Raw genomic sequence first — 60,948 nt, 5'->3', positions numbered from 1 at the left:
TGACAGATATCAGGAGCAAAAAGGAAAATATATCTTACCAAATATAAACAGTTTGAAAGTGAAACTACCTTAGACTTGGTTGTTCCAATGCACATTTTCGTTGTAGACAGTTCTCCTTCAAATTCGTTATATTCTTATTTCATCTAGGTTTTCTTTCTCTCCTAGATCACACAGTGCAAATTGAGGAGGTGTTTGCTGCCTTAACACTGCCTTCCACAAAATCCCCATGAGATGGTCACAGATGTGCCAGTGTAGGAGTACAATGGATATATAGTTTGCTCCCTTTTTTTCATTCCCTGGAGCATGAAAGTTTCTAGGCCTCATCTTTTCCCTTTCTTGAAGTCATCTTTAAAAGCCCCACTTTTTCTGCTAGTGGCATATCAAGTCTTGACATAAGAATGACAAAATGATCCACAAAATGGTGCCAGCCTCCCCAGCTTGACTATCTGTTGTGCTTTCTTTAGGAAATGGGCATAAAGACTTGTATAAACATGAGTTCCAGCATTTATACCATTGCATATGAAAATATCTGCTACTAAATGGAATCCTAGGAATGTTACCTGGGGTTCAGGACAGCATCTGTCAATAGCAAAGCTGACAAGGATAAAAACATAACACTGTAAATTCAATTAATAGGCACGGTATAATGGATAATATTCATTATGGGTTTAATGTATTCCTTTTGCACTAGTGTTTTATATGCAAAGATATGCTGCATATTTATAGGTCCAAACTACATCACACATATTTGGACACCACACTGTGCCCGCTTGGATGTGCAAGTCCAGATTCATCCCATCCCCATCCCCGGAAGTGTTCAATGCTAGGCTAGATGGAGCTCTGAGCAATCTGATCTACTGAAAGGTATCCCTGTCCATGGCAGGGAGGTTGGAACTAGAGGTTATTTAAAGTCTATTCCAGCTCAAACCACTCCATGATTCGCTCCAATTGATCGTGCCCTTGTAGGCAGCTCTCCACTTTCATTCTCCATCATCTGTATTAGGATATACAGGCAGGAAAGAGATTGTCTGCCTCCTGAAACATCTCCATTCCTGAAACTTGGGGTCCCGTCACCAATAGCCCAAAGCCCTCTGCCCCAAGTCTCCATCTTTAAATCAGTAAGAAAAATATCGGTGGGTGAACCACCATCTGCTCACTGACCACGTAGGGTGGGGGAGCTTGGGGAACCAGATGTTTATCTTCGGCACATCATTTAAGAAAGCATTGGGAAAGCTTTAGAGTTGAGTTCTATTTGGTATATTGCAAGAGATAGATGAGGGCATCCCTGGGCCTGTAATTTACCCAAGATGATGGACACTGGATAGTGACCTCTAATCCAGCACCACCTGGACCAGTACACTTGGACCTTCCTCTTTCACCATCCTCACTGTCCTAAAACTGTACCTGACCTCCTTCAAACCTGTTATATCATCTGCCTCACTTGACACACTGGTGTCACAGATTTTACCACTCCAGCAAGAAGACAAATTCTATTTTATTCTTTTTCTTGGAGCACTGAAATTGAAGTCTGCCTCTGTTGTTGAGTAGCTTGGAGCTGGCTCTTACCTCGATTTCAAGTGGGTAGGCAAGAACATTTTTATCCTCAAGCTCTGGTTCACTGCTCAGAGCTGGCAGAAAATCTCACTGTTTTTTTTACTAGACCTTACATGCCCACCTGAAATAGGTTTGCTGCAAGGAGATAGGCTAGATTTCTGTCTTGGCTAAAGTCCTAGAGTCAAAATTAGGAGTTAATCTAGTTCAGCATTTGGAAGGTTCATGTCAGGGTAGGTATGAAAACAGTATGGCTGCTTGTGGTAAGACAAAAGAGAGTGCAGAGAGGAACGGGCAGAAAGTCTCTATTAAATAAATAAAGAAAATTACTGGGAGCCCTGTGTTTCTCAAAACAAACTTCCACATGCAGTGTACTGAACCAGATGTGTGCAACAGAACCTTGCTGTGTTTGGGTAATCCCACAGGCACAGAGAGGAAATCAGTGCTGAGCATATTCCAAAGCAGTCACAGAAATACCAATGCTTCTGAATGCTTCCTCTAGCCAATGGTTTTTCCCTCATTGCTACAAAGTGACTGCTCCAATACCTCTAGTCCAGTGCAGAACACCATGAATTATGAAATTTATATTTAGCAGTGAATAAACACTGTTCCAGAAACCAACCTGTCAAGCCAGAGAAGAAAAATGGCAGAAATATATTTTTGTTGACCAGTGTGCAGTTTTTTTTCTTTCATGGTTTAACTTTGGTTTCTGCAAAATAAGTAAGTTGTCCATCATCACAAATAAGCAACTGTTGAAAGAGAATTTTTGCTCTAAACATTCTCTCAAGGGTTTTTTTTTTTTTTTTCTTTGAAATAGGTACTCCAAATTAGGTATGATTGGCCAGAGTGGTCTGCTAGCAGGAGGTCCAGAGAGACAGACAGTTCAGCTGAAGTTAACAGGACTGCAGAGGAATTGTTAACATATTAATTTAGGCAGTCATCGCTGAAAACATTGATTCTTCTTCCTGTGTAAAAACTGATTCCATATGAAGTCAAAGTGTTCTGAAAATAAACTCTGATTTACTTCCTTGAGTGCCTTGATCAGTATACCCATGGTGTGTTTTACTATTAGGCTATATTTGCACACAGGCAATTTGTTCCACTCCAAAAAATAGCAGCAAACTGTTATAGCTTGCCAAGAGATCATACCGACAGCTTAACAGATTGAGAGAGCAATTTGCCCATTTAGTACACAGACATAAATCTTTACACCTAACAGCTTTGCTTAAGGGCCAGGACTGCTTGCTCCTACACCTGAACCTGCCACCAACACATGCATGGTCACGCTGGGAAAGAAGCTGCAGTGAGGGAGAACGCTTGGGTTTACAAATGTTGACTTGAAGAGTGTTGCTCTCTCTTTAGTGAGTTTACATGTTATATGTGTATATGACAATTCATGCAAATAAAATTGTATATCTTATAGTTATGTACTGTTAAGATATACTCTTATAAGAAGTTTTTAAAATGCAAAAGACACTGATGGGGATTGCAAAACAATGTCGAAACCACCTGGACAAAGGAGGGAGAACTTAATTTTACAATCAAATGAACGTGGCCAGCCCGGAGATGGATGTCCATCAAGGTGATCCGAGGAATGCCTGGATGATGAATACGCGATAAATATCTGAGATTGAGATAGCCGGAGCAATCATCTCAAACAACCCACACAAGTGCAGCTCTTGGTTGAAGGATTATGGTCAACTTGTGCCCCTGATTGGTCTCTCAGGATTCTGCAGAGGAGGGATCTTGGTACAACTTAGCAAACTGCAGGTACCATGTTCCTTTCTCCAAAATCTTCTAAAAACAAGAGCAATGACAGATTTCACCACTGCTCCCCACAAATATTCTCAGAGGGCTGGAGCACCTCGCCTATAAAGACAGGCTAAGACAGCTGGGCTTGTTCAGCCTGGAGAAGAGAAGGCACCAGGTAGACCTAATGAGGTCTTTCAGTACTTAAAGGAAGCTTATAGAAAGAAGGGAGAGGGACTTTTTATATGTGCAGATAGTGACAGGACAAAGGGCAATGGTTTTAAACGGAAAGGCAGCAGTTTTAGGTTAGATGTTAGGAAGAAATTCTTTACTCAGAAGGTGGTGAAGCACCCAAACAGGTTGCCCAGAGAAGTTGTGGATGCCTCATCCCTGGAAGTGTTCAAGGCCAGGTTGGATGGGGCTTTGAGCAACCTGGTCCAGTGGAAGTTGTCCCTGCCCATGGCAGGGGGCTTGGAAAACTAGATGATCTTTAAGGTCCCTTCCAACCCCAACCTTTCTATGATTCTATGTGAAAATTAGTGCTTTATTTTTAACTAAAATTATTAAGTTACAAAAGGAAGAGGTCTTTTACCATTAAAAAGAAATCTACAGATAGTTGCTACAACAGTGCACAGTAAGACACTTAGCTAAGAGGTAGGCACTAGGTCAGGGTAAGTATCCTCTTGCCCAGCATTATGTCCCTGAACAAGACCAATAGCAAATGCTTCAGGAAAGAGCGTAGCTGAAGGACAAGCAGGTGGTGATCGCTTTGCCATTCTAGCTCCAGCAATTACCATTTTAAGGATTTTCTGAATAGAGATTGGAGCTGAACAATTATGCTTAATAGCCCTTGATGGATCTTGCTAGTAGCTATGAATCGAAAAGGGAGCCTCTTTTGTCATTTTGTGACTGATTAGTTGCTTTGAAAGCTCTTAGTAAGGACCTTGTGTAAGGCTTTTTTAGAAATCTAGGTAACTGCAGAAGCCAAATCACAATGCTATTAGGTTTCTGCAGCATGTGTTCCCAGGAGGCCAAGCTGTGCAGGTGCCTCCAGAGCCTTTGTGGCACTACATTTGTTGCTTCCTGTTTTCTGGGACAACTCCCACAGCCAATTAAATAATAGCTAGTGGTTCAACATGTTCACATTTTAATTTGTTCAAAATAGCTGGTAAGCCGCATCTGATCCCACCAATGTTATTAATGTCTTCAAAATTAGCCACAGTGCCCAAAATATCAGTCCTAACAGCAGAATGATCCCTAAGTTCCTGCTTTCTTGTTCCAGCTAAATGCTCTTATGGGGCAAATACTGAAATCCTACATCTTTACTTCCTCATTATTACCTTTTAAGAAGAGCAGAACCTCTGTATTGCCACTCCTGACTGGCCAACTTTATTCTTAGCCTATACTCATAACTGAGGGTAATAAGTCTTCACTGCCTTTAAGAATGAAATAAAGGTCATTGGTGAAACAGACCACTAACAGCTGGTGTGAATCAGTGTAGCTCCGTTAATATCCCTGCACATATATGAAAATAAATAAAAATATTATCTTCTCTTTAAGTACATAAATGTTCCCCAACAGTTCTGCTGGCTGACTGGCTGGTTGGACAGATAGATGGACAGTTTAAAAAAAACTTATTTCAGTAATCAACTGGCTTCAGATCTTGGCCACCTGGGTACACGCCCGGCTGACTTTCAACCAACATCCCCAGGTCCTTTTCCACCAGGCAGTTTCCCAGCCACTATTCCCCAGCCTGTAGAGCCGTGTGGGGCTGTGACCCAGGTGTGGGACCCAACACTTTTTCTTGTTGAACCTCATCCCATTGGACGTGGCCCATCGATCCAGCCTGTCCAGATCCCTCTGCAGAGCCCTCCTGCCCTCCACCAGATCAAGATTCCCACCCAGCTGTGTCACCTGCAAACGGAGTGAGGGACTGCTCAATCCCCGCATCCATATCGTTGATGAAGATATTAAACAGGACTGGCCCCAGCACTGAGCTGGGGGGACACCACTCGTGACCAGCCTCCCTCCAAGCTCGTGCTGAAAGCTGCCTGCAGCACAGCCACTGTGAGGAGGTCTCCCTGGAGACTGGAACCTGCTTAATGCCATTCCAGCCATGCATCCTCAGGTACTCTCAGGCATCTCACCTGCATGAACCTTCCAATACACAAGACAGGGGGATTTTGAAGAATACAGGGGGATTCTAAATTCTTCCTGGCTGATGAAAAATAAGGGTAATAAATCATTCCTTGGTGAATCCACTTGTTTCTTTAGACTTATTCCCAGGATAAGCGATACAAACACAAAGCTTCTCATGGCTGGACCGGTAGGGAAGATGGAAATAGACTGAAAGTTGTCAGTACTGGGTTTTAAATGCATCCATCAAACCCTGTTACAATGCTAGCAGCAGTCTCCAAAATACCAATTATTTAGAAACACTGAACCATACTATTCTATACAAATTGAAAGGGGCTGATTTTATTACAAATATTTCTGTCTTTTCCAATTAAGAATGTAGCATTATGTAGTGATGTGAGACTGTCTTGTTAATATACCCTTGGAGTGCATTTATTCCAGGCACACAATAACAGTAACAGAGTGGAAATTAGTTTTCCTCTCCCACTTGCAATGATTGTGAAGGGGCTTAACAGGAATGTTAATAACAATCTTGACCCAAGCTGCATCTAATCTTCTGCCGCTATAAATGGAGTGACAGCAATTTGCACAATCTGATGATATTTTGTTCTTTGCTTCATGACAGTAGCTGTATAAGACAATTTCAGATTATCCACTCTTTTCTAAAGAAGGATTAAATCCATACATATTTACAAAAAAAAAAAAAAAGAATGTTGTTAATCAATTTCTACTCAGTAATGTATTTTTCAAGATGATAAAACATAATTTTAGAAGCATACCTGATAATGCTTTACTGTTTAAATCCATTGCATTGATTGATTTTGATCTAAATAAACAGGTGTTGCTAGAAGAAAAAAAATGACAAAACCCACAGACTTAAGAGGGAGATAAAGAGGAACATTTATTCTATGCTCCTATCTATTTGAATCTATTAGATTTATATCTAGGTCACTCCTTGAATAATATGGCCTCTGAATTCCATTAAATTTCTGATAGCTCTATTACAAGTCCTCGCACAGTCCATCAGAAATAAGAATTTTATTCTTTTGTGTTCCATTTCTCTCTCACAATAGAGATCAAAACCAGGATATTACAATCTGTTGTCACAGACATTATTTCAATACTACTTTCCAGTTAGAGGATCAAGCGGGGAAAAAAAGGTGTGTTTTGTGGATTTCCCTTAAAAATTACATAAAGTAAGTGAAATGTAGAATTGTACTGTGTACAGAGATTCATTCCAGAAAATACACCCCTGTAGAGTATTTTTCTGTTAGCACTGTTGAGATAAAAAACACATCTTCACATTGCCGATTTCCATTTGAACGCTCCCAGGAGATATTTCAATTCTTTAAGTTGCACTGCCCTCTAGGGGAAAGGATCTTTAGCTGTCGCTCCATGTCCATGCCGCGGGAACAAAAGCCGTCCTGGCTTTTCTCCTTCAGTTTTGAAGGCTGAACACTTTGCTTCCTCCAAATGTTACGCTGATGCTTGGTATGTGTTCGGCATGAGTAGCACAAAGATGAGCGAGGCTCCAGTATAGCCATGTTTTATTTGAATTTTTATTCCTTTACATGTTCTATTTTTGTGTGTGATGCCTCGCCTGAAGCATAAGCCTGTGTAAGTAGTGAATCTTGCCCGGTCGAGCTCACCTTTCCTCTCAGTGGTCTGAGGACACGGACCCAGGAGACAAAATGGTTATCAGGGCTTTTCTGCTGGAGGTTAAACCTTGTGTAGCCCTGTTTGGGATCCTCCAAAAGGCAGCTCTGGGCTCTCTGCAGATCTGGTGTTCACTGAAGGAGCTGATCACGGTTGCTTGTGCAGATCATGAAACTGACAGGTGGTCTCTAGTTTGGAAAAATAATCATTTTCCAATGAACAGCTGACAAAAAGGCAGGTTTTAGTAAGAAGCTCCCTAATACAAACAAGAAAAAAAAAAGTTATTTCTGCTATTTCAGTCCTGTTATTTTCTAAAAAGAAATAATCAGAGAGCTAGCCAAATAATGGACAACTATGATTGTCATATTCATACAAACTCAAAAGGGTCATGGAGACGCAAGATATCACACTGGGGAAGCTATCTGGGACATATATCTGGGTATGATGAATTCCACCCCCCTTCAAAAGAAGGGTATTCTGGTATTTCACAATATAATTTAATGCTGTCAGGCACCTGTATGTCTTGAAAATGGAATGAAATTCCAGAAGAGAAATTCCCGTAGCAGATTTTTTCTCTTTTACAATTTCTTAGAAGAGATGGGTAGTGAAGGAAGAGCAGGACATGGTTCAGTGAAGTGTACCTAATACTTCAGTATCTTTCCACAGTGGATGCTCCAAATAAGATAGTAGATATAATGACTGAGTTAGAGAAAAATTATGTGATTTAGTATTTGGGAAAAAAAGAGATCAGGTTGGTATGGAGAGAAATAGGCTGCCATGGCTATCAGAAATTCTTGTAAGGAAAAAGAGCACTCTCTGAAAATTGCGGGAATACTGAAGCGAAAAAAAAAATCAGTAGCTAATGAAAACTCATCTTTGAAGAAGATTAAGGGTTTCACAAAGGAGAGGGAATGGAGATTATGCATTCATCACATGAAGCAAGCTGCAATGTTAGCTGTGCGCTGAGGCTGCGCCTCCAGGACCTCTTAGCTACCGTGGTAGTGTTATGTGGGAGATGAACACAGCACACTTCACTGGCTCAAATCAGTGCACAAACAAAAGTGAACATTAAGAATTACTGTTCTGGATCTACTGGCCTAACTAAAAGTATTCCAAAATTTTTCAATGTCCACTAATTCTGTGTACTTACCTTTCAAATAAATAGCTATAACCATCTTATGAATTACCACCCGTTTTTATCACTAGATAATTGCAGCCTTAAACCTTCAGCCTGCAAAAATCCCTTCTTAGCCTTTTCTTTTCATGTTTGATTTTGAAAATAGGATTGCCTTTAAAATCAATTACAAAGGATAGATTTAGCAACATCCACAGATAAATCCAATCTGACCCCAGCATGTAGTAGTGCAATGACTGCATGTTAGTAAGAATGGAAAATTGTAAGAGACAAAAATGTTAACTTGTACAATGATGTATGCTTCTAAATATTTTATTTAAAAATCCAATTTATGTATGTATGTATCCTTCTTAAGTGTCAAGTTTTGGATCTTAAGACTTTTTACAAATGAAAGGGTTGTATTTTTCAGCTGAGATGGTATCCTTATTTTTTTTTTTTTTAATAGATACATATATATTACAATGTCTACATTATTAAGTGTGTTACCTAAATTTTCTGGTCCTTGATTGTTTTTTAAAGATTTTTAGGCCCTACTTTTTCTTTCAGGACTATTTTCTTTTTTTGTGGGCCTTTTCCTTTTTTGGGGCTGTGTTCATCTACTGTGATTAGTTAGTAATTTCCATACAGTCTACTTAACCCCAGCTAACATCTGTGCACACAGAGGGCGAGCGTCTGCACCTGGCCAGGGGTCTCTGTGACCTGAGTGTGACTTTTAATATTATAATGGACGTAGTTCAGCTACAGGACACATGGACATCAAATATTTTGCCAAGTTAATAATGTATCCATAGACGTGCATCAACACCTTGATTTACTACATCCTTAAAGTTTGTTAGCTCCCAAATGTCCCTGACTATCTGCTTTACCAGCTTACAACTAACATGATTTAAGCTTTAGCTCCCGGATGCCCTTGACTGACGGATGCTGGCTGCTGCTGTTCCCCTGGTTGGATCTCCTTTCCCGATTATTAGGGCTGAAGGCGTACAGAGCCCAGACCTCCAAGAACACCCTGGCTCCACAAAACCCCGGCCCGCTCCCGTGCGCCAGGAGGCGGCGGGGCTGCGCCAGGCCGGCAGTGACGTGCCCGCGCCGTCAGAGCGGCCGGAAGCGCCGCTGGGAGCAGTAAACAACGGCGTCGGGAGCCGCGGCCGCCGCTTCCATCTTGGAGGAGCCCGAGCCCGAGCCCGAGCCCGAGCCCGAGCCCGAGCCCACCTGGGACCATGGGCAGCGTCCTGGGCCTCTGCTCCATGGCGAGCTGGGTAAGGTGGACGCGGGCGGCGCGGGGGTTCCTCCCTGCTTTTCCCTGCCTGCCGCAGGCTCGGAGCCGGCGGCCGGTGCTTCCTCCCTCCTTCCCTCCCCCACCCGGGCCTCTCCCGTCTCCCTCCGCGCCTGTGTCACCCAGGGCGGCTGTGGCGCTGCCTCCCCTCCTCCTCCTGCGGCACGGGGAGGCTCTGGGCCCCTGTCTGGCCCCTTCCCGGCCCCAGCCGGGCTCTGTCCGCCCCGAGTGGCCGCGGCCCCCGTTCCGCCGGGCAGGGCTCTCTCCCCGCCGCGCTGGAGGGGGCGGGTCCCGCCGTGGTCCCTCTCTCGGGCTGCTCCCGGGATCCCCAGGGATCCGTCGGAGCCGTTTTGCCGGCGCTGTGGGGAGCTTCGTGCTTAGCCCAGACAGGCCGGCCTGTCGAGCTGCTGGGCGCCGCTTAATCCGCGTTGCTGTGCGGGAGGTGTTACGGTGTCCGCTGAAATCACCTCTCCCCGAATTTCTAAGTTAAGAGTCTGATCAAATGCTTTGAACTCCCGCGTTTCTTTCGGGTAAATCAAAACCCGCGCGTTTCCCTGATTCTGATATTTGTATTTAATTTCTTTCTTACGGCTTTGTGTCGAGCAGCTCCACCCTTTGTAGCATCTTTGTCTCGCCGAGCCATCCTTTCCTCGCGGCACAGTAATCCGTGGTGATGTGTCACCACGTCAGGTGATTTCTGTTCATGGGAAGCAGTAGATTGAAATGGCAATAGGACTCTTGGCACGATGCAGGAAAGCAAAGAAGTTGGTAAAGAGTCTTCAACTGAGGCATTGCTTTTTTGTTCCTAAGTGATATGTCTTTCCAAGTCTAGTCTGTATTGATACAGTCAAGTGGTTTGTTTTACGTGTTTGCTGTAAGAATGTCAGAGGGATTGTGAAAATCCGATTTTTTCATGCCAAAAGTTTTTCGTACCATGCATCAATTAAATTAAATTACCTATTATTAAAGCGTTAATGCACACACTTCTAATGATATAACAAAACCTCATATTTATCCAGGCTGCTATTTTTCTGCTATCTGAATGTATGGGTTTTGGCTCCTCTAATACAGAGCGACCTTTAATTAAGAGAGATGGTCCATAATCCCTTAATCTCATGTACAAATTATATGAAATTATCATAGAATTGGAATTAACTTCCAGGCTGATATGCCTGTAAATAATCAACTAGAACACTGATAATAGCATTTTAACTAGTTACTCTCAGGGTTCGTTTTGGTCTCATTAACATTCTAAATACTACTTAATGATTTAGCCAGTTGGGCTTGAATTGCTAACTGGATATAGTTAACAGTATTATTTTTAATTATTGTTAAATACTTCATGACATTGTGACTATAGGCTTTAATTCAAATGCTTGAGTTAATATATACTATGTTTCCAAGTTCATAAACAGCCTTTCTGACAACTGGTTGGTGTTTGTAGTGTTTGAAGAGCCCCTGTCTACTTGCTCTTGATTGTTTGTTTCTCTACAGAGAAATTCAGCCTGTTAGATAAAATGATTAGCATGAGGTCATAATCTTAAATCACATTTACTGTGAGTAGTAAACCTGTTCCTTCCTTTGAAGTGCCCAAACAAATCAGGCTGGGTAGTTCTTGTTAGTATTATTTTTCTCTTTCCCCTGATGGCTTTAAAGGGTTAACTTTCTTTCCACATTTAAAACCACAGCTAATCAGCACTTAAAACCTATACAGCAGTTCTGAACTGGAATCTGTCCACGCTGGTCTCTAGGGATGTGTCAGTAGGAACTCTCTTTGTGGCTCTGAGAAGGAAGCACACGGTGAGGGTGAGGTGCGGTGCGGGTGGCACGGCCGGCAAAGCTGCTGTGCCTGTGGGGACGCTGCTGTCGGCGTTGCTCCTCCGCAGGGCCACGTGTTGTGCTGTGCAGAGCCGCTCTGCTTGCCTCATGCCGTGCTTGTGTCCTCTGGGCTTTTGTGCTGTGTTCCTGCCATGTGTTACTGCTCTGCGCTCCCGTGTGCTGATCAGGCAGTGCTTCAGGTTAGCATTTTTAGGAGCAAGGGGAGCCTGTCAGAGATGGGGCTGAGGCTAAAGCCGTAAGAGCAGAGCCTTAAAGACTTCTAAAAGACTTCTGCTCCTGACAGCCTAGGTTGATAAGGCAGCAGTGTTTTCCCTCTGCTGTGTTTTGCCTCTATTACTCTCTTCTCTGAAACTGCTGAGCTGCTGTTTTGCTCTTTTAATATTCTCTCTCTCAAAGCAAAGGTCTTGATTAATACAGTGTCTATAAGCTTAAGAGTAGGGATGATGTAGCTAAACCCTGACTAGGCCCATCAGGGGCTCAGTGTTTTTGCAGACACTTAATTCAATATATAATCATTTAGTCATTACTCCAGTAGGAAGATTATGTTTAATAATAAAAACTTGTTCTGTGTGCATGAGGGGCAGTAAAATCTGTCCTTCCATGATTTTGTGGGGTTTTCTCTCTCCTTCAGTATACATCTTGTTACCTGTTCTTCATGCAATTTCCACTGCTCTGGGGAATGAAGTGACTCCTTTAGCAGGCATGAATTAACTTGTATGCCCTGCTGGCTTCTCCCAGAATAGGTGTCTGTCTTTTCTTATTTTGCCTTAGCAAACACCATTGAGCTGCTTATTTTTCTTCAAAAATGTAAAGGGATATGAGTTGGTAGGTAATTAAAGTTTCTGGAAATCAATAGATTTTATTCAGTTGTGTCTAAGTAACTTTTGTCTAAGCTTCCTTACGGAAGCAAATGAAAAAGTACTTGTGGAGTAACTTTTTGTCTGCGTCTGTGACTAAGCTGAGTCACACTGGGGAGTTAAGCTTTGATGTCCATGGTAGTGTCTTGCTGTGTGTACTACTGAAATTTTTGTTGGAGGTGTACTTTAAATTTAGGAAGAAAGTGGCACAAACTCACCTTGTCTCCTGTGCTGGTAAGCTGAATTCCATGGGCTGAATGTTCCTTGGTCCCTGTTATTTTTGAAGTCTGTAGCAAGTAGTTTTGCGGATAGTATAATACTATTTTGTTGGAATGGTATGTATTTTATTCTCTTTTGCCAAAGAAAGAGAGAACTGGACTGTAACATGATTCCTTGTATAAGTAGCCAGCTTGTATAAATAGTGTCATGTATCAACAGGTTTCTCTTGTTCAGAGATGGATGTGCATGAGCCGTTTAGGGGCAAAACATTTTAAAAGCTGGTGTTGGTGCTCAGACACTCCATTGAGGTATATGGCCTCTCTTGAGGCACATTTTTTCCCAGTGAGGTGGAGACAATCATCTTCATTTCAGTTACTGCAAGTCTCTCCTGTCTGTAGAAGCATTTGTGCTTCTGCTTCCACTGAGGCAAGGAGCAAGTTGCTTGAATTAATTAGCTATTTAACAAACAGTGTATCGCTGGGATTCCTTACAGAAGTGAATTTTCATAACAGGTGCTCCTGTCCCCACGTTTTCTGCAGCAGATGATCCTGATCATATATTCTATTCTGCCAAACTCAACCTTTTATTCTACAGTATGTTTAGAAATATTAATGCAGACAGAATTAGTTCAAGAAAATAATTTTTTGAACAGAGCACTGAGTTATTTTTCACTGGAAAGGTTATTTGTGTGTGTAGGAAATAGTGTAAGACAGTAGTACTATAAAATTCAGATTTATTTGGAGATAATATTTGCCATACATTTCCTGCTTATGAAGCATAGATGTCCCTAGTGTAGTTGCTTGCAGTCATAGAGCAGCCTCAAAGGTCCACTTACTCCATCTTTGATGAAAAAGGGGGCCTGAGTGGGCTGTTCTGGTACCCTGTCCCGTTGCATCTTGAACACTGCCAGTGATGTAGACTCCACCATATCCTTAGGGAGGTTGTTGCAGGGATTGGTTGATCTCAGTCTAAATAATTTCTCTATTATATTGAGATGAAACTTCCTATATAATCAGTGTCTTCATATTATTTGTGCTGTACTGAGTGGAGGAGAAGGTAAAAAGAGGCAATATAATAACTTTCACATCCTGAAATACTTACAATGAGAATCTGCTTAGTTTCAGTGGTTTAGCAAGACAAATGTAATGGTGAAGTTTGCTAATTTAAAGGTGATTCTCTGGCATAGTGGAGTGAAGATTGTTGGCTCATTGGAAGGAATACATGTGCCAAAAACAATACAGGGAAGTTATTTAAAAGATGAAGTTTGTGGGTCCAGTGTGTGTCTGGTTGAAACTGTAAGAATGATACAATCAGCCTTTTCCCAAGGGCTTCTCAGGACGCTGCCAGGAATGTTGTGGCAGTCTGTCTGCTTTTCCCGGCAACCCCTGGGGACTTTTCCAGTAGCAGCGGCTGCTGGCATTTTTGATTGTCGTATGAGTAAACTGCTGAGAACTCTGTCTGACACATGCCTGTCATACTGGGTGATTGGCATGTCCTGGTCATGCGACCGTGTAACTACTCCTTTCCTTTCTGATCGAGTGTCTCTCATGCAGTGATGGACCACTGTGGCTTTTGTCCCATGGTGGAAGTGTCTCTGCATGTGTGCTGAGGGAGAAGCTGGGTTTTAACCCTGCTCTTTCTGTACCTTTGTATGTCAGAGGTAGCATGGTTTGTTGTAGTTCAGAGAAGGGCAGTGATCACACATTTTGATTGTACCTTTCCTTCTTTGGCTGATGTTTACTTGTGGGACCTTGCCTTTCTTTTACTTCCCAAATTGTCACTCAGCACATGGCAGAGAATTGTTCCCTGCTTCCCAACCCTTTCCTGTTGAAATAGCTCCCTTTTTTCTTCCCACAATTTTCTGTGTGAGAATTAAATACAGGTAAATTTTGGCCTTTTTGGTTTTTTTTCCCTGTAGTATTACAACTGTACAGCATTCCCATGCACTTTTGCTGTTGATATTTGGTATCAATAACATATGTATTGCATATTTGCTCTGTTCTTACTGTTTGTATCTTTTACATTGCATAAGTTAATTTTGCATAATTATTTGATATGTGACTAGCTGCTAATATGAAATAGTTTGCAACCTAATATTTAGGCTCTATCTCCTGTTTTTTGTGTTTTGGAAATATTTATGGCCCCAGTGAGAATTTTATCCCAACTATGCAAGGTGCTGAGAATGTACCTACATGACAGTTGTGCTGGTATCTTTTTCCTGTGGTGTGTTTGTTTATTCTCTGCAGCTGTGGAAGTGAGGATGTAGTTGCTAACAAAAGAATCCTTCCATGTAATTTAGCTGAAATGAAATGAAATTCAAGAGAAAAAATGAGCCTGAATCCAGTCTTTATTTCTTCTGAATGGCTAAGTGATTACTTCTGGCATAGCACTAATTTCACTGTGCAGCGGCGCATCGGGAAGCGCTGTTGTTTGGTGGCTCTGTGACGTGTTGCAGTGACTTAGTGGTGAGATGCACAGGAGAGTCATTTTCTATCACATCTGATGATCTGCACAGCCTGATTAAATATTAAAATCTAGTAATCCAAAGCTTTTTAAATAATACATGTTTTCTCTTTTTGTCAGATACCATGCTTGTGTGGAAGTGCCCCGTGCCTGCTTTGCCGATGCTGCCCCAGTGGTAACAATTCCACCATAACTCGGCTGATTTATGCCTTCTTTTTGCTTCTTGGCGTGAGCGTTGCCTGTGTAATGCTAATACCAGGCATGGAAGAGCAGCTGAAGAAGGTCAGCATTTATCAGCTAGCAATCAGCATTGCTAGCATATTTGGTAGGACAAATGTCATAAATAATAGTAATTGACATTTTGAAAAGCGTGGATTTAATTTGGAAGTATATTGTTTTGCTACCAGCTGTGCTTCACAGTCACCATGAATTTATTTGTAAGTGTAAGAAGTTGTGGGAAGATCCCTCTATAGATGAAAAGCACTCTTTTGAGTGAAATATTTTTCATGCGTCATAGTAGCACGTTTTCCACCCAGGGAATTAGGAAGTGTTTGTAGGATCTTACAGTTTATTAGCTATATGAAGATGCGCTATAAAATTGGGGAGTGGTAATGTGAGTTACAGTAGAGCTTACAGGTTCACTGAGCTTGGGTTGCATGTACTTCAGTTCTGTTTTGCAGTGTTTAGTTTTTTTCAGTAGATAGTAGCTTTGGTTAGGCATGATTTTTATGTCTTTTTCCCTCAAATGATTCATCTGTAAATGTATTGTAGGTTGGTATAGTTACTCCATTAGAGCTTCAGTGTGAGCCATGTTAGTCACCTAGGAAAGAAAATTACAGCTTTCTGGAGTATGATTTGACTTCTGAAAGATGTTGCTCACGTCCTGGTAGTGACTGGAGAGAATGTTCTCAGCTGTTTCATATGGAAATTACAAATACACCTAATTGATGGTGATGGTACTTTTTTGGGAAAGGCTGTTTTAAAGAGATGTAAGCAGGCTGCCACCTCCTAGCTATGTCATAAGCCTGATAGTAACTGTCAAGTCAAATTTACCAGTTCCCAGATATTTGATTATCTCTTGATTCAGATCAACAAGGGAAAACTGCATTTCTTTGAGAAGTTTTGAAATTACTAATCGCACAAAAAATGGTAATAAGATCCCTGTCCCATTCATGGAAACATTCAAGGTCAGGTGGGATGGGGCCTTGAGCAACTCGATGTAGTTGAAGATGTCCTTGCCCATGGCAGAGGGGTTAGTCTAGGTGAGATTTAAAGGTCGTCTCCAACTCAAACTATTCTATGGAAAGATTTATTTTATTTTATTGTGCCTCTGCTGGACCTTTTTTCCTTGCATGTGTTTGATATTCTTGTTGGACTGTAGCTAATGATGTGGTCCTTCAATATCATATTTTCTCACAGTGTTAATAGTTACGTAATGTTAGAATATTAATGAATTGTATATTGGAAATTTATTAAAATACATTTACTGACAGGAGGTCTTTTAAAGATGAGTGATATGTCTTGGATTTATCACAGATTCCTGGATTTTGTGATGGAGGGTTGGGAACAAGTATTCCTGGTGTGCAGGGCCACGTGAACTGTGATGTCCTGGTTGGCTACAAGGCCGTGTACCGTGTGTGCTTTGGCATGGCCATGTTCTTCCTTCTCTTCTCCTTGCTGATGATCAAAGTGAAGAGCAGCAATGACCCCAGAGCAGCGGTGCACAATGGGTAAGATGCAGAAATGAGTGCTGAGATGAGTTAGTGATTAATTTTTGTTTCATTCCACAGAAATTTTTTCAAGAAATAAAAATATTTAAGAGCCTCATCTGAATTATATTCCTCTTAACTTTGAAGTTTATATGAACTTTTGTTCTTTTCTGAACAGTTTTCCTTTAAAGGTTATGGTGGTTACACATATATATCCATATAGATGTATAAAATGTATATTTTCTCTTTCTGCTATCTTTTCAGTTGCCCCTCTGCAAAAAGAAATGAATTATGTATCAAGTTTCTGAGCTTTCCAGTGGATTTTCGTTCATATTTCATTTTAGTTAGGATTATCAGATGGAAGAATATAGTGGAATTTCAGCTTGTATATTGACACAAGTGGTAGTTTTCATCTAAGTTCTGCCTACGTGTAATGTAGCTCCTTGAACCAAGGAAATGTAAACATTTATGAGAGAACATGGTGCTAAAAAGCCTAAAACCATTTATGGTGCCTAATCTTGGTGGTCACAGTGATTGCTTAGACTACTGCTTTTTAGAGGTGACTGTATTTAACAAAAGCTATGAACAGCTAAGCCAAAAAGTTTTGTTTTATATTCAGTATAGTAGGATTAAATATGTCTAGCATAAAACAAGAAAAAGCTTCAGATTATTTCTGTAGGGGAAAATAATTAAGACTGAGCAGAATATTGCTTGGTTTACTTATGGATTTTTTTGATTTAAAGAAAAAGAGAGTACAGTATTAAGATATGTTAGCAAAAGTAACTCAGTTCAGCCTTTACCTCCACCCTGCTTTGTTCAGGAGAACATGCTTGTTGCAAGCAAGAAGAAAGTGGTTCAGCTACATTCTGTATCAGAATGTAACTGTTGTTTTTCATTTTTTTTTCAAAAAAAGGCACGTGGTGATTTTACATGATGAGGAATGTTTTTTAACTAAATTTTTTCTTAAGTGTTTGGTATCTTCTTGATAACCTTATTTGGAGTTGTGCTCTCCAATACAAATTTAGGTACTGTTTATGCAACCCATAGCAGTTTGCTCTTCTTAGCCAATCTAACATCAGCACTAGGATAAAAAGAAAAAATAATGCTATTTAACTGTTGCTGGTAAAATATTTAATAACATTACTTTCAACACTTCTGTAATAACTCGTTGCTTCAATATGTGTTACAGTGAGCTTTATGAAAAGCTTTATGGCTTTTGATTTTTGAAATTGTCTGTATGTTCAGTAATATTTTGAGATGTAATCTTTTTGTCAGTGATTTGAAATATTCAGAATACTAGGTTTTTACTTTTATGTGTACTTTTTCATGCTTGCATACAAGTTAAGCCCAGTATTACAATCTAGTGCCAATGTTCACCTTCTCTGCTTTTTTAATGGCAGTCAGAATGGTTTATTCTTCTCAGGTTTATGATCACAACAGAAAAAAACTCAATTATAATGTATCTACGAGATAGTTGCTGGCTTGTACAGAATGCACAGCAGCTTTAGGTGTTATTTCAGATGACTGTTGTTTTCAGTTGTGGAATAGGGTAGAGTAGTAAGATCCCTTTAAAAAGTCTAGAATTAGAGATTAAATATATACAAACTTGAACCCATTTCTATTTCTATAATTGAGAATGACATTGATTAAAAAAAGTGGATTCTAAAACTACTTTTAGTGGGGTTTGTATTGCACTGTAAATGGTACAACTTAATTCAACTTTTAGACTGGATTTTGTCACTTCTCTATATCCTAGGAAAATAGTCCATTTTGTTCTGTATTCTACACTTCTGTCATCTCACATAGTTCCTCTCCACACAACTGGAACTTGTTCTTCTGGTATCCATCACTTGATTGTAACAGCCAGCAGGAATGGTTAAATTTGTTCAAAGTATGGGAAGAAATGGGAAGGGATAGAAAACTTGAAAAATTGACAAGTGTTTGACATTGTGGGGGTGTGGTATATATCTTTGTGCTGTTACATTCAGTTTTGAAGTGCATGTAGATGGCATCATGCCTATTTTTGGAGCTGCCTGTCACTGGGATCAGAAAAAATAGTCTTTACCTCCTTACAGTTTTGTTGGCATAACAGTTTGAAGTTCTCTATGCAGGGTATATTTATACAATTAGTATTTGGGGTGAGGTTGGTGTACCCTGGGTGAAGGATACTCCCTTGTATGCTTACAGGAAACATCTGATGTCTTTTGATGGTCTGTGAATGCATATATTTTACTGGAAGAAAAATTCCAATGACACTGCCCTGAAGCCGGGACTTGGAACTTGATTGTGTCTTTTCTGTGCAGGATAAATGATTTGCTTTTGTTTTTGTGATAAATCCTCATCAGCTGTAGGCCTACAGAATCTGAAGTTGGGTGGGAAGAATCCAGACTTCTGTATATTTCTCTCATGTAGGAAGTGAACTAACACTGGTAGGGAGCTCCAGCATAATATTTTATGTCATTGTAGGCAACAGTCAGATCTTTGATATTAAAAGTAGGAAGGGATTTTTTAACCCATTTTTCTGATATGCAGACAATCCAACAGTCTCACTGCTCTGGTTTAAAACATTCTTAGGAAGAAAAAAAGCAGCTCACAATTGGCCTAATTTCTAATTCACAAGCAAGAAGATACCTCTGGGAAATGTGTCAAACTCTGTGTCAGTCTAGCGCAGTTTTAAGCATAATTTTTTGGAGAACACAAATCTTGGGCAGATAAATTTTTTATCCTGCTTCAAATGAGGCAAGTTAAGAATGAGCAAATTAAAAAAAAACCAGCTCTTAAAGATGTGTATTTTATGTGTGAATTAGACTAGACTTAACAGTTGCCTTATTTTTTTTATTTCCCTTTAGATTCTGGTTCTTTAAATTTGCGACAGCATTTGCAATTAGTGTTGGAGCTTTCTTCATACCAGAGGGACCATTTACAACTGGTGAGGGAATATTGTCTTCCTCTGTATCATTGTGCAATCATACTTAGTTTTAAATAAAGTGCATGCTGATGTCATGCAGTTTTAATTGTAGCTGTGTAACAGTAGTTCTTCTCTGTGTTTAGGGACACTACGATGGGGGTAAATCACCTGTGGGTCTTAACTGGTTTTGTTTTACTTCTCTTCTAGTGTGGTTTTATGTAGGTATGGCTGGAGCATTCTGCTTTATTCTTATTCAGCTGGTCTTGCTTATTGACTTTGCCCATTCCTGGAATGAATCTTGGGTTGAAAAAATGGAGGAAGGAAACTCAAGATGTTGGTATGCAGGTAAGGAGGGACTGTACTACAGTCAAGTTTTAAGTCTAAAATAATGTGCATTGCATTAAATGAGTTACTGAATAGTTCATTTTACCAGTGCAGAAAGGGCTGCTTCATGCATGAGTGTCATTTTCTCAGATGTGTAGTTCAGCTCATTGACGTCCTTCTGTTGTTAAGTTAAATAAGGGGAAGCAGGGAGAGGTGCAGCAGCCTCCAAGTAATAAGATCTATTCCCTGGGAGCAGGGTGTGAGTTTCACACAATCACAACCACTGCTGTGGTTGGAAGGGACCACAGCAGCTCATCTGATCCAGCCTCCCAGCTGAGGCAGGGTCATCCTGGAGCACACATGGCACAGGATTATGTCCAGATGGTTCTTGAGTTATCTCCAGTGAGGGAGACTCTAAAACCTCTCTGGGCAATCTATTCCAGGGTGCAGTCATACACAAAGTAAAGAAGTTCTTCCTCGTGTTCAGGTGGAGCTTTCTGTGCATCATGATATCAGAGAAGTGGCAATTGCAGCTTTTCAGGGTTTTTGTTTTGTTTTGGTTTTGGTTTTTTTGTTTGTTTGTTTTTTGGTTTTTTGGTTTTTTGGGTTGTTTTTTGCAGCCACAGGTTTTGCTAGCCCTTCAGTGTTGATTAAAAAGAAAATAACCTGCTAGTGCATCATGTTGAGTAGAATCATCTCAAACAATTGTTTTTTCTGGTTGCCAGTTAGTCATTCTTTGAAGGTATATGCTGAGTGAAAGGTCAGGGTAGTGAAGGAGAGTAAAGTCATCTCACTGGAGAAATGTTATTTTAATAAAGTGTTTCAGATGTGATAATTTAGGTGTTTCAAAAGAGCATGTCTTGTCTTCATTCAGTGGCCATTTCTCTATTTAGTGTTTTTACTAAGATGTAATTTGGAAATGAGATTTTGTTTTAGCTTTTGTTGGACAAGTGTTTCTTCAGTTTCTTTTTTAAGCTGTTAGCCAAGGAGTGTCCATTATAACTGTGTTCCTTTATCCTCCTTGCTCTTCCTGGTTGCTGTTGGAGCACTGGAGAATCAAGCATGGCTTCAGGATTCCCATGTATTGTTTCTTTTTAATACTTCACAGGCTATTTGAGAACTTCTTTTACGTTTCAGTGCCCAGAACTCTCGTCGTATATTGTATCCCACACTTGATAATCACGTAGTATCATTCCAATCGTAGTAGTCTTTGTTATTAACCAGTTTAACTATGGTTTTGTTTCTTCACAGCTCTGCTCTCAGCTACAGCTGTCAACTATCTGCTGTCTCTAGTAGCTATTGTCTTGTTTTATGTTTATTACACTCATCCAGAAGGTTGTTCTGAGAACAAGACATTCATCAGTGTTAATATGCTCCTGTGCATTGGTGCTTCTGTAATGTCAATTCTGCCAAGGATTCAGGTATGATTACAATTCTTTTGCCTCTTGTGTTTTCAAAATATACATGTGCCTACAACTTTTGATTGCCTAACTTCCCTGTTTTGTAACTCCTTTTTCTAGGAATCACAGCCAAGATCTGGTTTGCTGCAGTCTTCGGTGATCACAATTTACACAATGTATTTGACTTGGTCAGCCATGACCAATGAGCCGGGTAAGTGTAGTAGCAATGTAGAGCTTTTTGGGTAACCAGTTCAGCAATAAATTGTACTTACGCCTCTTTTGCAAGGCAGCTTTAGAACAGGGTAATAGAATGTGCATGTGGTAGGGCTTAGCTACATGTGCTGCTAGGAGCCCACTCTCCTGAGGGATAGGAAGGGATATGCAGCAGTGAGGGAGGGCAGGGTCTGCGTGGCTGGTCCAGGCAAGCTCTCTTGAGGAAGAGAGGGAAGCAGAGAGCCACTTCTTCCAGGGTGTGTTCACCTTTTTCTCCCCCCAAAGCCATGCTCCCAGCAGTGATGTAGGAGGTATAAAATAGCAACCTGGCCTTGCCCACACATCTCTGAGCTTCGCCCTCTCTGCAACCAGCATACTAAAATAATGTCTTTTCCCCCTGCTTGTATGGCATGTAAGAATTTCTGCTCTTTACTGGCAGAACTGCAGTATTCTAAAGCTTAGATTTTGCAGATCAGTGCAACTCCCCTCAGGAGTCTAGGAGTTTCATCTCTCTACCAGGTTTCACGTTTCTTAGGTGACCAAGATGCTACTGATTATATTATTCCAAACTGAGGATTTATAACAAGTATTAATAAATGTTGTTAATGTTTATTGTGTCTGGAAACAGTTGATTGCCTCTAAAAATAAATAAGTGCAGAAATTCTGATGATTAAAATTAATCACCAGATTGATTTTAGTAGTTTTAATTTGGTCTCTGACCCTTTTATCTTAGCTATGGACAATCTTCTGTGCTTCTGTGTCATGGAATACATGAGTCATCTAATTCAGGCAGTGATTATGGGAAAATAAGATTGTGTACTACTTTCAGCTGTTACATCAGTGTTACCTGTGGATACTGTGGGTTGGGAACCAGTCATAATAAAAAACTGACTTACTGGCATTGTTTTCCAATTCTGGGCTGACTCGGGTATCCCATCTATAGAATACATTTGTCAAACTTGTTTAGTAGCAGTAGAATTTCTGAAGTTTCTTATGCAGAAATTTCTGTTTTGTTGCATCTAATTATGTCAGATGGAATAGTAAAGCAGTTGATGCATATCTTACATAAGTTCAGAATCCTTTTATCTGTTTGAAGAGACAGATTTTTATGCCATATACTGTCATTTCCCTGCTCTAGAGAGATTCGGTAGGCTAAAAATAAATTCAAATTTTACTTCAAGACTGTCACAGTCATGAAGTTCCTTTCTATTTCTGTGCATTCAGCATGGAAATGTGTTATTAAATATTTGTCCTGTTCTTGTTTTATGTAAATTCTAATGCAATTTCCCTCACAGACAGGCGCTGTAACCCCAGTCTGCTGAGCATCATTGGTTACAACAGCACCACCATTCCAACCCAAGGTCAGGTAGTGCAGTGGTGGGACGCACAAGGGATTGTAGGACTGCTTTTGTTTCTGCTGTGTGTTCTCTATTCAAGGTAAGATTCCTTAAAAAAATGCATTAATTTTTATCACTTTTTATTGTTGGATACTGACTTGGATTTATTTATTTGATTTATTTATTTATTATTTGATTTATTTATTTGGGTAACTGTACCGTGTCCTTTTCTGTTCTATCCAGCATCCGGACATCCAACAACAGCCAAGTTAACAAGCTGATGCTGACCAGTGATGAGTCAACACTGATAGAGGATGGAATGCCCAGGAGTGATGGCTCCCTTGATGATGGAGATGATGTTCACCGAGCTATAGATAATGAGAGGGATGGAGTTACTTACAGCTACTCCTTCTTCCACTTCATGCTTTTCCTGGCATCACTGTATATCATGATGACACTTACCAACTGGTACAGGTATTTACATTTGATTAGATGTTGTGCTGATAATGAGCATACAAGAGGCCATTTCTTGCTGGACAAAGAGGCACAAGTTGCATGCTCTGGAATGTAGGTCTTGAGTGGGCCTTCTCAAGGAAGTGTATCTGAAAACTGTAGCCAAGCTTGTTTACAAGTGCCTGTCATATTTTCTAGGATGATTCTTGTCATTCACAGAACTGCTGAAATACATCCTGCTAAAGTGAACAGGATAAAGTCTTAAATTATATAACAATTAAAAATAAGTAAACACTAGGCCCATGTCTAGTACAGAGAGCTAGAAGAAGGACATGTTATTTCAGCAGGTCAAGGGGAAGGTGTTTCTTCCCAGCTCCTCCAGTTCTGATGCTTCCCAGTACGAGAGAGACATGGACATACTGGAGAGAGTCCAGTGAAGGGCCACGAAGATGATGAAGGGACTGGAGTATTTGTGATATGAGGAGAAACTGAGAGAGCTGGGACTGTTCAGCTTGGAGAAGAGAAGGCCCAAGGGGTGTCTCACCACTGTGTATAAACACCTGAAACAGGTGTGCAAAGAGGATGGAGCCAGGACTTCTTAGTGGTGCCCAGTGACATGGCCAGAGGCAAAGGTCCCAAACTGGGACACAGGCGGTTCCCTCTGAACATAAAGAAACACTTCTCCATTGCTAGGGTGACTGAACACTGGCACAGGGAAAGTTGTGGAGCTTCATTCTTGGAGGTACTTCAAAACCATCTGCAGCTGGATTTAGGTGTCCCCGCTGTAACAGTGGAGCTGGACTAGAGAACCTTCAGTGGTCTCTTCCAAGCACAGCTATTCTCTGACCAGGCTTGGTGTAAGGAAATTATGTTGTCTGATCCTTGAAAAAAATCCTCACAATAAAATAGTCCTCCTGTCTGTGAACTGTTGCTAACAGCTAGATCAGATGTTCTTTAGAATTAAAAAATGCAACTTAAGGTCTCTAGTTACTTGGCAAAGAACAATTTGTATCAAAAGAGCAACACTAAAAGGTACTTCCTTTGGGAATAACTCTTAATAGATAGTCCTGCTGTGAAATTGATTTGTGGCCCTATTTGGGTCCAATATGACATCAAGATTGTTAATTTCTCTAGGTTGTGTCCTTTGGCAAGGCAAAATACATTCTTTTTATCTCTTAAGTGCTATCCATTTACTGCCTTTCTGCAGATTTGTTAAAGATTCCTTGCAATTATTTCTGCTTTTTGGCAGCTTCTCATACTGAGTATTTTTTGTGCTGTTGTTTTTTCCGCCTCCTGTGACACCTACTTCAAAGTGGTGTTCATGTACAGACTGGTGTGAACTGCCTGGGAGAAGGGTCCTTTGATGCGTGAATTGAGAATGATCTGTGAAAACAGTGTTGAAGGGTAGCTTAGAATCACAAGTATGTTATATTGAAAAAAACTTGCAAATGATCCTTTTCCTTTTCCTTGATTCACAGTCCGGATTCTTCTTATGAGACAATGACCAGCAAGTGGCCATCTGTATGGGTGAAGATCTCTTCCAGCTGGATTGGCATCGTGCTGTATGTGTGGACTCTGGTGGCTCCGCTGGTTCTCACCAACCGCGACTTTGACTGAGCCGTGCTGCTCTGGAGAGAGGCTGTGTTAGCGCCACATGTCCCTGAAACAAACAGTATTCCGGGTAATAGTGCAGGTGTAAATACATGTGTGTGTGCTGTCCAGGTAGTATTCCCTGCTTTATCCTGCATGATTACCTTGAATCATGTCTTGTCATTTCAGTAAATGACTTTTTCTAGCTGAGCTCAATGGTAATTGCTGTAATGATGGTTTTCATAGGATTACTCCTAGTTTGAGTGCTTTGGGAGCACAAGATGTAAGATCAAGAGCTTTTGGAAGTTTTTTCCCCCTCAATTGCATTAAATGGTTGTAGGAAAAAAAGTGCAAGTGTTCATTAGGGTAATTAAACAGTGCTAGGTCAGGCTTTGCAAGTGAAGAAGGGTCTGCCTTTAATGATCCCTGTTGCCTTGATTCCAAAATAAGCCTTGAATAAGTGTTGTTAGACTCAAAGTGGAGCACTTTGGGGTTCACTGGATCTTGCAGCATTTTGACACTACTAGCCTGACCTTTTCCATGCCGAGGGCAGCAGTACCTTCAGCACAGTTGTGAGGGGGGAAACTTGCACCTGGAGCTGCAGAGGAGCCAGTCCAGTGTGTCCCATTGCACACGGGAGGACAGGCACTCTGGGGGGAAATACCCTGGTATAAATGCTCAGAAGCATGTTTTTAAGGCACCTGTTTACAATGTGCATTTACATAGTATTAGTGGTTTTTTTAAGTAGTTTAAGTAGCATAGCTGTGCTGTAATTTATTGCTGTTTTGTGTGCCACTTTCTTGGCTATGCTACAGTCATGAAGTTTGCAAGGAGCCGAGTGGTGGAAGCTGTGTAAGCCCTTCAGAGGAATTGAGTATTGTGATTAAAAAAAAAAGTGGAGAAAATGGAGCAGTGAAGTTACAATAATTGAAGGAGGTTTGCATTTACTGAGGCTTCAACTGAAAGGTTTCTTAAAATATTTGGGGCTCTGAATCTTGAAATATTTTACTGTATTAGGTATTTTGCTTGTTGTCCATTGCCAGAGATGGACTTGAGCCTAGAAAGTCTAAATCTAGGCATAGTTCCTGTGCAGTTAGAAAATCTTAAAATGCTTTTGTGCTTGCTGCTTTATAACTGAAGTACATAAGCTGTGTAATTTCCGTTACTTGCTACAACTTGAGCCTAGAGCAGCCTGACTGGGAGTGACCCTGGAGCCTGCAGCAGATGTCATGCTCATCCCTTTCTGTGGTGTTTGTAACTGTGACTTCCTGTTGCTATTCTCTGAAGCTTTTATTTTAATTCTGCACAAAGTCTGACATGTCAAGTCAAACTTGAGACAGTAATGGAAAGATTAGTAAAGGCTTGTAATAATTTGGAATATATTGTTACCTTATTAATAAATAAATTTGGATGAAGATGTCCCATGACTTCTGATGTCTCGTGGTGCTGCCAGATGTTTTTTTTGCAAGGGTTAGTGTAACCTTCTCATCCCCTCTTCTGGGAATGCTTTGTAGCACTGTCAGGTTCTGAGAAGAGCTGACAGTGCTGCAAAGCACAGCTGTGAGTCCCTGGCTCTTTCAGGAGGTCATATGTAATCTCCTGGGTGAAGTCCTCTGACAGTTCTATGCCCTTGGCAGCCACGTCCCAGCAAACACTAACATGTCTTTCACCTGGAACTGCATTCCTGCTTGGTCAACTGCTGCCACCTCACTGGATAACACCTGTTTAAGTTTGGGTAAAACACCTGAACACCACTTCTACTACAGCAGTTCCTGAGTCCTTTAACAAAAAGTTGGTGAATTCAGAAGATTAGCAGACTGCTCTATCTATGGATTCAGCTCCTTGTACAAGTGGCCACATTACTCCTTTGGAAAAAAATCTTCGATCCACTGCCAGAAATTGTGGAATGTGTTTTTTGTGTTGTGTGTATGAAATTACTGAAACCCAGTTTCTCTTGGAGGCTTATTAATAAACCCATCAGGCTGGAGGTAATGAAACTTTTCCAGGAACTGTGCACAGCAGACCTTGCACAGCTACTATGATAGGAAAACAAGAGGCTGTTAAATCCATAACCACCTGGCACACAGAATAAGAGACAAACTCTTGGCAAGTATCACACTTAAGTAACATTTATTTTGTCAGCATAGATGGTCCAAGTTAAAAGTACTCATGCAGTCGTGGGGCCTGGCAACTGTCAAGCACTTTTCCCCAGCTTGTGCTATGTGTGAGCACTTCCACTGAAGTGAAAGTAAGGCAGAACCAAGATTTAGCAAGGTACAGGCACTTTGTTCCCAGTTGAAGCAGGGAAAAAAAAAGCCTACATCAGGTCCTGGTCCCCCCACCCCCAAAAAGCCTCATGTGTGTTAAACAAAATGTAAAAAATAAAAACCTCAAAATACAGGAAGTCAGTGTTCCCTAACCATATACTACTAGTTTATGTCATCATACGTAAGACAAGAAGTGTAAGAAACCATAAACCAAAGCTCACTATTGACAAGTGTTGGCTACTTGTAGTACAAGCAATGTGGGCAACACCAAGTGTTCACAGCAGTGCAGCAGGAGCATGGCTCAGCAGCGCCAGCTGTACCTGGTGGCTTGTCTATCTCCATAGCTGAACAACTGCTTGTGTAAGATAGGAAAGGTACTTCAGATTCCACATGCCTGGTTACATAAAACAGTGATGTACAAAAAACTCTCATACCAAACAATATTCTAAATAAATAGTTCATCTTCATGGCTATATATACAACCTCCCTCACATCAGTTATCCAAGAAGGACATGTCTGTGTCCATGGGTGCGGGGGCAAGTTCGCACAGGTAGAAGAGCGTGGCCTCACTTGCCTCTGCCTCTGTCAGTGGCTCCAGACGCACCAGTTTGCTCTGGGTGGGCTGGGGATCCAGGCTGCTCTCCAGGAGCTCGTCCCCTTCAAGGGATTTTTCACCAGTAGAAGGAGTTTCAGCTGTGAAGGCTCCACTCTCAGCAGAGCCTGGGTTCCCATCAAGGAATGCAAGGAGTGGAAACGCAGTGTAGTGTATCAGCTGCTTCTCTGCGAGGAAAAAAAACCCCAGAATATCAATTCATGTGCCACTGAATACATGTGCCAACCCACAGTACTTACTTAAAAAATAATTAAAAAAAGAGGTGTTGGTGTTTTTAAAGAATTGTTATGTTCATGCATAACATTAGTGCAGATTCACCTGGAAAAACATCAGTTTCTCTGCATCTAGTGCAGAGACAGAAATGTAAAAAGCAAATATACTAAGTATTGTGTTTTGGTTATTTATCAGCATAACATAAAATCAGATAAGGAGCAAATAACTGAGATGGCTTGTAGAGTAATGTTCAACTGTGGAAATGTTTCAATAGATGACTACAACTAACCTGATACGGGCTTAGTACCTTGCATTTCCTGTGAAGCTGCTGGACCAGCATTATTCTTGTTAGTTTCTTTTCCCTTTGTCTCCACCTGGGAACCAAAGCAAACTTTTAAAATACACTTTTAAAGCCTGTTGCAATGCCACTGGAGAACAGCTGAATGACTACGACAAACATTATTTTTTTATTTGTGATAAGATGCAGTGGCATAATCACTATTACCCACACTAACACACCTTGGCTGAGAAAACACAAAATGGAAACACAGGCTACAAAGCATGAACCAAAACTAATACTTTAAATGAACTGGACAAGTTCAAAGTGTTACATCTTTGCTTCACTGCTTATTACTGGTTTCTTTTCCAACCAGACAATACAGATGAAACCATTCTGATCAAAGTGCATACCATGTTTGCAAATAAAAAAATCTCAGGGATACAAAAGTCAAGAGACTGGTATAATGTAGAGGTAATACAAGTTTTAAAGGACATTACTAATTAATTAGGGTGTTTTTGTCCTTTGCTGTTTAAAGCCCAACAGGATGAACTCAGCTGCAGTCTTCCTCTCATGCAAGTCTTCAAAGCCAGAGCACAAAGTGCCATGATTCCAGTAAAGAAAACAGCAAAAGATGAGTGAATTTTGCATCTCTCACTACTGTGTATGTTGAGCAATGGATTTAAGACTTACTTTGGTATTAGTGATATGATCATGATCTGTGGGATTCATCTGCACAGAACTTGTAAAAAGCTGAATAAGACAAAAGACATCCAAGTTTTAGGTATCTCAGTGTTGCTATTAAGAATACAAGACCATTGCTTCTGCATGTGTGAGAAAAACCCCTGTAATTATTCCACCCTCTATGAGGACTGGAGTCTATTTACAGGCAATTACTGCTTTTACAAAGAAAATCTAGCTTTGGAGCGCAATGGTTTGGAATTCCATGAACCCTGATCACAAAAGAAACAACTGTATGGCATCTAACACGGTTTGCTGCAGTCTTAAAACACTAATTTCTACTGATATAGCTGCATGGATAATTCTGCCTACAATATGGATGAACTTAAGTTGCAAGTGACACCAAGCTGGAAGGAGCCATCAGTAAGTGGAGAACAGAGCTACTTCTAAGAGTGAAGTGGGAGGGACCAACAGGCACTCCAGCAGGTTCAGAAGCCACCAGGACCCAGTAACCTCATGCACTGGGGCCCAGGTTAGGGTTAAGGAACAGATGGACAGGGAGCAGCACTTCAGAGAGGGGACAATGTGAGTCATGGCAGACAACACCCTGCCACCAGCCAGCAACATGGTCTTGCTACAGGGAGGAAGGTTCTTTTTAACCTCAGTTCATTAAGAACACCACAGATTATGTGCTGGGTTATATCCAAACAAGAGAATATTAATTGACTTGACATTTAAGTTCACATCACAACAAATATAAGCATTATTTCATTAAGAAAGTCATTGTTCAATAAGAAAATTAAGCATTTACTTGAGCAGTGGTGTAGCACTAGGACTTATACCAGTGCTCCAGAAACTCATACATGTTTTTAACTTTGCTTTGTAAAGGGAAGGAAAAAAAATCATTTGTGATTTAAATCCATATTAAATAGCAACAACACACACAAATGTTTCCTATAGCCTATTATGAAAATACTTAATTTTAAGTCAAAATTACATCAACCAGGAGATCTGGATCTATGCTGAACTGTCGTCCTGACAACATAGCCTGGAAGTCCTCTAAACTGCAGTCGATACTGTCCAGATAATCCAGAAGTTCAACTCTAGAAGGCAAACAGTATTTTATTGCTGTATCCCTTAATAAAGTAAGAGAAATCCTTAATTAAGCTTTACACAGATGTACTACATGCATCTAAAAATCAACCATAACTAGAATGAACTAAGTCTTTCACAAGAAATGACCTCTGGAAAAAAATGAAGACTTTTAGCCTCTTTAGAGGAGAACCCAAGTCAGCAGACAGGTGCTCTGGAATAGGTATCACAGGAATGACATCAACGTAACACTATTACATGACATTAGCAGAGATGCAATTCTTGCATAGCCCTAATGGGTCTGATCCACCTGCAGGAGTGACAAAAATAAATCCTGACAGTTTAAGACAATCTCCACAACATTACACTGCCAGATTAAACATCTCAACTCACTCACTTAACAATTAAAATCAGAGGTCGCATCTTAAAATACTTAAAATAGAAGGATCTTCAGAAACTGGCTGGAATAACAGTAGCCTGCAAGTTCAAAGTTCTCAGTGGAAACTGCTATTCAATTCTTTTTACTTCAGTAAAATAATCAGTTCTAATACTAGAAAAAAGAAAAGACCAGATTACTCACTTTCCAAGAAGATTTATATTCTGTGAAATTACTCCGTTTTCATTGAGGATGGAATCCATCACAGAGACTGGGTCTTCTGCAGTTAAAGTTGACTGGTTATTCAGCTGTACAGCACTTGACATGAGTGGACTTGTGCTGTCACTGACATGGCTGGCTGGATCATTACCCGGGACAGCAACTGATTCAGTGTTTTTATCCCCTTGAATTACAGGGGCATATTCATCTTCGTTATCATCTTCCACAATTACAACATCGGGAGAATGGTAGCTACAGCTGTAATATGAGATAAATAATTACAGCATTTCATACACATTTAAATGGGCATCATTCCACAGGTTTAGTTACCTCTCACTTTAGTCAAGCTACTATCAGGAAATAAACTTTTCTACTGCTTTTTAATACTAAACACAGCAAGATACTCGAAATGTCTATTTTCCATTGATACGGTTCTGTAATGATCAATACAATTAATGCAGATCAGTTAGCAGACACTGTTGTGCTAGAGTACAATAACCAACTGCTAAAGACCTATAGCAACACTGACACTTTTGTCATTAGAACAACTGTAAGCTTGCATATAAATGTGAAGTATGTACCAAAACATACAAAGTCATCAAGCCAGACAGACAGTATATATTTTGCTTATTTCCTGTTGAACAGCATCAACTCTGGAGCACCCGTAACAAAGCACCCCAGTCGACAGGTTTGCAGTTAACCTTATTATGCATACCAGGAACAAAACCTGAAAACCAAGAGCAAGCCTCAACTGATTTGCTTTCATCCCTATTCTGGTTCTTAACCCTTAAGAAGCTGTTAGTTATGTTGCCTCTCTATCACAGCCTTTTTCTCATGAAGCTTTTCTATCAGACAATGCACTCCCAGGCATCAGCTGAGCAAGAACAAAGATGCCAATTCAAGTATAAGCTACAAATACTACATTTTTTCCCTAGAGGCATAATTCAGGCCCTATCAGTCCAATGCTACTGAAGAAGAAAGTTGGACCGGGACCAAGTTTCAACTTGCTTGTAGCTGAAAAGATGAAGAATTTCCGTATACTACTGGAGTACAGACAGGAAGGAACACAATCACAAAAAACAACTGGACTGTAAAAAACCAGAACCCTGAAATTAATTGGCATAATGCAAAGACTACACCAAAACCTGACAAAAACCACATGTAAATTTTTCTCTACAAAAACCTGGAAAAACAAGGGAATTTGTTCCTGTCTGTAAACATAACCAAAAAGTAAGAAGACTTCTCTTACTCTGGCTATAGTATATTTAACCATTATGCAATAATACTGACTGCTTCACCAGTTTCCATCTATCCTCCCGATACTAAAACTCCAACAGCCAATTGACTATTTTGGAACAAATCTAGGGGTCAATAAATCAAAAGCTAGTGTGAATTCACAGATAATGTTCCTATATGTGCAGGAGTGCTGAATAATTCTAACCACTTCACTAAAAAATTATGTAAGACATCTGAATTAGTGCATATTATACAACACTGAAAGCAATTTTTCAACACAAACTTCTTGAACTTCTTACTTGGAAGAATCTGAAGTGGAATCTTCACTTGTTTCTGGTGTAACAGGAAGATTTTCTTCATCAGCCATGGGATGTTCTTCCTCACCCACATCCTCAGTGACATCATAAATAACAATGTCATCTGAAATCTGTTCCCTTTGTTTTAAGCCCTCATTTCTGTTGAGAGGTACCTGAGAATTATTTTCATAAAAGTCAGGGCACAGAGGGACAATGAGCTTCAGCATTTTGACAGTTATCATTGTATCTTACAATGCTTCACATCTAATGAAGTCTAAGAGCTTTTCTACATCTTGGAGATTACAAGCTGTTTGTACAGATCTATGTTTAATAGAAAAAGCCATACAAGTAAATAAACAAGCTGGAGAACAACAGCTACAGGAAAAAGAATTTGGTAAATACTACAGGCAGAGAAATAAAATTATACTAGCACTTTCAGATAATAAAACTAAAAATATTAAAACAGTGACTGCTGTTTAAACAGTACCTTGTTATGAAGCTACTAATTCTAGTGCCATACTACAGCACTTGTTTTAACAATTTCCTTGCAATTATTATTCAGACAGCAGAAAACAACTTTCAGTGGTGTGACTCATTCAAATGTAACAGGAACATGACATGATTTTGCTAGGTTGGATACTGCATTGCAGAGCAACACACTGGACCCTTGTCCCTATATGGGGCCAGGGATGCCACATTCCCAGAGATAACAATGCAACATTTAGACGTGCTACTTCTGACAGCACCATTCTTAAAAGCAAACTACTATCAGCATGATCATGTATTTAATACACAAGTAACTGGTTTATAAGTGCTTATGTTGGAAAGTGAATGGTCATTATCAACACCTTCAGCTTCTGAAAGGAAACAACACAGCCTATCACTTGTACAAGCTGACAGCTCTCAGTATAGAGCTGCTTTATAGTCTCCATACAACAATAAATTTGATCCATCTGCCCACCTGCACTTCACCCAAACAGAGAGTACCCATAATAGAAAACTTACATGGTGGCTACTGTCAGCTGGTTCTTTCACAATTTTCTGAAATACATTCGACTTTGTAGGTCCATTAGTGTTCAGAAGTAGAGGCCTACATCAGAAAGAGTAAAGTAAGAAGGCCATCTCAAACCCACCTCTTTGGTAATTAGTCATCAAGGCCTATCAGTTTATCAAGTGGACAGAAAGTTTTCAAGACCATATTTACCTCTTGCGTTTCAGGCTCACTAGTTGGTTATTCTGCACCAAGGTAACCATGAATTGTACAATCTGTAAGGGAGAGAACATTACTGTTGGTTGATTTACTTTGTAATTGTTTCTCTTGAGTACCAAGACATCTTATAGCAAAAGACACCAATAATAAAATCTATAAACAGCAAAACACTTCCTTTGTATAGTAACATTTATACAGAGCTGTTCAGAAAACCTAGAAATCAAGGTAAAAACCAGTGCTGATAATATCTAAATAGTTATTCAATTGTTAAAGAAAGACTTTTCACATAGCAGGTGATAAGAGCCGGCTTTTACACGACATCATACAATACACAGAAAAACAGGCATCAACTGAAATGATTTAAAAGAATTCTAATTAGCAATGACAAAAGGCATATAGGGATGTGGACCATATACATAACCTGTATCTGTAAATACTGGTTCTGGTGAAAGGCATTTTTGACATTCAGAAAAAAAAATATATGTACAATTAACAGTATTCATCACCTGTATTTCCTTTTGAAATGTTAGCCTTCCTTCTCTCATGTTTTAAATCTAAGGCTTTAAAGTATGTATCTGTCTTGAAGAAACTGGGAAAAAAACTCAGTCTCTGTTACAAGGCTACTTGCAGTGATGTCCCTTCTGGTGTGCTAAAAAAATAGATCTATGCATTTTTATCAGTTTTGGTACATCATAAATCTAAATGTTAAATAATCTAAGTTAACATATTATCAATAGGTTCCACTCTATTCCTTTGGTAACTAGGAATATACAGTCAGTAGGTCAGTTAAGTGGGGCAGCAGTTAACTTCCAATACAAAATCTTATAATTTTTGCAGTGAGAAAGTTTCTCCTGAGCAGCTGACAGAGAATTAGACATCTGACTCCCAGAGTAATAAAAAATGGAAGGATCACATTAAGGGTAACTTAATGACTGATGTAGGATGCTCTTGAGCCTCTTTGAAAATGTTTACAAGACTTTGGCCTTATTTTCTATTTATGCAATAAAATACCCTGAATGTTTGTATCACTAGGGTTTGTTCATCATATACCACCCTGGTGTTTTTTTCTATTGAAGAGAGATTTGACATAAAAAGCTGAGTAAGGGCAAAACAAGGAAACATGGCAAAGCATTCCTACTTCAGAAGCACTCACTCAAGCACACATGACACTTGAATGAAGCCTTACCTTTCGAATAACTTGCTGCTGTTGTAAGTGTTTCGCTCTCAGTTCTGACACTTCCCTCCAAAGGGATTCATTCTCCCTGTTTAAACATGATGATTTAAAAGTCACACTAAAACTAGTTATTAATTTTTGTTAAAGATCATTTGGCTTCATTAAAACTCTTTGAAATGTGTTTCTAGATTGGGGGTTGGTGTGGGAGTGTCACACAGGCAGCAAGCAGCTTTGAAAAGTAACTGTGAAACAGAGACCTGAACACAACTAATGGCCTGCAGAGAACTTCCATCTGCTTTAAAGCAAAAAAAAAATTAAATTCCCAAATCTGGCAATAATCATTACCCATACATTTAGCATTTAAAAATTAACTATCAGCATTTAACAGTTACTTCTATTAGCTCCAGTAAACAGGCATGTTAAGTGATAAAAAATAACACAAGCATGTCAGAGGTAGCAGTTTTCATGAAACACTGCTGTTTTAGAAACCTTGGTTCTTCCAGTATTCACAGGACTCCAGTTAGTGAGACAGTGTAAAAACTGCCCTATTGTAACCACAAGCCTTTTTGCTTCCACAGTGTATGTCAGTCATACGAAGAGGCAGATAATGAGTACCAAAAGCTTCAACGAATATGGGTAGACAAAATACCACACTCCTCCTTTTGTAGTTTAATTTTCAACACAAAGAAGCAAACTCCACTGGTGTATGGGGTTTTAGGAAACCTTAAACTAAGTTTTCAGAAACAGCAGCTCATATGCAGTGTGATGCAGGGTACTACTCGCTCCTCTAAGTGCTCCTATATCCAATATACAATTTAAGAGTACAGTTCCATCACAAAATTAACAGCAGAAGTGAGGGATTCTGAACTTTCTCAGTTTTTTCACTACCTTTATCAACATGTTTTGCAGGACCAGGTCTTCTGATTTAGCTCCAGTTTCTACTTCAATCACTTTAAACTGATGGGATGACAACATGGATGCCAGAGACCAACCACTATATTTTCATCTCTACAAACTGTCAGCTCATTAGCAACTGGCTGTCATTTCAGTCTAAGTGAGCCCTGCTCTGGGCAGCAGTTTGGACCTGATGGCCTTCTGAGGTTCCTTCAACCCATATTCATCTAGGATTTCAAAACGGCAAATATGATTTTTACTCTAGACTGGCCAGATTCTAACACAGACTATGCCTAAGCAAAAGAAGTTTGCCTCTGAATATTCTACCACTCAAGTCACTAGAATTGAAGTCTAGAAATGAAAGAATTTACTTCTTAAAACCTGAACTGATCGGTGACCTCTGTCACAGAGGTACACGGTCATTAGACCATCTTCTAGAAGAAGAAATAGAAACTCTAATAGAGTTTCTATTTAGGTGATGTGACTTACAGTGCATGACCTTATGCTCACATATTCTTGTCTGTATCTACATGTTCTAAAGGACTAAGTAATTTGTGACCCACATCTCTCTCACTGTTGAGAATAAATCATGATTTCTAAGCAGATAGTTATGGAATTCTACAAAAACTCTATATACATTTGGATTTTCAATTCTGTTTCTTTGTCAATGAGCTAACTAATGAATTTCCAAATTAGATTTCCAAACGTATTTTCATAGGTATTAACTCTTCCACAATTTTAAACAGTGGGGGAATGACGACAAAAACAATGCGCAAAGACATTAATTAATGTCTAATCATACAAAAGTATTATATGCAAACTGCACAAACCAAACTCTGCCTCAAAACAAATACAGTAAATATTTAAAACTTGAAGACAAAAACCAGCATATTTTATACTAAGAGCTGATTTAAATATTTAGACTCAGCATCTGTATGGAACTACTATTAAAGGTGTTATTTAATTGCCTACTACTAGACAGGTCTGCAAACACTAACACTGCCTATAACTTTTAATAATACCAAAAACTTCAATTTTAAAGACATTTTTCTATGGAAATTTATGTTTCTAAAGCAATAACTGAAATTAGGCAACCAGAAATCAAGAGACACCTAGAATTAGGTCTCTGTCCAGTATCTAGTATCACAATTATTCAGCATTAAGGATCAGATACTGATGAAGCAACTTACCTCTTCAAAAGAGACAATTGAGCTTCAATAGTAGTTTGCTTAATTTGCACCTTTTGAGCATTGCATATTATTTTAGAGAGATCTTCCTGACATATCTTGTTTTCTTCAGGTCTCGAAGAAGAAACCTTTAAAAGATTAGAATCCAGAAACAACACTTCCTTTAACTCATGCTTAACTATTATTCTCTTTTGGTGATCCAGAATATTTTTTTACTAATGCTGACAAAATATGCACTTAATTTAATAATAAACCAAGCATCCAAAAACCCCAAAATAAGAAACACAGCTGTCACCATATTAGCTTTAGTTGTTACAAATATTTGTGTACACTCATGACTCTTCAGGCATTTTCCCAAGTGCTCGACTTCATGATAACTGCATCACAATAACCTGGTGATAGCAAGTACATCACTCTGTGCTGGTTTTGGCTGGCAGGGGTTAATTTTCTTCATAGTAGCAAACATGGGGCTGCGTTTTGGACTTGTGCAGTTGTGCTGCAGTGCTGACAATACAGAGATGTTTACACATGGAGTCAAGGGCTTTTCTGCTTCTCACCTCACTCCACCAGCAAGTTGGCTAGGGCTGCACAAAAAATTGAGAGGGCACACACACAGCTTGACAGTTATCCCCACCTCACCAAATGAGCATTCCATACCACATGGTGTCATGCTTAGCACATAAAACTAGGGGAAAGAAGAAGGAAGTGGGGGGATGTTCAGAATAATGGCATTTGTCATCCCAAGTCACCACTACATGTGATGGGGCCCTGCTTTCCTTGGGGATGGCTGAACACCTCTCTGCCCATGGGGAGTGGTAAATGAATTCCCAGTTTGGCTTTGCTTGTGTGTGTTGCTTCTGCTTTACTTATTAAACTTCATCTCAACCCATGAGTCTTACCACTTTTACTCTCCCAATTCACTCCCACATCCTGGCATGGGGGGAGTGAGAGTGTGTGAGGCTGAGCTATTGGCTGGAGTTAACCATTACATCCAGTTTCATTTGCCATATTTCTACTTGCTATCTATATCCACTTGACTCAATAACAGCAGAGCACATTTCAGAAGCGTAACAAATGTGTTTATAGGTTTGCCCTGTTCTCTTGGGTGCAAAATCTAATGCTTACAGTAGCTTTGCTCTGAAACAAGCTACATCAACGAGCAGTTTATTATATTGCTGATGGTAAAGTCAAAGCATGCTCTGCACTTCTAATACTCATTTGCAAATTGTCATATTACATAATTCACCCTTTTTTGCCACCTGTGAAACTTTACTATAATAACAGCAAAATAGATTAAAAAGCCTTGTCAAATTCCCCAAAGTATCTTTAAACAAGCTCAAGATATAAATGAAAGCAGGGCAGTTTGTTTCCATAAACTCTGAACTTATTTGCACTCACAATCCTGCAGTTAAACTTGACATGAACTTAGCTATTCATCAATACTAGTACATGTTTTCCACATACTGGATTTTCACTAACCTTCCTTTTAATGTGTTTCAGCAAGTCCTCCCGGCCCTGCCTAAAATATGCATGCTGAAACTCTGCTGGACCGTCTCGCTCCAGTTTGACAAATGTAGAATCAACATGGATGACTTTACGGAAGCCATCTTAAAAAAAAACAAAAGAAAAGAAAAACCTCAAAACCCACATTAAGAAATTCCAAGTATGCCGTCCCAACGATCCTGTTGCCAATTCTGAGGATAAGACAGTATCCTAGTTGCAGAGAACACAAAGCCACTGCTCAAAAGAAGTTTTAACTTTTATGTACAAGATTTAGAACTGTGCTAGAATGCAAAAATCCAGGAACTTACACATGTTTAACTGTCTGACAAAGCTTGCCATGTTGTTATGCTTGAAGTACTTGGGAAGAATCTCTTTTGCGAATCTCTGTTCATTCAACACCAAGAAACTCTTTCCATTCTAAAATGAGAGAGACACATTAAGCTACTTAAAAACCATAGCAGAAAACACACTAGGCTTTTAGAATTAATCACCAGATTGGAATGCTTCCTTTGTGCATGCAGTACATTACTGATCTGCTTGCCTAAAATTTTCCAAAACAGAAAGCGTACAAACCTTGCAGTTGCAAAGCAACTGAGCACTATCAATTTACATCATTACCTGTATCAGAAGGGGAACATCTCTATTGTTACACACTGCTTTATCAAGATATGAAATAATTGTTTACCAGCAATTATCATAGTTTCACTACAGGACAATACTATCAATTTTGAATGTAATGTTGAAGATCTTGTAAGGAATCTTAACAAAGAACTGGAGCAAGGAAAAAATACCAACAGCCAGCTGACAGTCCCATCTGCTTTTCAGTATAAAAGCATGATTGGTTTGATAGGACCTGTAGAGCAGATGGAGCTGTCAAAGAGGTGAGGGTGTCCACTGGGTTTTGGAGTTACCAAAAAGGTAGCCACCTAAAGCAAGATTCCCCTTCTGGAATGCCAGTTGTGAGGGAAGACTGATCTTTTATTTAATCCACAGGCTTTAACTAAAATAGAAGGATGAGCTCTTTGTTCTTCGATGCCTGCACTTCATTTAACTACAGGGCAAGTAACTGGCAGAATGCAAATTACCTATTTCAAAATGGTTTAGGTTTTGTCCACACATCTGCAATACTCTCACCCTGTAGTTAATAAAAAGTCTTATCTTCAACAAATGTCAACACTTTTCCTGCATCTTTTTAAGAGGTCCTTTTAGTTTAATGAGTCACTTCTCTTATACTCAAATGCCAGCAGCTCTGTGATCCCAAGAAGCTTAAAGAAGCAATTGTAAGACCACATAAAGGCGGGTGTCCAAAGGCAGGTGTCCTTGTTTCAGCTAGGACAGAATTAATTTTTTCTTAGTAGCTGGTAGAGTGCTGAGTTTTGGATTCAGTGAGAGAATAATGTTGATAGTAAGTTGATGTTTTAGTTGTTGCTGAGCAGTGCTTACCCTGAGTCAAGGTCTTTGCAGCTTCCCAAGCGCTGCCAGAAAGCAGGTGCACAAGAAGTTGGGAAGGTGCACGGCCAGGACAGCTGACCCAAACTGGGCAAAGGGATATTCCGTACCAGAGAACACCATGCCCAATATATAAACTGGAGGAGTTATTCAGCAGGAGGGCCAACTGCTGTTTTTGGATGGGCTGGGTACTGGCCTGCAAGTGGTAACCAGTTGTATTTGGCATTTGTTTTTATTGTGTTTTCTTTCTGTTTTATTACTGTAATCATATACTTTACTTCATTTCAGTTCTAAATAGTTATCTCAACCCACAGTTTTACTTTCTCTACCAGGGTGTGGGGAAGTGAGCAAGTGGCTGATCTGTACTTAGTAGCCAGTGGGGGCTAAACCACAACAGCTTGCTCCAACAATCAGCAGGGAGCATCAGAAACAGGATGTTGCAAATGGCTCTCCACTGGATGACTCAGGCCTTAACACTGAGAGGAAGGTAGGGAGACTAAAACTTCCAGTAATGCCTACCTACCTCCTGCTGAGAATCAATCACTGGAAGAAAAAGGGGAAGCAAAAGAAACAGCAAGAACAGACTATTTTAGCCAATGTGAAATTCACAAAGCGAAGGTGCTGAACTAGGTGACACTAGAGTGACCTGGGACACCAAGAGACAATTTCCATGTGATGCCTCACTTTATCATCACTTTGACATTGTCCAGGCCAAGCACATGAGAATCTGGGAAACACATCCACGAGCTCTTGTTGTCTTGATAGTCATTTACAGCAAAGCCGTACAGACGTTAAGCCTGTAAGCTTCACTACACAGCTAAATATGATTGTCACCTCCCAGTGCCAATGACTACAGCATACAGCAGTCTTCCAAGTGCTTCCTTGCTACTCTTCACCCATATCACAAGTAATCTCAATACCTCCCCCTACAAGAACTGCTGGTTGCTGGGAGTATCAACTGCCTTGCAGAATCTCAATTATTTTTACTGTTTCAATTTAAAAAAAAAACCCACAAAGATACCTAACAGGTATCTGTATGTTTACTTGAGATAAACATAAGCAATGGATTTGGAAATTCTCCATTAAAACCATAAGGCAGCAAAACCAGCATTTTTTAACGTAGACAATACAGACTTTAGTATCTCTCGTCAAAAAAAAAAAAAGCAAGAGAAAAAAACCCAAACAAACTCCAAAAACACTACAAAAAACTCCCACCCAAAAACAAAACAAAAAGAAAAAAAAGAAAAGCTGCCATAATCTACTGAGGCCTCCTGCTTCCCTCTTTGGGAAGTTTTGGCTGAAGGTACTGGTAAACCATTTTCAGTAAAATATTTAAGACATTTAATTATTTCTAAAGCATTTAAAACAAGGAACTCTCAATTGAGTGTAACTCAATACTACTTAAAGATATTGATACAATTTGAGAACAAGATTTTATTGAAAACAGCATATAAAGAAAAAATGAAGTAGCAATTATCAAAGTATGTGCTTAGGTTTTAGCACAACTGTTAAAGATGCTCACTGTAGCAACTTGCCAGTCCTTCGTTGCACTGTAAGAAGACTGGTGCCCAATTCGACTTCCCCCGTGGCCCATCCCCTTCCCGCCACCCCAGCAGGTGGACACCCAGCCCGGGAAGTCCCCCGCCATCCCCCACGTGGCCGCCCACCACTGCCCCTGCGAGATCCGGCCCCGCAGGCAGCACACAGGAAACAAGACCAGGCCTGAGCACGCCGCTCTTCCCATCTTCCGGAGCTCTCCCGAAGCCCCGGCCCACAGAGGGCGAGCCCCGTTCCTAGCGCACCCAGCACCCCGCGATGGGAAATCCCTCCCCGCAGCTCCACGTTCCCCCCCGCGCCGGATCCTTAATCGCACGGCAAAATCCTCCGGCTCCCGGGCCCCTTCCCGCCGCCCATGGACGCCCGAGCCTGCTCAGTCAGAGCCGCCAGACAGACACCCCTTCCCTCCACAGGGGTGCTGGGGACGCGCCTCAGGGCGGGCACCGGAGCTCCTACTCCACGGTTAAAACAAGGGTGAGGCTGAGGGTTGGAGCGAGCCGGCCTCTGCCGAGCAGCTCGGCTCGGCTCGGCCCGGCCCGAGCCCAACCAAGCCATGTGTCCGTGCCCCGATTTCCCGTCCTCCCCACGCGCACGCCAAGGTCCCCAGCAGGCCCCGGTGGCGCCGGGCGATGGCGGGGGACCCGCCACACGCGGGCGGATGGGGGGAGGGGGGAGGTGCGGCCAACCTGGCTCCAGGTGATGAGCTGGTTGCTGGGGGTCTCGCCTAGCAGAGCCCACAGCTTGCTGAGGAAGGCCGGGACCCCTGGCCTGGCGAAGGAAGGCGGCGGCTGCAGGGGCGGCTGCAGGGGAGGTTGCAGGAGAGGCTGCAAGAGAGGTTGCAGGAGAGGTTGCAGGATAGGCTGCGGGGCTGCTGCTGGTTGCGGCGGTGACGGCGGCGGCGGTGGCGGCTGCTGCTGTTGCTGTTGCTGCTTCATTGTCGCTCGGGAGCCGCCGGGGCCTCTGTCCGGGAGGGAGCACAACCAGACCGGCCTGGCCCCGCCCCTCACCCCCACCCCGCATGCGCGGCGGCCCCGCAGCTCGTGCGCGTGCCGGCCCCGCCCCTTCCCCCTGCGCCTTACATAACGTGCCCACGTGCGGCGCCCTCACGTGTCACAACAGCGCCGGTAAGGGGAGACGGAGCCAATAGGGGCGCGCCTCGCGGCGGGGGGCGGGGCCGCGTGGCGCGGGCGCACGTTCCGGGCGGGGCAGAGGCGCGTGGCGAGGGGCGGGGCGCGGCGGAGGGAGGCGGGCGGGTGGGAGGGAGGGAGGGAGCGCTCCCGTTCCGTATCCCTGGGAAAGGCGGGCGAGTGCCCGGAACGGGCCTTCCAAGGCCTTATCCCAGCCTAGCGTTTCCGAACCGTCTGGGAGAAAGGTGAAAAATAGCTAGTCGGCTCAAAAACATGAGTACGCAGGGCGTTTGCACAACAGGAGCATCCAAGCCAACTCCCCCCAAAAGCATCTCAGGCAGGCCCTAAGCAGACCCCTTTGTAAGGCAACTGGTGTTTAGACTTCAGACTTACCAGCTACTGAAACTGTGAAAAGAAACTGGGTATCTCAAGGAAAACAGCCTTAGTAAATGGTGAAATGCACCATTTTTTTGTTTTGTTTTGTTTTTAATCCTCTAACAAGTATTTTGCAAAACTTAACTACATATTAACTGCAAGTAGTTTTTAAGAAGTTGTTCTATGGAACTTAAATTATTATTTTCACAACAAGCGTTCATCGACTAGTAGTGTTGCTGATATTTTTGTTGAAATTTCTCAAGTCTCAAAGAATCTCGGTGAGTTTAATCTGCTTCAGTTTACAGTGAAAATGAAGCACAATGGCACAGGCAAGATAACCTTTAGCGGGGTAACTGGCAGGAAAATTAAGTTCAATATTTGTTTCAAGCTGTATATCACACAACTTCCCTTTTGTCAAATCATTAGTAGCCTACCACAGCTTATAAAAAACCCTTTGACTGACATTCACTGGATCATTCCTGAGAGAAGTCACAGTTGCTAAGTTCATGGCTCAGCTTTTCAGGGTCAATATTTGGAATGAGAAAACTCATATGAATGCCTTTTGAATTTAAACACAAATTTACAGTAATTTTCCAATTAATTTTTCATCCTGACATGCATGTGCAGCAAGCTCTTACTGGATTCCATTTATCTAGATAGAAATGCTAGAAAAGCAGAGAGAAGAATATGGTTGTGACTTAATCTGGACTCAGTATTGCTCTGCATCTTATATTTCTTGTTTACAACTTCCATTTGAAAATAGAAGTTGATATGCAGAATTGTTGGACAGTGTTTCAAAAGGCAAACCCCTGTATTGATGTCTTTGGCTGAGACAGAAGTGGAACCACATACTTAGTTTTTTTCATTTACCTAGTAGACATCACCATGGTGAAAAAGACTGCTGTGTAAGTTGATTTCCACTGTCCTACAGTTGAGGCAAGTCTTTAAACCTTTCTTTTTAAACCTCAGTTTAGGAAAAAAAGTTTTCACCTGAAGCTTTAAGGCTTAAGAACCGGAAGTTCTTTATTAATACTTAACATAAAGTGTTAGAAATGTACGACTCAAATAAGGTTTCCATTAGGTTCTTATTTTATTGTCTTACAAGGTCTGAGCACAAGGTAATTGCTTGTCCCTGTTTATAAAGTTTTTGGTTACATTATTTTACAATCCAGCCATTGCAAAACTCATCAGTCTTTAATCTGGGGCTGTTTGACTTCCCAGTATCTTCATAAGCAGTGCTGTAATCTTTTTCCACACTGCAGTAAAATTTTCCTCCACTTAGCTTGCAGAAATCTGGTAATTATCAGCTCTGAGACAGGTCAAGCTATTTAAATCTTCCATGATGCAGTTCTCACCCTCCCCTCTCCAGAAAACATAACTCTGTAAAACTCTTCAGGTATTGTGAAATGTTGGGAATTCAGATCTCTTCCCATATCCCTGAACTAACCCCTCAAGCCCCAAGTGATTCTGTTCCTCCTGAGCCTCATTCCCCCTCCCTTGGGCCCATAGTTCCCCCAAATGTCAGAGTTCCAACTAAGACCTTGTGCTCGGGGACTAAGGGAGCACTGCCAACAGGAAACATCTGATTTCCAGCGCTTTTTTTTCCACAGCTTTCCTGGAGAGGCTACATAGTTAGCAGCACCTCAAATCTGGGCAGGAGGCCAAAGAATAAAGTTAGATAGCTGTTCATATCACTGTTTGTTTTGACATCCCATATGCCTAAAAATTGCATCCATCACTGCTCACTTCCTCTCATGCTCGAGTAGCAGGCAGCCCCATAGGAGCTCTTCTAGGAGCTTTGGCCACTGATAGTCCAGTTTTGATGTGCTTTAAGAAAAATGATTTGGGATGGGGACTCTGTTCCACAGTACATTTCTGCTTGTGCTGTTGGTCTGGCTCTTGTAAGTCTGAAGTGCAGTTGAACTGTGAACTCCAGTTACAATAGACCCTGAGTAAAGCCTGACTCAACTCCCCAAGGGATAGCAGTCTGCAGATTTTCCTTAAGACAGAGAGCATGATGCAAAACAAGAAATTGAAAATGACAGGAGAGACAAAGGGTGACAGATTTCAAGGCAATACCTTCCTTTTTTTGCAACCATGATTTGTCCTGCCTGAAAGGCCAGCATTTGAAGGCTATCTTTATTGATTCATCTGTATCGATCCATATGAAAGCAAGAGACAAATCAGACACTGAGCTTGCACAAATGTTACCCCTGGAGCAAGCACAGGCAGCCAGCCACAAGTAGGCCATCCTGGATCAAACACTGCAGAGCACCTCATAGCCAAATTTGATGCAAGCCTTCCACCTTAAAAAAATTATTATACCATTTAAATAACTGAAAGTGTTCCTGGAAGTCCCAGCTCTGCACATACTAGGATCTCCTTGAATCAAAAGTGGCCCTAAGAGGCCTAGCTTTAAATTAATCCTCATTGAACCAAGGATGGTATGAGATACCTGTATTTATGATGAAACCAGCTAGAGTAGGTAAGGTAGATGACATTTCAGAGAGCTTTTATAGAGATTAATGTTCTAGTTTAGGGCAAAATTAGGAGGAAACCTCCAAATGGGGTCCCTCCAGAGAGCAAACCCAAGTGGCCTCTCCCCCAGGTGGTTTGGGAAAAGATTTCCTTGGAGAAAAGTGGAAAAATGGTTTATTTAACAAGCAAAGTATGAACAAGCATAATAAATAAATAATATTAAACAATAAAACCTCTTGTTGTTCTGAAGAGATGGCAAATTCAGAAAGTCCTTGTTGTGGGCTGTAGCTTGGCCCGCTCAGTCTCTCATCAGTCCCTCCTGCACTGGAAAATGCTGCGTCCCAGGTCCTGATGGGCCACTCGTGTGAGCCGCTAGTGCTCTTCTGGGTGTTCAGTCCAGAGCAGGATGGAGCGGTTCCAAGAAAAAGAAAAAAACATCGTCCAGGGAACTTCAGTGGCTCAGCTAGCTAAAAAAACCTAACTAAAAAGTAAAGGAGAGCTTTCTCCCGCTGTCTGTCCATGCTGCAGACAACAGTCCAGGAGAGAAAAATGCTGAAGATATGTTTGGAGAACAACCACCTCAGACATTCCACTGCTTTTCATTCTCCCCCACTTCACTCTCAGATCTAGTTCTAAAGGTGCAAAACTTATTTCTGGGCTAAACAGACAAATGGGGATACAATTCAGCATCACAAAGTCACCCTAGGACAATTAATCTTCCAAAGTAATATCCATTCAGTTAATGTTATGCCATCCTTGTGCATCTGATTCAAGTACCACACAGTGTTTTAGCTGGCTGAGTGATTCATTTGCCTTCTTATGCTCTACAGGAAGAACAGATGGCACAGTCAGCACACCAGATATTTAATAGACAGTGATAAAACAAAGGCTGGCATCAAGTTTCAAAATTAAGTTTTGGTAAGTTTTGTTCCCCACAGTATATTTAAAATTAAGCTATGTTAACTGAAACTACCATTCATGATCAATGTTTTTTCTTTCTTGAAAGGAAAATTCAGACCTACTGAATTTTGATTCATATTGACTACAAACCCTCCAAGACAGCTTGCTTTGCAAATAGCACAGAAGTGATATCCCTTTTCTTATTTGCTTATGTGTGAGGAATACTTGAAACAGACTTTCCCAATTAGACAAGATCTTCCATACACCTTGAAAATGCTCAGTGTTTCTTAAAAGATTGTTTTCTTGTAATATGAGGGAAAGTTACAAACTTGGAAAAGGTATATTTTAAACAAGCTATAGCATTGTTTATTTGAGACAACATTCCAGATAAACTTAGTGTCTTAAAAAAATTCCAGATTTAAAATACTTGAAGCCATTAAAAAGCCGCATCTTATAAAAAGGAGGCAAAATAATGTCGGAGTTGAAACCCATTTCTTAACCTGATAACAATGAGTTCAGCCAAGATTACCTGATTTTCAGGGTTTTCTACAAATTTAATCTTTATAATGAAGCTTGTGAAAAAAGAGGGAAGGGGTTTAATGGGCCATACACCTTGCAAAAAACTTTACTGAAGTTTTAGACGAGTTACTGTGACAGTGTGTTGGTAATTACAGAAGTTCATTGGTAAGAAAAAACCCCAAAGTATTTGTGCTCATTTGGTCATCCAAACTTAGCACTGTTTTACACTAAAATGAAAAGTAGATACAAAAACCTGTTAGCACAATTTTCTCTGCTTCAAAGAAGATTTTGTTACACAGAAGTTCTGAACATTGTGGCAATGAAGGGCTCATAAATCACAGTAAAGAATGAAAAGAAACTTTCATCTCACTGGAAGCTAGTTTAAAACCACATACTACATTCATTATTTACTTTTTCTAAGGCCTCCATTTTGTGCAATTTCATATTCCAAACATTAGGACCTCCATAAAATAACAGTTCTGTCAGCTCAATTCCAGAGCACAGCAAAGCTTTCTTCAAAGCAGAACGTCCCTTGCATTGGTTTATTCTTATCAAAAGCACAGTGGAAATTCTTCGCAAAGTACCAGTGAGCAACCTTAATCATATATTTGACACAGAAAAGCAACAATGTTCTTATTAAGTTTTAAAATTAACATTATTTTCAATAATAAATTAGATTAGTCTGCTCTCAAGGCCATTCAGAGATATAATTTAAACGGATAAAAAACACCTGCTCTGTGGGTGTGGAGTCTGTCATATCATGTCTCCCCATGCTAATCTCCATTTAAAAACTCTCTTCAGCCTGTTTAAACCATAAAACACTGAGACTGAAAACAAAACAAACCAAACTGGCTATTTTCAGTCTAATTTACCTGAATCTGTATAGGTGGAACTGTAATAGCCTATGTATGTGCCTAATCTACTGTTCTTATTGTTTGTTCAGGCTCCTGTAAATTTTTATAAAGGGAAAAAAAATTACTTGATTTCCAGAAACATGGCCCAAATTACTAATTTGCCTGTATAGTCAGAGATACTAGGAAAAAAGCAATGATTGACTGTAGTTTCCAGAGGATTCTGCTATTTCCTTCCCAGTTTGGTTAAAAGTACTGCTGTGGCAGCCATGCACCACAGTTGAGTGGACAGCTGGTGACTGAAATGCCATCTATGCTGTAACTGCAATTGCAGCTGTCATCACTTTTGGTAAGTTGGTCAAATGTAATCAAGACCTTATTGAATGTGCATCAGTCTTGTCTGCTGTGCTATGCTGCTTATTGTTCCCCCCACAAATTGACCATTAAGTTGAGAACCCCCTGCAACTTGTAGTTTTCTGTACTATGCAGGTGTAAGAGCTCAACAAAGAGCATCTTGACTTCATAGTTCTGGCAGGTTCTGTCTGTGGTTTGCACATATTTGGTGCCTTATCCTGGAATTTTAAGGTAGTCTCAACACTGTGTCTCTTCCTCCTCTCCCCTGCTCTAGATAGGAGCTACAGTCATAGCCCAGCAGCACATCTTTTAGGGACATAACAAATAAATTCATTTGACTTCACTTCTCATCATTAAGGTCCACCCTTCAGTGCTGGGGTACAAGTGTCAGATGCTCTGTTAGAGCACCTGAAAATCATGGAATTATAATTGTAATCATAAAGCAGCATAGCACCTGAAAATGAGAAAACCATAGAGTCATGGTTTTCCTAATGGTTTTCCTAATCCGTGGTTTTCTTTCAACCTAAATGAAGGCTGGAAAAGACCTTTAAGATAATCAAGTCCTGCCATCAACCTAACACTGCCAAGTGCACCACTAAAACATGTCCCTAAGCACCATGTCCACTTGTCTTTTAAATATCTTCAGGGGTGAGGACTCCCACCATTTCCCTGGGCAGCCTGTTCCAATGCTTGACCACCTTTTCAGTGAATAAATTTTCCCTAATTTCTAATCTAAACCTCCCCTGATGCATCTTGAGGCCATTTCCTCTTGTCCCTTTGCTTATTACTTGGGAAAAGAGCCTGACCTCCACCTGGCTATACCCTCCCTTCAGGGAGAATGATAAGGTCTCCTCTGAGTCTCCTTTTCTCCAGGCTAAACAACCCCAGCTGCTCTTTATAAGACTTCTTGTCCAGACCCTTCACCAGCTCAATTTCCCGTCTCAAGACAAGCTCCAGCACCTCAATATTTTCTTGTAGTGAGGGGCCCAAAACCAGACACAGGACTCAAGGTGTGTCCTTATCAGTCCCAAGTACAGAGGGGCAGTCACTGCTCTGGTCTTGCTGGCCACATTATTTCTTATACAAGCATGGCATTATGAACCAGAATCTGTACTCTGAGAGCTGTATCCTAAGTTCTTCTTTTACCAAACCAGTAATACACACCAAGACGTTCCACTTGCACATTTACTAGTTATATTACTGAAGTCCTATTAACATAATAATACTTCTTCTTTTAAAGAAACAAAAGTTTTTCTCCACATTATTGATAAGAAACTGCTGTTCTTAACTTCAACTAAGTGCTGCTCCTTCACAGAGAGAACACTGCAAGAATCCTAAGGATATGAAAGGCTCTAGTTCAATAACAATTTCTCCCCCCTCTGTCTCCCTTTACAATGCAGTGTTATTCAATGCTTTTCACTCCCTTATTACTATGGTACCTCCCACATTAGGTTGCAATTACTATTAGATAGTAATTGGCAAACTGGATTAAAAAACACACAAAAATAATTCTTTAGACACCTGGGGGAGAGCAAGCTTTTATTCTGTATCAGTTCTATAATCCAGTTCAAGTAATTCAGTTCCAAAAGCAGTTGCAGCATCCCAGCCAAAACAATGTCCTAGCACTGGAAGTGAAGACCTAAGAAGTTTGAGTTAGAGCACACTATACCTTGAGATTCTCTCCTCTCAGCAGACGATTTATGAAGAGAGGTGAAGCACAATAAAAGCAAGACATTTATGTTTTCAAGTACTTAAAGTACCTGAAAACAGATCCTGACTAAAGCAGATCTCAGGCTTAGTAACTTTGCTATGCAGACTAATTCCTTTTTACAACTATTCAGCAGACTGCTCAAAATCCAGCTAGCTAAAAGAAATTACACAAAAACAGTTGAAAATTTTATTATTACCACTGTAAAAGCTGCATTTAAAAAAACACAACGAAAATGCTAGAACTAATTCTCCTTTCCTGTGTACATTTCTATTGAAGCCTGTAGTAGATATTGTGGAAGTAAAATGAAAGCATTGTTTGTGTAATAGACTTAACATTACCCTGAAAGCAAAACCAAAACACAAATCTACTCGAATATGCAGCCATAGTAACCATCAACAAAGTCTCAGGAAAGCATTGTTTTGTAATGCCTATAGACCTGAAATTTTAAATGAAATTTTAAAAGAAATACAAATAAAAAATTTGCTGTTAGATCTGTGGAGTTTCTTTGGAACAGGGGAAAAAATATATTACCATAGCATAGGCTAGTTGAAAAGGATAAAATCACTCTGTTATATATGCAGTTGCCAGGTGATCATTAAGTGCAGAGCTCCTCTTTGGAAGGCTTCAAGGCAGCAAAGGCCATAAATGCAACTTACTCTAACTACAGTTTGTACAGAATGACTTTCTATGAAGTATTTTCTTACTTTCACTGTGAGGAAGGGTATTTCTACTTAACATCCATAGGACAGTGCTACGAAAACCATCACGTGTATGAGACCAGTACTCCCTGCTCCTGACCCTACGTTATGTGGTTGGCATAACCAATACCATTCTATAAGCCCAGCAGCTGCTCTCTGTAACCAAGCAGGTAATGAATTTGTTCACTTTCCTTCATTATCAGGCCCCAAAGGTCTGAACCAAAGCAGACAAACCAGAGAGATTTCTTCTTCCCCTCCCAACCTACTTCAAGGTTGCTGAGCGCCAGGATAATTACTCCCTCACCTGCCAGCCCTGGAGGCCCCAGGCACCCAGCCAGGGAGCTGCTGTTGTTGACCCTGAGGGAAGTCTAACAGCCCACAGAGCTGTAATTGTAAGTTAGGATGTATTATAAATGCTGTATAAGGCTACTTCTAAATTGTACTACCTTCATTCTGCTTCTAGAAATCCAGTGCCATTCTAGCAATAAATTCTTTGATATACTCATTATAATAGGTTGCTAAGAAAATAAAGCTTTAATTGTTACTACAGGTTACCATTCTGCCTAAGATCCCTAAAAGATCCTGTCTGTCTCCTTAGCATTGGGTGACACAGGTATAGATATCTCAGGGCTGAACACATGAATTCAGTGTGTGTGTATGCCATATATATATATATATATATATATATATATATATCTACCAAGCAGTGGGAATGCCCAGTTCTTAATGGAGTCCTCTCTGCCTGGATCTGACACCTTTCTTTCAGACTTAAGGGGACCAAAGACCAATCACATCCTGTACCATACATGTTCTACAAATTCAGCACCTTGGCCCAAATGCCAATGTAGGAAGTGAATAAAGTGTTCCATACTATCAGCCTCAGAAGTTACCAAGGTCACTGTTTCTACTATAGCCCTGTCAACTCAGTTCCCCTGAAAATACTGTTTTCACTATCAGTGTAGAATAAAACAAAGGACAATGAGACTTTCCTCTCTTCTCTGAAAGATGCAGGAGCACTCTGTAAAAGCTGCTGTCGCCTCGGTAATACATCAGTCCCCATCCTGCTCCAAGCTTCCAAATCAGTAATGGCAGCAGCTGAGCTTTCCAGATTTAGGGAGTGTTAGTTGTAGGACTCCAGTTTCTGACTCATCCTCATTGACAGGACAGCTGGAGAGGTTAAAGACATCTGACAAAGGCATTTTGAGTCACCCCACTATCTAAAGGATAAAATAAGTATGATTTGAATCAGAAGTGTAATCCTTTAAATACTCATTTGAGATAAGTCATGTAAGCCATCATTGCTATACTTATTAACTAGCACAAGGGTTTGAAGAAAAGGCTTCATCATAGAAGAAATTAATATGAAAGCAGTGAGGTAGGTGGACATTCTTTTTCAAAAAAGCTTGGTTAACCCACCAAGATTTGGATACTGACATGCCAGAAGTGACATATTATTATGCACAGGTGTTTAAGATTCATTTTCCTGAGCATTCTTACAGAGAAGATCCAAATGTGGATGCAGTGCTCATTTGAGTGTTGAAGGGTCCTAACATAGTATCTGCTACGGTGATGCAGATGAAATAGCATCACTTCTGCTTGTTCCTTCTTTCTTGATGTAATCTAGGTTTGTGCCAGGGACACGGTGCTCTGCTTATCTCCAAGTGGCTGTTAATGAGAGCAATACCAGTGCAAAGCTGTTTATACTGACTCAAACACATACAGAATTCTCATTTCAAAACATTTTCTACCATGAGGGAAAAGGAACTGTGTTAGAAGATACTGATACTAAATACATAAGTATTACTACATACAAGACTGTGGGTGTACGCAGCTCTATTTAGATACTGGTCTGGATCTGGTAAAGAATACAGAGATACTGCATTGAATCAATTACTCAAGATTTTTTTTTAAAGACATGCATAGGTATTGTCAGACAACACAAATTTAACTACAGTGTTACTCAATTAAGCATGTCATACACTGACAACATTTTTTTTTTAAGGAAGAATAAAATGTTTTGTTGCTGCATAAACAAGTAAAGGACTAACTCTTAATTTACGGTTTAAAGATCTATGGCAAGAGTCAGAGGCTGACACACACTTTATATGCCTGGCCAGTTCTCTGTACTATTTAATCTCTTTTCTAAAGGGAAAGCTTCCTAGGGCAAGCTGTCAGAGCATTGGTAAAAATGGAAAGGGCCATTACATCTAGCCCTACCACCTGTTTTCTTTTTCCACTGTGGGATCACAAGATTTATGACTCTTGCTTAAAAGCAGTTTAAGTTCAAGGCTCCACCAGTAGAAGCATTACTTGTGAAGTATGGTCAGAAATCCTAGGGAGCCTGCTGCAAAATCTGCAGTTCATGAACTGCAGGCAGCCATAAATTTGTTAGTATTTTTAGATCAATAATTACTGAGGTAAAGCAAGAAGTAGCAACCTCTGCTGCTATGTAAATATACAGTGCTTTATACCACAACATCCCAAAATAATGGTGTTGTTTTGGATGAAGATTATCAAGTGAAAATCAGCCACCTCTCAGAAAATATAACTTGCTAGCTGAACAGGAATATGTCCTCTTTTAGGCTCCTTTATTTCCTAGTGTCTTGGAAAACATATTCAGATTCTCCCCAAGTCTGAGACATTTCACACTGCCTGCCCTAATCACAAATAAACTTTTGCTCTTTGCTTTCCACAAACCACAAGTCATTTTACCAGAAAAAAAAAATCCCCCAAAGACACTATCAACAACTGTCACAAAGGCTGATTTTAGATTAAAAGCTTCCAAATAAGATTTTTATTTAAAATAGAGGTTGGTCAATTTTGTAGTAGTAGTGGGCAAAACGAACCACAAAATTTTATGTTTGATTTTTATTGTTAATGACTTCACACAACAGTATCTTAGCATCATCATTTGATGTACTCTAAAAACATTTATAGGCAGATGAACTGTAAGGAATGTGACCAAGGAAAGCCAGCTCATGCTGTAGTGTGGAACAGATAGTTCTAGCATACTAAAAATAAAAAGAAAGCATTAACTCATCATGTGCTGTGCAACCCCAAATTATTTAGAAGTGTTCCAATAAAAGGTAACCATGATGAAAGTCCAAACCCACTGAAAAAAAACAACCAAAAGTGACTGAAGCCAGTCACATGTCTCATTGCATAAAATAAGCAGAATTTTTAACTAACAATTTAGTTTCTTTAATTTTATGCAAACTTTAGGATAACATTCATCCAGTCATAGAGTTTTTCTTGGTAACATGATTAGTAACTATGCCAGACAGGAGTTGAAATGCAAGTGATGAAGCAAAGTTTGTGTTGTACACAACCCACAGCTGTGTTTTTCTTAAATGACTGACTTGTCTTACGCCTCAGTTGTAGTAACTTGTTATGGAGTAAGTTCCATTTTAACCCCTGTGTTCATATTACTGTGCTGATGCACATTCTCTCTCAAACTGTATGAGCAAAGGTGTAAAAAAGGAGAGTTCTTCACTGAAGCAAAGGATCCTCTTAGTAAGTAATATATGATATCACAGAATCATGTCATTTCAACTATATGTTAATTTTCAGCATTTTTGGAAGTCACAAGCAACATGGGTGCCTCTGTGTACATACAAAGTAAATAGTCAACCAACAAATAATTTTTTCCCATAACTTTATACTGAAAATAGGAACCAGAACTGGATTATTTTTTAGAATGTTTCAGCTAATGATCTTGCAATTGGAGAGAGGCCTAAGGAGACTTAGGAGAGGTAAATCTTTTAAACAACAGAAGTGCTTCAGACCACAACAGAGTAGACAAATTCTACTGACTGTAGCAGGGAAGTGGGTGAAATAATTTAATGACACCACAACCTTGTGCAAATCTTGACCTACTTTTCACTTTGTTCATAAAGTGGTGGCTGTTTTGAATACCCTGTAGAAGAGATGTGAAATCAGTTAGTTATACTCTGAGTTCCTCAGAACTGGCAGGAAGCTTCTCAATCTCAACCTTCTTGAAGTGCTCATTCATACTATTCGGGTAGCCAGCTCCAGGAGCATACAGACTGCAATCACTACATTTTCTTAAACTTTTGTTCTGTTCTCTTGGAGTCAAAATACGGTGATCTGCCTATCAACTCACTTGGTCTTTTGATCTTTAGCAAAGAAGTTAAAGCATGGCATCAAAACAGGACACATTGGCTTAACAGCTTCTCAACACCAGTCCACCAGAAAACATGGAAGAAAATTTATCCATATTAAAAAGCTTCATTAAATTACTATTCTGCAAGATAACCTGACATCAGCAAAAACATATGTCAAAGATTAAAACACTCTTAAGCATATTCTAGAAAGGCAGCTTTAAACCAAAAGATGCCCAGTTCAAATTTGTTGGATTTTGCCTGGCATGTCTCAAGTATTAATGAGCTGTCTGAAAGAACTGCAGTTGATTCAACACATCAACAACTTCACGTCTTTGCTTTGTTCAAGAAGGTATTTCTCATTAGCATATCAGATGGTAGTTCCAGAGTCCACAATGTATGTTCATTCTGGCATATCCATATGCTTAATACTACTCAAATTCCCTTTTAAGAGCCTAACTAGAATATCTGCTCGCAACAGAGAAGTTGCAGTGACAGCTGGCACTTGCACTCCTTAGGTAGGGAGCCAAAAAAACCCATTCCCACCTCAGACCAGGACTGAACCCAAGCTGCCATTCTGAGACCTTTGCTTTTGTACATGGCAGAACTCCGCGCTCAACAGCAAGAACTGAAATGCATCTGCCTCATGACTGAATTGGAGTAACTGTTTGACCACAACAATTTACAGTGACTGAACACACTGTCCTCACCACTGCCCACTTCTGCCTTAACTCCACTTACAACAGAAACAGAAATCCCAAGCAAAGAAAAAACTCCAAAATTCACTTTACAACTCTTAACCTACCAAGTAGAAATGAGTAATACCCTGAGACCCAGCAGGTTTGTAAGGAAAGAGTCTCCGCAAAGCCAGAAGAACGTTGGTTTTTCTCACTCTTACTGTGTCACCAGAAGGGACTGTTTCCAGCCTCCTTGTATCTTAATAGAACTTGCAAAAGCTCTATTTCTTGTTCTTAACTCATGAATAGAAAGGACAGGTATGGTTATGGAGCACCACACTATTTTCAGGTATCTCATTGCTCTTTTTCAACATTCAAACATATGTAAGATCTATTGATCCTTCCCAACATGCCCACCTGTTCCACAGAATACTCTTCCTTTCTCCTACAACTAATGTTCCCCTTTTTAGTTCAAAATCAGTTAACTCAAACCAGCTGTGATCACAAGCTCAAAAATACTGAACCAGCTGTCATGAATCAGGGCAACTTCAGCCACAGTTGAAGGCAAACAGGATACAAGAAGGAAGGACATTAGTTCAACTTGCTTACACAAAAGCTCTCTCCTCATTGTTACACAATGCTAAACTTCAAGACTAGGCTGCTTCTTTGCTTAGCTAGATCTAAAAATTCTGGTGCTGTTTTCCTCCTAAAATTAAATACACTGCTCTTACTCTTCAGCCATTTACTCTTTATCTCTTTTTTTGAGATGCATCTGCTCCAACTCTTCATTGATCGAGACCACCAATTCCATCTTCAACTTTGGTTCTGCTTCCTGTCCTATGACATTAATTTTCCAAACTCTGAAAGGAAAAAAAAACAAAAGGGATCTCTCAGTGGTTGCTTTTGGGAAAAAAAACCAAAAAAAGCAAAAAAAAAAAAACCCAAAAAAAACAAAGAGAAGCAAACATAAAAAAACCCAGCCCCAAACTTTTCCCTGTACAAGGCTGCATTTTTCTTTAAAACAATTAAATCTTTATTCAGTGTAAATCAAAATCAAAATAAAATTCATTACTGTTTGGCCCTATTTAATTTATGTTGCAAGGAATTATCCAAGTTTAGCTTAAATTATACAAGGAGTGTGAGGAGGAGACTGCTACAGTCACAAATGGGGAAATGACAGTATTAAATAAACTGTACAATGGCCTTGCTTCAGCACTGCTTAGGGACAACAGAGAGGGTAGATCTTCGTAGAATCACAGAATCAAGTAGGTTGGAAAAGACTTTGGATATCATCAAATCCAACCTATGACCTAGTATCACCTTATCAACTAGACCATGGAACTAAGTGCCATATCCATTCTTTTCTTAAACACCTTCAGGGACAGTGACTCTACCATCTCCCTGGCAGCCCATTCAAGTAGTAGGTTTGCTCTTAAGTGTAGGTATTACACAGCATATGAGGGCTTTGAACTTCAGTCACTAATAACACAGATTTGTTGATGAACATCAACAAGGATCAAGAATTGGTTTCCTAACACTGTATTTCCAAATTCAGAAATTTGATTCATTGATTTTACCAAAATTCCTTTTTCAGAGAAAAGTAAATTTTCTGACATTTTGATCATCACTACATTTAACACAATAATTTTTGTCATCAGGGTTGTTTAGTGCTTTTACAGGAACTTTTGTACGCAAAAATATCAACCTCAATATCCAAACAGCTTGGCAAGCAACAGTTCAATATCTGTCAGGGAAAGGAACACGGTCCTCTGATGACTGTAGCTCTGAGGCCATCAATTAATGTTTCTGTTCTTTCAGTAGGGCATACTATTTTTATACAGTCCCTCAAAAACCCTCTCCTCTCTGAAGGCTCCAAACCGTATTTCTTTCAATATTTTAATTGTATCAGAAGTTTAAAATAAATAAATCTTTTAAAATCCAGAAAATTTATCTTTTCTAATACCAAAAAAGGATCTGGCACTTTAAAATTCAGTAGGGAAATGAGTGCTCCCAGATGAAAATCCAAAGGATATGAAAAAAAAAGTATTAATTTAATTTAAAATTTTACCCATGCTTGCTGAATTACAACCCCTTACAACTAGTATGTAAAAGATTAAACTCAAGTTACATAACATTCTTTCTCAATAATTCAGATATTAAGTAGCATAACAAGACTTTATGTAGTATATCTTTCAGGAAGTGAATATTTTCCAGATGAGTCTAATAATAAAGCTAACTCCTCAATTTCCAAATATTGAGATTACTGTGCTAACAGTATAGTGTGACTGCTAAAACATTTTTTTAAACTTTTAGATTATTTGTCTCAAGACTGGACAAATGCCAATTCAACACTGCATGATATTAACTTGAATGTTTAAAAATAAACATATTTTAAAGAATAGCAAGTTAGAATGACCATGTATAGGTAGTAGGAATTACTGTCATATGTGACATATTTTCACAATGTCATGAAGAATATGCTTTTTTCAATCAGATATTTGACCCTGAAAAATACACAGCAGAACACATGAGAACTGTTCTAGTTAAGCACCCAGTTTTTCCTCTTAATTTAAACACCCCTACCCCTTAACACTGAGACTACCCAAAAATTGCACTGGTACTATGCAAAATGGAGCGAGAGCACTCTTACAGGGAGGTCACAAAAGTTACTTCATATTTTTCAGTGTATACACTCCTTGTTGTCTTCATACTGAGTTATTTAGATCCCACATTGACAATAAGAAAAACAAACACTTCAAAAACTCCATTAGCTGCATCAGTGTTGTTTTAAGTAATGATAGTTATTACTAAGCTAAAAAGCTAATGAGAGTTAGAACTTAGGGGCAAATGAAAAACCTCTAAGAGAAAGAATTCCTTTCTCAATACCTTTAGGAAGGATCAAGTAGAACTGACTGTATGAATTAACTACCATATTAATTGTAACTTCTATCCATAAGCTATGAATTCAAGTGCAGACCAAATGAGCTGGAGAACAAATTTGTGTTGAACATCACCAGTTACTCTAGAGAGGAGCTGTAAGTTCTTGGGGCTTGTGATAGAACAGTTGCTGACTGAGAATACAGGGAAAACAAACAAACATAAGAAATTTTATGGGAATAGAGACCACTAGTTTTCAAATTCTATCTCAAGTGTACGGATCGTGAATTACTTTTAAGGGACTAGTAAAAGACATCTGGTAAAATCAAATCTAAATCTATTAATATTACAAGTGTTGTATGTGTATGTTCTTACCCGTCACTTTTATGACTAGTGACAGGACTTGAGGAAATGGCATGCAGCTTTGTCATGGGAGGTTTAGGCTGGATATCAGGAAAAGGTCTTTTACCCATAGGATGTTTGGGCACTAGAACAGGCTCCCCAGGGAAGTGGTCACAGCACCAGCCTGACAGAGTTCAAGAAGTGTTTGGACAACACTCTCGGGCACATGGTGTGACTCTTGGGGTTCCTGTGCAGAGTCAGGAGTGGGACTTGATGATCCTGGTGGGTTCCTTGCAAATCTGCATCGTCTATGATAACAAATTTTCCAGGAGCTCCTTTCAGAAATAGGCTTGAAACATATTCAGACATAGAATTCAAACACCACAAGGTGTTACATTAAAAAAAAAGGTTCTGAAAAAAATGTCTCTCATTTACAAGCACTTGTGTAGAAGTATAAAATTTAAGTCACTCAAATAGCTATGAAGCAAAAGGATTAAACCTCACATTTAAATTACTTGAATATTAAGAGATGAAATTTCCTAAATTGGATCTGAAAAAAGAGACTGAAACGTTAAGAGAAACACATAGGAGATACCATAGTAGAGACACAGGCAATGCAGAACACTTGGCTCAAATGTTTTCAGAAAGTGAAAGTTTTACTATTGTTTTCATTTAATTGGAGTTTTTTTTGTTTGTTTGTTTGTTTATTCGTGTCAGGCTAAATGTTGGACTATAAAATTGTAATGTGATATTTTTGGGGCGAGGGAGGGGATGTGAACTGGGAACAGACCACTTGCCACTCCACTTAGTAAAAGTAGTTTTTCCTACATCAGTCAAACTCCAGATGTTCATTCATAATCAAGATAAGCTACATGTCAGTTATTGTTGGCAATCATAAGACAAAACCTCAGAACCATGAGGTGGCATTAAGTGTCTTAAATTCCTCTGTCCTAACATTAAGAATGCTGGAACTTCCAAACCAAAAAAGAGGTATGAATCAGAAGAGTACTGATACCCAGGTAAGGATAACCTACTAGCAACTGACCAAAATTCATTTAATATATAATTTTCAAGAGCCATAGTAAAAGCCATAAGTGCTTGGAGAAGGCTACAGCTGGAGGTTTATATTTTACTTATGAGAGTATTGTAATTTCAATAACATTGAAAACACAGAAATCTGACTTCTTCAGATAATCATTAGAAGACTTGAGGAGTGGTTGCATATTTTAATAGAAAAGTAAATGCACACAGTTTATGAAAATGTATATTTTTGGGCACTATGACTATATTTTCTGCTCTTGCAAAAATCAGGTTTCTCAATAACTAATTAGATCACAGTTTAAAAAAACCCAAAAACTTGCATATTGAACAGCCATTAGCCTTAAATTGCCTGCAAAAAAAAAAAAAAAAAAAAAAAAAAAAAAAAAAAAAAAAAGAATTGCTAATGAAGCAGAGGTACTACAGGGACTGCTGACAGTATGAAAGCCACCAGAGCAAAAGTGTCTTGCTGGCTCCCTCCTCTTGATCATTTAACTGCCTAGACAGATATGTCATATTGATACATCTTACATACAAACACACGCATTTAAAAGATAAGGAAAGACATTAAATATTTAACATTAAATACCTCAGAATAATCAGGTAAAGAATTCTGAAGAAGCAATATAACCCCTACAATATTTTACCTGTTTAAGCCAAAATTTGTCTTGGAAGTCCATACAGTTGGCAAACACGGGTGGACACCAGTATGCTCCTCTGTGTCAGAAGTACTTAAGTAAGCTGAACATAATCACACAATTTTAAACCATAGCAAGTTTTATGTTTTAGCATCCCTCTGGAGCTATGGTTAAGCACTGCCTCAACAGAGCTATTGATGCCTCATTGTTTCTGCATTAAGATCAATAATTTCCTTTCTAAGGGCTCTTTTTCCCTTGAAAGTTCAAGGGAAATATTTCAGTAGATCTTAAAAAAGCCCAGCATTTACAGTAGAAAAGGTGAAAGGAAATTGGAATTTTGTAAGCAACATTAAATTCTTTAAAACAATCATGAATGCTTCTGTAAAACCTATTTACATGAAAACAGAGATCTGTGGCGATAAAACAGGGCGAGTAAAGAGACCATTACTGAGGCATTCGAACACTTCATTAGTTAAACTGCTTTTAAGTGTAATCATTGTCTCAAACAGGAAATAATCTTGCATAAAGTAAATCTCATAAACAAGTTTCTAGTAACCCTTACTCAGTAACTGGAAGACAAAAATAAATGTTGTCCCATGAAGCATTGTACTGTTCCTGCACACAAATTAGTTTTAAAGCAAACATGACATGGTGATAGATTACACCTGCTTATACCTGAAATGTGGATGACCTTTAGGTTCCCAGAGTTATAAATCTGGGTCTCACTTACTAAAAACATGCTCTGAATTGATGGTGAAACATGCCAGAGGCACTGCAAAGCAAAATTTTCCATTTCAATTTAGACACACTTTGTTTCCCAATTTACTTACAATTCACATTGATTAAAGAGGACTTTACATCTTGAGTATAAAACCCCCTAGACCTGGAAAGAAAGGTGCATGTGGCAAACAAGAGAGGAGGAAACTGGTGTGATTACAAAGAAAATCATGTTGTTCAGGCTTGATTATGGTTGCCATGTTGCTGTACATGCAGACCATGAAGGCTGCAAGTCAGGCAGTGTTTCTATGGAGAGGTAATTCCTTTTATTAGATTAACTAATATAGCTGGAAAAAAAAAAAAAACCTGATGAGCGTCTGGGCATGTAAGCCTTCTGAAGTCACCATGTGACCAAAAGCTTGTGTGGCAGCCTGTCCCTTTATAAACCAGTGTAATAAAAGACAAC

General features: G+C 40.0%; 2 protein-coding genes and 1 long non-coding RNA gene across 4 annotated transcripts; 1 reads left to right on the top strand and 2 right to left on the bottom strand.

Annotated features, from left to right (window-relative positions):
• Positions 1-6,312: 6,312 nt before the first annotated feature.
• Positions 6,313-11,827, bottom strand: LOC137470744 (uncharacterized). Its single transcript, XR_010997232.1, has 2 exons — positions 10,093-11,827; positions 6,313-7,278 (listed from the first exon to the last, which is right to left on the bottom strand). It is a non-coding gene; the product is annotated as an uncharacterized lncRNA (long non-coding RNA).
• SERINC1 (serine incorporator 1) lies at positions 9,311-26,235 on the top strand. Its single transcript, XM_068184363.1, has 10 exons — positions 9,311-9,486; positions 15,002-15,163; positions 16,418-16,611; positions 19,440-19,519; positions 19,706-19,843; positions 21,074-21,243; positions 21,343-21,433; positions 22,731-22,872; positions 23,016-23,246; positions 24,704-26,235. The coding sequence occupies exons 1-10, from the start codon at positions 9,448-9,450 to the stop codon at positions 24,840-24,842; spliced, it is 1,386 nt and encodes a 461-aa protein (XP_068040464.1). The 5' UTR covers positions 9,311-9,447; the 3' UTR covers positions 24,843-26,235.
• Positions 26,236-26,928: 693 nt separating this feature from the next.
• On the bottom strand, positions 26,929-42,060 carry HSF2 (heat shock transcription factor 2). 2 transcript variants are annotated; one of them, XM_068184366.1, is made up of 13 exons: positions 41,746-42,060; positions 38,362-38,470; positions 38,030-38,157; positions 36,554-36,678; positions 34,482-34,557; positions 33,290-33,351; positions 33,091-33,175; positions 32,089-32,258; positions 30,539-30,811; positions 29,864-29,969; positions 28,879-28,938; positions 28,198-28,282; positions 26,929-27,862 (listed from the first exon to the last, which is right to left on the bottom strand). In XM_068184366.1, the coding sequence occupies exons 1-13, from the start codon at positions 41,992-41,994 to the stop codon at positions 27,576-27,578; spliced, it is 1,815 nt and encodes a 604-aa protein (XP_068040467.1). In that variant the 5' UTR covers positions 41,995-42,060; the 3' UTR covers positions 26,929-27,575. The 2 variants fall into 2 exon arrangements, with proteins under 2 accessions (XP_068040467.1, XP_068040465.1); XM_068184364.1 differs by having other exon boundaries at positions 28,216-28,282.
• Positions 42,061-60,948: the final 18,888 nt, after the last annotated feature.

This window comes from Anomalospiza imberbis, chromosome 3 (genome assembly GCF_031753505.1).
Source record: "Anomalospiza imberbis isolate Cuckoo-Finch-1a 21T00152 chromosome 3, ASM3175350v1, whole genome shotgun sequence".
Taxonomy (NCBI): Eukaryota; Metazoa; Chordata; class Aves; order Passeriformes; family Viduidae; genus Anomalospiza; species Anomalospiza imberbis.
The sequence above is the reverse complement of the archived record's forward strand: the minus strand, read 5'-3'. Positions and strand labels throughout refer to the sequence as shown.

Bases quoted from the DNA above. Each gene is read 5' to 3' on its own strand.
- SERINC1 (XM_068184363.1), top strand. From the start codon at position 9,448: ATGGGCAGCGTCCTGGGCCTCTGCTCCATGGCGAGCTGG. The intron at 15,164-16,417 runs GTCAGCATTTAT...GATTTATCACAG, and splicing joins TGGAAGAGCAGCTGAAGAAG to ATTCCTGGATTTTGTGATGG. The intron at 22,873-23,015 runs GTAAGATTCCTT...TGTTCTATCCAG, and splicing joins CTGTGTGTTCTCTATTCAAG to CATCCGGACATCCAACAACA.
- HSF2 (XM_068184366.1), bottom strand. From the start codon at position 41,994: ATGAAGCAGCAACAGCAACAGCAGCAGCCGCCACCGCCGCCGCCGTCA. The intron at 33,352-34,481 runs GTAAGGCTTCAT...TCTCCCTTACAG, and splicing joins AGCAGCAAGTTATTCGAAAG to ATTGTACAATTCATGGTTAC. The intron at 29,970-30,538 runs GTGAGTAATCTG...TTTGCCTTCTAG, and splicing joins AATATAAATCTTCTTGGAAA to AGTTGAACTTCTGGATTATC.